This window comes from Eutrema salsugineum, unplaced genomic scaffold (genome assembly GCF_000478725.1).
Source record: "Eutrema salsugineum unplaced genomic scaffold, Eutsalg1_0 scaffold_15, whole genome shotgun sequence".
NCBI classification, from domain to species: Eukaryota; Viridiplantae; Streptophyta; class Magnoliopsida; order Brassicales; family Brassicaceae; genus Eutrema; species Eutrema salsugineum.
In genome coordinates this window covers 3,340,150-3,404,884 of record NW_006256867.1, presented here as the reverse complement: position 1 = coordinate 3,404,884, position 64,735 = coordinate 3,340,150, and the positions used below count along the sequence as shown (strand labels likewise).

The 64,735-nt window shown below is 36.2% G+C and overlaps 6 protein-coding genes and 1 long non-coding RNA gene across 11 annotated transcripts; 4 read left to right on the top strand and 3 right to left on the bottom strand.

Annotated features, from left to right (window-relative positions):
* The first annotated feature begins 5,633 nt into the window (after nucleotides 1–5,633).
* LOC18022357 (probable sarcosine oxidase) lies at nucleotides 5,634–7,062 on the top strand. The gene has a single exon (XM_024158325.1). The coding sequence runs from the start codon at nucleotides 5,705–5,707 to the stop codon at nucleotides 6,965–6,967; it is 1,263 nt and encodes a 420-aa protein (XP_024014093.1). The 5' UTR covers nucleotides 5,634–5,704; the 3' UTR covers nucleotides 6,968–7,062.
* A 19,639-nt stretch (nucleotides 7,063–26,701) lies between these two features.
* LOC18022356 (probable WRKY transcription factor 17) lies at nucleotides 26,702–28,466 on the top strand. Its single transcript, XM_006404927.2, has 3 exons — nucleotides 26,702–27,463; nucleotides 27,759–27,887; nucleotides 27,986–28,466. Exons 1-3 carry the CDS (start codon nucleotides 26,775–26,777, stop codon nucleotides 28,152–28,154), a joined length of 987 nt encoding a protein of 328 aa, XP_006404990.1. The 5' UTR covers nucleotides 26,702–26,774; the 3' UTR covers nucleotides 28,155–28,466.
* A 5,451-nt stretch (nucleotides 28,467–33,917) lies between these two features.
* Nucleotides 33,918–39,287, top strand: LOC18022355. Of its 2 annotated transcripts, XR_002900381.1 has the most exons (8): nucleotides 35,865–36,025; nucleotides 37,291–37,362; nucleotides 37,898–38,079; nucleotides 38,195–38,326; nucleotides 38,426–38,520; nucleotides 38,604–38,830; nucleotides 38,902–39,063; nucleotides 39,181–39,287. It is a non-coding gene; the product is annotated as an uncharacterized LOC18022355 (long non-coding RNA). The 2 variants fall into 2 exon arrangements; XR_002900382.1 differs by lacking the exons at nucleotides 35,865–36,025; nucleotides 37,291–37,362 and adding an exon at nucleotides 33,918–34,315.
* Nucleotides 39,288–43,353: 4,066 nt separating this feature from the next.
* LOC18022354 lies at nucleotides 43,354–44,871 on the top strand. The gene is made up of 2 exons (XM_006404925.2): nucleotides 43,354–43,865; nucleotides 44,295–44,871. The coding sequence occupies exons 1-2, from the start codon at nucleotides 43,540–43,542 to the stop codon at nucleotides 44,710–44,712; spliced, it is 744 nt and encodes a 247-aa protein (XP_006404988.1). The 5' UTR covers nucleotides 43,354–43,539; the 3' UTR covers nucleotides 44,713–44,871.
* Nucleotides 44,872–45,135: 264 nt separating this feature from the next.
* On the bottom strand, nucleotides 45,136–46,619 carry LOC18022353 (F-box protein AFR). The gene has a single exon (XM_006404924.2). It carries the CDS (start codon nucleotides 46,407–46,409, stop codon nucleotides 45,312–45,314), a length of 1,098 nt encoding a protein of 365 aa, XP_006404987.1. The 5' UTR covers nucleotides 46,410–46,619; the 3' UTR covers nucleotides 45,136–45,311.
* Nucleotides 46,620–48,282: 1,663 nt separating this feature from the next.
* LOC18022352 lies at nucleotides 48,283–52,003 on the bottom strand. Of its 3 annotated transcripts, XR_002900422.1 has the most exons (4): nucleotides 51,864–52,003; nucleotides 49,501–51,522; nucleotides 48,813–48,871; nucleotides 48,283–48,362 (listed from the first exon to the last, which is right to left on the bottom strand). XR_002900422.1 is itself a non-coding variant. In XM_024158577.1 (2 exons), the coding sequence occupies exon 2, from the start codon at nucleotides 51,130–51,132 to the stop codon at nucleotides 49,891–49,893; it is 1,242 nt and encodes a 413-aa protein (XP_024014345.1). In that variant the 5' UTR covers nucleotides 51,133–51,522; nucleotides 51,859–52,003; the 3' UTR covers nucleotides 49,379–49,890. The 3 variants fall into 3 exon arrangements, 2 of the variants coding, with proteins under 2 accessions (XP_024014345.1, XP_006404986.1); XM_024158577.1 differs by lacking the exons at nucleotides 48,283–48,362; nucleotides 48,813–48,871 and having other exon boundaries at nucleotides 49,379–51,522; nucleotides 51,859–52,003; XM_006404923.2 differs by lacking the exons at nucleotides 48,283–48,362; nucleotides 48,813–48,871 and having other exon boundaries at nucleotides 49,379–51,522.
* A 1,973-nt stretch (nucleotides 52,004–53,976) lies between these two features.
* Nucleotides 53,977–63,808, bottom strand: LOC18022351 (ATPase 5, plasma membrane-type). Of its 2 annotated transcripts, XM_006404922.2 has the most exons (15): nucleotides 63,619–63,637; nucleotides 62,875–62,994; nucleotides 62,522–62,758; nucleotides 56,473–57,357; nucleotides 56,291–56,395; nucleotides 56,057–56,201; nucleotides 55,807–55,965; nucleotides 55,470–55,708; nucleotides 55,353–55,385; nucleotides 55,187–55,268; nucleotides 54,948–55,108; nucleotides 54,703–54,876; nucleotides 54,439–54,621; nucleotides 54,159–54,340; nucleotides 53,977–54,073 (listed from the first exon to the last, which is right to left on the bottom strand). In XM_006404922.2, the coding sequence occupies exons 2-15, from the start codon at nucleotides 62,980–62,982 to the stop codon at nucleotides 53,977–53,979; spliced, it is 2,790 nt and encodes a 929-aa protein (XP_006404985.2). In that variant the 5' UTR covers nucleotides 62,983–62,994; nucleotides 63,619–63,637. The 2 variants fall into 2 exon arrangements, with proteins under 2 accessions (XP_006404985.2, XP_024014104.1); XM_024158336.1 differs by lacking the exon at nucleotides 53,977–54,073 and having other exon boundaries at nucleotides 54,155–54,340; nucleotides 63,572–63,808.
* Nucleotides 63,809–64,735: the final 927 nt, after the last annotated feature.

The following is a 64,735-nucleotide window of genomic DNA, read 5'->3' as shown; positions in this document are numbered from 1 at the left end:
TGTCCTCAGCTATCAGCCAAAGGTGTCAAAATCAAAACCATGACGACAGAAGGATTTTGAGTTTATGATCAATCCTACCAAACGACCAATACTTACTTCTTCGTCAAGCCATGAATCAGTGGAAGATTCAAAAAGAGAAGGAAAAGAAATTGGTATAATTGAATTCTCTATGGCTAGTCTGTTGGATACTATTGGACAGACTTCTACTGCTCAAACAGCCACTGAGATGCCGCAAACACAGCCTTCTCAACAAATTGCAACACCAATTGCAAATATCGGTCATTATTCGGAGACTAATTCTAACAGTTCCGAATCAGCTTCAGATGAAGAATCTCTCCCAAACCAATTTGCCATAGGCAACAAAAGAGGCGAACCATCAACTCCAAAACGAGAACCTGATATACATGAAGTCTTTTCAAGCGATGAAGATATGGAGTACAGGCCTCCCAGGCAGCAAGAAATACTAACAAGACCATTTGCCTCTAAAGTCATGGTCTTCACGTTTGATGACATTCCTTTCGAAAAATGGAATCGTCTCGATGAATTTCATGCATGGATGAATTCTGAAGCAATACACTTCCTATGGCAAAGTATTCATATGGATTAACAAGAGGGAGTGTGGTTTCGGGTAGCTGATCTCCAGGGACGTATTCAATTTCGTAGAGAGAATTGATACTAGATGAGGAAGAACGGCTTTTCGATTTTGGTAAAGTGGAAATTGCAAACGGAGAATCGATGGTTGGAGGATTCGGATTTGAAATTGACATGATTAAGGGATCATTTTCCAGAACATTCACAACAATCATTCATAAACAATGATTCATTCAATCATAACATGAGCCATGTCTTTGATACCATAGTTCTTTAGAAGCGGCTAGCGGAAAGTCGTATTGACTAAGCTAAGGCTCGCGGAATGTCGTATTGACTAAGTCGGTTTAACAGACGAGGGTCAGTTCCAAGTAAAGGGAGCTTAACGGGCACTTCCGGCCTCTAGTTGCTCAACCACTGTTAGGAATTCTCAACCCACGACTGTCTTTTGACCGTCGTATTGACAGACCACAAGACTTGACCGTCGTATTGACATGAGTAAGGGATCGTTTTCCAGAACATTCACAACAATCATTCATAAACAATGATTCATTAGTTTTATGAACCCCATACTTGTTTTTCTGTTGACATAAGAAAATTCCATTTATTAATGACTACTGTTGGATAAGCTTGAAATAACTTAGAGATCAAGTTAAAGTATATTTAGGAGCTTGAAATAACTTAGAGATCAAGTTAAAGTATATTTAGGAGTTATCTAATATACATACATAATATTTATAGGAGTTATCTAAATATGTAACTATTCCTAAAAGGATTAGGAAAGATCTCTCTATATAAGAAGATGCTGAGTTGTGGCATAGCTTATGAATTTGAGAGATTAAACACTTAAAGTTTTGAGTTAGTTTCTTTAAGCTAATAAGAGAGTTATTCTTATTAATCTTTGAAGTTCTACTTACTTGCATTCGATATTTGGTATCGGAGCAAAACCGATCTAAGCACAAGTTCGATCACGAAGATTGTTTCAATATCAACCGATGGGAGATGTCGTTCCTGCTACACGACCTAAAGAGGCGAGTAGCTCCTCCATTCAATGTCCTATGCTAACTTCCACAAATTATACGGTATGGTGCATCAGAATGAGAAGCCTGCTCAAAGTTCACAAGGTTTGGGATATCGTGGAAACAGAATCTGCAGATGCCGAGAAGAATGATATAGCATCAGCACTAATCTTCCAATCAATACCCGAAACCCTAGTTCTTCATGTCGGAGAACTCAAAACCGCGAAGAAAGTATGGGACGCGATCAAGGCGAGACATGTCGGAGCTGAAATATTTAGAGAAGCACAGTTACAAACGCTAATGTCAGAGTTTGACAAGATCAAGATGAAAGAAGAAGACACAATCGGTACTTTAATTGACATCGTACAGAGGATCACAAGTTCTTGAACTTATTCATGGGGATCTATGTGGACCCATTACACCGACGACATCAACACACAAGCAATATGTATTTGTCCTCATCGACGATCATACCCGCTATATGTGGACGATGTTACTACAAGAGAAAAGAGAAGCCCTTGATAAGTTTAAGAACTTCAAGACTGTGGTAGAACATGAGACGAAAGCCACAATCAAGACGTTTCGTGCGGATCGAGGTGGAGAATTCACGTCATATGAGTTCCAAGAGTTTTGCGAGAAACACGGTATCAATCAACACTTAACCGCACCATACTCCCCTCAGCAAAACAGAATGGTAGAGAGAAGAAACAGGACTCTGTTCGACATGACAAGAAGCATTATAAAACACATGTGTTTACCTAATTACCTGCAGGGAGAAGCTGTAAGGCATACTACCTATTTGATAAACAGAATGGCAACAAGATTACTTGAAGATCACAAGTCACCATATGAAGCTTTGAAGGGAAAAAGGCCAAATCTCGAACACCTGCGAGTATTCGGTTGCATCAGTTACGCAAGAACAGAAGTTGCAGGTCAAAAAAAGCTGGATGACAGGTCACGAATGTTGGTGCATCTTGGAACAGAACCAGGGTCAAAAGCTTATCGATTGTTTGACCTTGCAAACCGAAGAATTGTTGTCAGTAGGGATGTAGTGTTCGACGAAACTAAGTGCTGGAAGTGGGCTGGCCATAGAGAAGATAATAAAAATGACTCGGGAATGTTCAAGCTAAAGTTTAGCGAATTTGGCAACAGAGAAATCAGAAGGGATGAAGATGCCATAGAAAACAGTGAAGGATCGAGCAATGATCCAACAGAAGAGAACAGAGGTGAAGTCGATGGGAGCAGCGATACAGAAATCGTCGCAGACCAAGACGACAGTGCTCCGGGTGACGAAGAAGAAGAGGATTCAGCGGAGGTTCCATTAAGAAGATCAAGCAGACCATGTCGCAAACCAGAATACTTAGCCGACTTCGTTTATCTCGCAGAAATTGAAGGAGAATGTCTTTTGCTTGTGTTAAATGAAGAACCGTGGGACTTCAAAGAAGCCAAAGACTCAAAGCATTGGATATATGCTTGTGAAGATGAGAGCTCATCAATAAACAAGAACAAAACATGGGACCTCTGCAACTTACCGATGGGAGCTAAAGCAATATGTTTAAAGTGGGTATTCAAGATTAAGCGTAATCCCGATGGAAGTATCAACAAATACAAAGCACGGCTTATCGTTAAGGGTTACGTTCAAAGACATGGAGTTGATTATGAAGAAGTGTTTGCTCCCGTAGCACGTATCGAGACAATTCGTTTCATCATTGCTATAGCTGCCTCAGAAAATTGGGAAGTACATCATCTAGATGTAAAGACAGCGTTTCTGCATGGAGAATTAAAGGAAGTGGTCTATGTCACACAACCTGAAGGATTTGAGATCAAAACTTTATGGGTTGAAGCAGGCGCCTAGAGCTTGGAATGAAAAGTTGAACAAGATTCTCAAAGAGATGAACTTTGTGAGATGCACATAAGAACCATCACTCTATCGGAAGGAAGAAAAAGGAAGACTCCTAATAGTTGCAGTATATGTGGACGATCTTTTGATCACAGGGTCGAGTATGCAGATGATAGACAAGTTTAAAGAAGAGATTGCGACCAGATTTGAAATGAGTGACCTTGGAAAGCTGTCGTATTATCTGGGAATCGAAGTATTGCAGCACAAAAATGGTATAACACTGAGTCAAGAAAGATATGCGTCTAAAATTCTGGAAGAAGCTGGAATGAAAGATTGCAATGCATCACAAGTGCCAATGGACCAAGGTGTGAAGCTATCTAAAGATGCCAAGGAAGGTCGAATCGATGAACAAAGGTATAGAAGGAGTATTGGATGTCTTCGATACCTTATTCATACTAGGCCAGACCTTGCATTTAGTGTTGGTGTCCTAAGTCGCTACATGCAAGAACCAAAGGAATCGCATGGAGCTGTTTTAAAACAAGTGCTCAGGTATCTACAAGGAACTCTGTCTTATGGTCTTATGTTCAGGCGCAAGAATGGTACAGGTCTAGTGGGCTATAGTGACAGCAGTCACAATGTCGATGAAGACGATGAAAAGAGTACTACTGGTCACATTTTTTATTTCGATGATTGCCCTGTTACCTGGGGCTCAAAAAGGAAAGAAACAGTTGCCCCATCATGTGAAACTGAATTCATGGCAGCAACGGAAGCAGGTAAACAGGCGATATGGCTCCAGGAGCTCTTTGCTGAGATAACAGATAAAGAGTGCACAAAGGTAACAATTCGAGTTGACAATAAGTCAGCCATTGCACTCACCAAGAACCCAGTCTTTCATGGTCGCAGCAAACACATCCACCGGAGGTATCATTTCATATGTGAGTGCACTGAGAACGATCAAGTGGAAGTCGAGCATGTTCCAGGGAATGAGCAAAAGGCAGACATTTTGACGAAACCACTTGGAAGGATCAAGTTTAAGGAAATAAGAAACCTTATGGGAGTTCAAGATGTAAAAGAAGTTGATTTCAAGCTTATGGGGGACAATGTTGGATAAACTTGAAATAACTTAAAGATCAAGTTAAAGTATATTTAGGAGTTATCTAATATACATATCTAATATTTAGGAGTTATCTAAATATGTAACTATTCCTAAAAGGATTAGGAAAGATCTCTTTATATAAGAAGATGCTGAGTTGTGGCATAGCTTATGAATTTGAGAGATTAAACATTTAAGATTTTGAGTTAGTTTCCTTAAGCTAATAAGAGAGTTATTCTTATTAATCTTCAAAGTTCTACTTATTTGCATTCGATAACTACTACTATGTGAGAATAAGTTCACTTTAAAAGGGAGGATTTTTAGCACCAAGTATCACAAACATTATTACAAACATTGTTACAACGTGAAACTAAACAAATAGAAAATCATAAAACTTGTTTCTTTGGACGAAAAAAATCATCTAGCTCCGTAGAATTATTCTGGTGGGTTGATTCTCTAACATCTTAGTAACTTTGAAAAATCCGATTCAAAAACAATCGAGAGGACACCATTTGCAAAAATGCACTTGCTAGCTCATAGTAACGCCTATTACTCCACGTGTTTAGAAGATAAACATCATCTAAGTGATCCTTTCAGACCAATAAACCGAAGGTCATGATCCTCTGGTTTAGCTCAACCCAACATAAAGCGCACACTTGTTAGAAAGTAAATTTTGGACCAAAATTTTGTTTTTTTCCTGCATTTTTTTGAAACTCACAGTCACATGCAACCTCACAACTCCGGAACAAAACAATATATCTAGAGAAAACAAACTTGATTTGCGAGACTTCACATGAATCTTGCGATCTACCTATCAAAATCTTAGTGATTAACGAAATCTTAGGGATTAACGGACTTACAATTCGTTTTCATAGACTAATCTACCTATCAAAATCTTACTGATTAACGAATATTCCATAGATACAAAACCAAGGTTATTTAGTTTTTGATTATTTGAATGTTCAACGAAGACGATATAGTAAGAGAGTGACACAACACACAAGGCCAAGGGCAGTGCCGTGAATTTAACTTCAAGTTTGTCCATTTGTCAAAACCAATTTGCTTTTATAATCTTGCAGCAAACAAGCACCATACGCTTCTTTAACATCAACCCTCTCTCTTTCTTCGTTTTCTCCTCACAACATTCTTTTTTTTTCAACCCTCATGGAATATTCCAGCGACAACCACCGATTCGACGTGATAGTCGTCGGAGCTGGAGTAATGGGAAGCTCCACGGCGTATCAACTGGCTAAAAGAGGCCACAAAACTCTCCTCCTAGAACAATTCGATTTCCTCCACCACCGTGGCTCTTCCCATGGCGAGTCACGTACCATACGTGCCACTTACCCGGAGGACTACTACTACGCCATGGTTACCGAGTCGACTCGGTTATGGGCTCAGGCTCAGGCTGAGATCGGATACAAAGTCCATTTCCCAACTCAACAATTCGACATGGGCCCTGCGGATCAGCAGAGTCTCCTCTCCGTCGTCGCCACGTGTCGTAAACACGGCTTAGCTCACCGTGTTATGGACTCATCTGCCGTCTCTCAACATTTCTCCGGGAGGATTAATATCCCGGAGAACTGGATCGGAGTCTCGACGGAACTTGGTGGAGTTATCAAACCAACCAAAGCCGTCTCTATGTTCCAAACGCTAGCGTTTCGACACGGGGCTGTTTTGAGAGACAACACCAAAGTGGCAAACATAACGAGAGACAGTGAAAACGGTCAAGGGGTAATAGTCAGCACGGTGAAAGGAGAGAAATTTCACGGTAAAAAATGCATTGTAACCGCGGGTGCATGGATAGGTAAGCTTGTGAAAACGGTGGCCGGGATTGATTTTCCGGTGGAGCCGCTTGAGACAGCGGTTTGTTATTGGAGAATCAAAGAAGGTCACGAGGGTAAATTCGCCATAAACGGAGATTTTCCGACTTTTGCGTGTTACGGAGTCCCGTACGTTTACGGAACTCCGTCGCTAGAGTTTCCTGGACTAATCAAAGTGGGAGTTCACGGTGGTTACCGGTGTGATCCGGATAAGAGGCCGTGGGGACAAGGAGTGCATCTAGAGGAGCTTAAAGAGTGGATTAAGGAGAGATTTGGAGGGATGGTTGATTCGGAAGGACCTGTGGCCACTCAGCTTTGTATGTATTCAATGACACCAGATGAGGATTTTGTCATTGATTTTCTCGGTGGGGAGTTTGGGAGAGATGTGGTGGTCGGCGGTGGGTTTTCCGGTCATGGGTTTAAGATGGCGCCGGCGGTGGGGAGGATATTGGCGGAGCTGGCGATGGAAGGAGAGGTGAGAGGAGGAGAAGTTGAGATGAAGCAGTTTAGTCTCCGGCGGTTTGAAGAGAATCCTAAAGGTAATGCCAAAGAGTATCCTGACCAAGTGATACTTGGTAGCTGCTCATTGAAAAGTAAAATGTAATATTAAATTTGGTTACAAAATGTCAACTGTTTTAAAATAACAACTTGTTGAAAAAAAAAATTACAACAAAACTTCTATTATATGATTTTAATTTTTAAGTCTTTTCTACTACTGCTACTAGTTAGAGCACAATTAGTGATTCGGGTTTAGAAGAACAAATCGAACCAAAATTGAGCCATCTCTTTAGAGCCTGGGCAATAAAGAGACACTTCAGCTTTAATTAGGCTGCGAACATTGTAATGATGGCGTGTCATTGGCTCTTAAGAGACACTTCAGCTTTAGGCTACGAACATGTACTAATATGGCGTGCAAAAACACATCTAGTGTTCGGTCACAAGAGAGCCTGAGAGAAACAAATCTAAATCAAATGAGACCAAAGAACTTTTGAAAACAGAGAGCCTAAACCACAAACCATCGATCAAGAGGAATGATTCTTGTTGTAGAGAGTGTTCTGAAACTAACAAAATCCACAGAGAGATGTGTAACTGATCAATTCCATTGAACTTATTCACAGCTAAACTTTTATATCTATATCAATGAACATGAGTAGCAGCCATTTTTTTTTATTTTTTTGACATCGAGTAGCAGCCATTTTTCCGTCCATTTTACTATTCACTAATTCTTAATAAACACCAAACGTTAATGAAATTATATATGTCATTTAGCGATAAAGATTATCCGACCTATATTCTCTTAGAAGTGTTATTCGATCATGGTTTTTAATAGAATTTAAATCCAACAACAATCCACTATTGTTCAACTAATGATTCAAAATAATGTTTTAAAATCAAGTGTTATTGGTTCTTTTGATTGTAAATCATATTTAAGAGGTTTTAAAGTTTGATGTTATTCAATAAAGATTTCAAATCTTTCATTAAAATCCAGTGTTATTCAAAACTAAATTATTTTTAAAATATTTGTACATTAGGTCATTTCAAATCAATTCTATATAATAGAGTTTTATGAATAAATTATTAGAATCAAAATCCAGTGTATATTGCAGAGATTTTAGAATCTAAACAAATGAATTCATTAATCTGATATCAACTTTTAAATCTAGAAGATTATAAAACATAGAAAATTCATTTTAAACTCATGATTGAATAACACTAGTAAATCATCGTTCATGACTGACTAGTTTCATTTTAACAGTCAAGCACATGCGTCTAAGAAGATCGATCATTCAATCCCTGTGAAGCAAATTCTCCAGAAGAACCGCAACGAAACGAAAAGAAGAAAACAAAGACGTTTTCTATCTTCAAAAGATCACTTTATTGTGGGGATATTAGAGATCAAATCAAACAGAAATGCATGATCAAGAGTTGCGATATTCTCCATCATACTTCAAATTTTCACAAAGTTTCAACTTTCAAGAACGCAACCCAAATTTTGACCAATTGGACTCCAATTCCAAAAGTATCATCTACTGAAAAAACAATTCTTGATTTTTGTTTCCCCCAAATTTTGCGCTTAACGAAAGTATTTTGTGGGCTTTACCAGGCTGGTCCGCAAAATACCTTTGTCCTAAAAACACCAATCATATTATACGAAACCCCATGTATATTTCTGTCTTACAATTTTGTGACAAAAAAAATATATTGTATTATTACGATTGATTTATGTATATATAGTTATATACTATATTGTTTAGTTTATCTTCTCTAGCTTCGACTCAGTAACGGTGAAGAAGAAGTTCGTTTTAGATTCAACCAAAGAAGGTTTGACCGAGTAAGGAATGTATTCTCGAATGTTTACGTCCTGGCACTGTTGTTTGTGTTAAACTTTATGATTCTAGCTTTGTCATAGTCGGGTGGGTTCAGATGAATTTTGGTCCATTTTTTTTATAACTCAGGTAATCCAGATGAAGTAGAAGACTAATACTTCTAATACTGACTACTTTTAGGGATTCGGAGAGATTATATAAAAACTCTGGTGCCAAATGGATTAAATGGTGCAAATTCATTTTCAATAGAAAATCAATTATTGGCCTAGACGAACAGGACAACTCTCACCACAAAAAAAAATCATTCCATTACCACCATAGTTCATTAATTTTTCTTTTCCAGAAACTGAAGATTATTAATAGTTTTTCTTGTATTATAATTAATATCCAATATCAGTGGAAGATTCCCGCTGAGTTTTTAATATTAAGTTTAAGTACTAATTTCCTTTCAGGAATGTTTTGGTTTTGTGTTTTAATATTTTCGGTTTTTTTTTTTTATTGTAAAATCCCTTTGTGTGGCCTTCTGTTTTCTATCTAGGTTTTTACTTCTTTATCTAGGTTTTTGGTTTTAGTGTCATACTTTTTGACAACCAGGCTTTTGTAATCCTTTCAAGAAAAAAGATGAGAAAAAAAATATTTCACCATTGCAACATTTAGTTCTCCATCTTCAATTGTGATTTAGTTTTCAGAAAAACATATCATCGTTGTGACTTCGTTTTTGCTGGTGAAAACAGAAAAACAAAGAATAGAAAAAGGTTAATTGGTTTTAGGCATTTTCACTTAGTAGAAAAACATAAAAAAAAAATTCACATTAATAAATCCATACTAAAAACTTTTGTATTGGTCACCTGATTTTCAAATATTTCTTAGAATATTCACTACAAATAGCTCAAACAGAAGCACTATCTTTTTTTTTATTCTCACTTATTGAGGATTTGCTTTGTTGGCATTAACCAAAATTTTATTCTTCTTAAGCGTGAAATGATCTAATTATTCTTACTAGGACATTTCAAAATAGTAGCATGACCCGTTAGAAAATCCGATAAATGTGCTACTCGAAAGCTATACTTATTCTAAATAATTAGTCGGTGATAAAACTCAGATCACTCATAAAGGTCAAAATATATTAAACAAATTAGGTTATATACAATTTCTAAAAGTCTTGGCAATCAACAGGATGATAGGTAGTAAACATGAGTTATTCATTTCAATGTTTGGCGATTGAATAAAAACAAACGACACACAAGTATAACAGGTTGTCGGGTTGACTCAGAAGGCATATGACTCAATAACACTAGTGGATTTTATATTTTATTTTGCACTGACAATAATACTAGTTTTTTTTTTGGTAAAGGCACGATAAGATTAGTTAGGTGTGGATTTTTAGGAAATATGATATTGTGTGCAGATAAGGAAGAAAAAGAGAAAGAGAAAGTGAGAAATGGTGGATGTTAATGTATTGGTAACCAAAAGAATCAAATCCTCAACCAAAATCATCTTTCGTGATACGACTAGTGCTAAGGGTATCATTATAAATCAATTTTGGCCGCAAAGTCAAGCAATCAGATAATATAATTTTATTTCACGTGCTAATCTAATTACAAATTTACAATTATGATTCTACAATTGACCTGAACCGAACCAAAATTTGGTCATTTTGGTTTTGGTTTGGTTAGGAGAGGTGAATCTATCAACTCATTTATGAAATATGTTTAGTTATCAGTTTGGTTCGATTGGTTCATGAAAACTAAATAGTAACAAATGGGATCGGTCGATGTGACACAAATGACGGGTATAAATTTTCCTGAGAAGGAGATATTAATCGATCTGCTTCATAGATAGATCAATCCACTTTCCTGACGAAAAAGTAATTTTGAACTTCTTATTTTTCTCCGGAAAAATCAACTCGATACCTCGATTCCAGACTATAAATACTTATTTTTAGTCCTTTGTTAAGGTTAGGTTAGTCTCTATTGATCTGATATAACTTTTACCTTCTTTCAATGTTATGTTAGACAAAAAAACTATGAACATCTTTTAACAAACTTAGAGAAGATTTATGAACCCTACTATTTACTTGATTGAATTTTATTATGTTCTATTTTTTTTCCTTTTTTTTTCTTGTTCTATGCGGTTATGAATGAATAGCTTCATATATGATGTCATTCCTTGGACGTTTTAGTTAACTATTCAGAGATAAACTCTTTTTTTTTTATGATGAACTATTGTAGTTTGAATCTGTAAGAACTGTAAGAGATTGGTGTGTTGAATTTTCATGATGAACTAGCTCACTTTTCAAAGATAAACATTTTCAGTCCAAGAGCTATTTCATTACTTCTTTGCTTCACCTAAATTTGATGGTACTCATTTAAATCTCTTCTGATGCCATTCCTTGGACGTGTTAGCTCAATATTTGTCATTTGTTTTCTTTATTAGTAGACTGAATTTAGAATGGACAAGTCTTGGATATCTAAACATCGTTTATCTCAAGACTACATAAGTGGAGTCAAAGATTTTTTGGATTTTGCATTTGGTAATAAACCCATGAGGGGACTTTGTTGTTATGCGATTGCTTTTGGCACTTTTACATTGAGTTTTCATGATTCATTGATCTCTTGATTTTCCCACGTTCTGATACTGTTGCAATCGTTATTTCAATAAGAAGCCTTTTGTTTTAACAAGGCATTGGTTTGGTCGGCTGATGGTGTTGTTTTATGAATATTACGAGTAGGTGCTTCACATGGACAGGAATGATTACTATGGTGGGGAAACAACATCGCTTAATCTCAATCAGGTTCTTCTATCTGATTATCTGTAAATGCTCTGTTGTACAGTTTATTATCAATAACTTTTCTTTTAGTTTTTTTTTTTCCAGCTTTGGAAGAATTTCAAGGGAGAAGAGAAGGCTCCTGAGCATTAACGTGCTAGCAGGGATTACAATGTGATGGACCAGTTTATGATGGGGAATGGAAAGCTTGTCCGTGTCCTTATCCACACTGATGTTAACTAAGTATTTGTCCTTTACAGCTGTTGATGGAAGCTATGTTTCGTTAAAGTATAGGTTTCACTGATTCCTTTGGAGGCCCTGAAACTGGTATGTTATTCATCCATAGCTTCTGATTCCTTCTTGCAATTTTGTTTGTTTCATTGATGATGTGAGGAGATTGTTTATAAATGCCTCAGCTAGGATTTGAATATGATTGTCTCAAGTTTGTTAGATTTGTTCCTTCTTGCAAGTTTGTTTGTTTCATTCTCGATATAAGCAGATTGTCCCGATGCCTAGTTAGGATTTGAATCTGATTCATTGTTGTCTTTTCAAATAAATATTGTTACAGTCTATTTGGTGATATTATGTAATCATTCCCTTATTTAATTTCAGGCTAATTAAAGCATCATTTGGAGAAGAAGTGCACAACAAAAATCATGAAGACAGTACAGATTATACAATACCGTATAACAAAATTGTATCTTTCATATTATAGTTTTAGTGACATTGTATTTGGAGCTGATATATATTCTATGTAAAATCATATTTATGTGATTATTTGGAATTTTTATTTGAGTGTATAATCTATTATATATATATAAATAATAATAATTAGCATAAAATAATTAAAAATAACAAATACGTCGATTGTAAAGCAAACCAAAACCGTTGTTAAATTATTAAAAAAATTGACGTTAATTGTTTGACGTTAAACATAACGTTGTTTGTTCAAGTGAAGTTAAAATATTTAACGTCGTTGATTGTTAAGACGGTCTAAAAACCGACGATAATACATTAGCTTCAGTTTATAAGTGACGTTAAATAGATATATAACCGACGTTATATGCCGTCTTTTTTGTAGTGATAGTTAGATTTTAGGTTCTCGTTCATTGCTATATTCAGGTTGTTAGAAAGTGAATTATTGATTAATTTAAATCTAATAGTTTTTTTCTGTATAAGATTTTTTCTTGTATTAAAGAATAAAATGTTTAGAGAAAAATGATAATATATATATATATATATATATATATATTGTGTTTTCTTCTTGCTGCATGAATTTAAAATTTCTAAATAGTTAGGATTAAATAGAATTAATCATCTACATGAGTAGACTAATAATAACAAAATAATTTCTTCAATTTTTACCAACTTTTTGAGAATATAAAATTATTTTTAAAATTAGTTATTTAGTATTATATATGATAATATTGAAATCTAATGAAGCATATTTGAGGTGTTAAGAAAGAAAAAACTATGAAAAAAAACTAAGAATAATTACAAACTTGAATATATAAAATGAGAAATGTATATATTTACAATGGCACCACAGTTTTTTTTATTTAAAATATAAATGATTATGAACTGAATTATGGAAATACAACAACATATAAGAGTTACAAATTGAAAGAACAACATACACAAATCTAATAGTGAATACAATTAAACATACAAAAAATCTTAATTATCGATCAATGCAAATTCATATCATCAAAGATAAATAATTCATTATGATCATAGACCTTGTATCTTTGTTAAAAAAAAATCATATAATGTACCTTGTATCATAGACTATACTTTCACAAAATATTTCATGTGCTAAAGATAACCATATAAGATAGTATAGCTTTAACAAATTTTCTTCCTCCTGATCATACTTGCTAATTGCCACTGTGTTCACCATAAGGATATCTTTACCATTTGTCTACACATACACTATGGAAGTGGTGTCTACATGCCAACTCTAGATTTTCTTCTTTTCATATCGATTTTACTCAAACCATTTCAGTCCAAAACTTGATCAAATCTATATATCACTTGTTCGGTTTGAGAATCAACTCCTAATTCAGTCATTATCCCGCCTTGAGTTTGCCATTTACTAATTTTTCGGAATTTGATGTGTGCTGTGTCGTGGGTGTCAAGTTTTACCCTAATTGAAATCAATAGTCGCAAGTGCACAGCTGATCAATTGTATTATTTAGGGATCGAATCCATAGGGAAGGAGGATCTTTTCCTGCAAAAAGCCTTTGAAATAAGTTAAAATAAGGAAGTCTAGAACAAAACGGTTTAGTGGGGGTTTGGTAGTGTGTTTAAAATCTAAATACGAAATATTAAAAGAGAATACAGAAATTAAATGACGTAATAATTAAACTTAACGAAAATGACTAAAAATGATAAAAACGGATATTCTAATGCTTAAATGAAAATGAACTAAAAAGGAAAGACAATATTGAACTAAAGCTTTAAAGAAAATCGGTGTAAATCAATAAGGAAGAAAGTGTTGGGGTTCAGAGAAGTTTTCTCATGGTACGAACGATTCAAAACATTGCTAGAGAGTAAATTTGATAAGATCTTAGCTTAAACTTTTCGAACTGACTGTCGTGATTATAGACAACTATCTCTCTCAACCCTGACCAGTAGGTTTCCACTCTGGCCCTGGAAGAGAAGAGATGCATTATGTTTAAGACTCGTCCTAATTCACAAATCGCCCATAGGTAGGTTTCCACTCCTATGTTTGTTTTGCTCTCCCAAACTAGATCTGATACATGATGAACACTTTCGTGTCACCAAGCATCTGGATCAGATTGTAGTTCATGACGCTACTCTCATGCAGTAAAAACGAATTCAGAAGAAAAAGTTCTAAGATTCGGCTCAAAAGCTCATGGAATCCTCATCGAACATAATAATCCCCATCGAAAATCCCTTAATCCCAACAATAAAACTACTCAGACATGATGAACGAAATCAAAGACATAATATTAAGAAGTAGAATAGAAACCGAAATTGAAAAAGAAAGAACAAGGGTTCAAGAGAACAAATCTCTCTCTCCCTAAAAGCTAAAGCAAAAACAATAAGAAAATGAAGTAAATATTTCGGTGGTGATCGGTTCTCTATCGTTTAGGGTTCCTAAGATATGTATTTATAGTGCTCAAGACCTCTCTGGACGTCACTTAGGGTTTCTCCAAATGTGGGCTTCAGAAATGGGCTTTTTGGGCTTGGAGTTGGCTTGCCGCGGTCGGGACAAGTGTGACCGCGGGGAACAAGTGTTTGGCCGCGGTCGGGATGCTCCTGACCGTGGGAAATTGTCTGTTGGCCGCGGGTGGAAGTGCTTGTCGGCTGGTTTACGGGATATCTTGCTCTTCGCGTATCTTTTGATTGAACCGTTGGATTGCCAAGCTGTAAAGTGCACTGGAAAGCTGATACTTCCATCTTTAAGGTCTCCAAATTTGAGCTGGATCAGACGGTGAGAAGGCCTTCAATCAGGGGTGAACTTTTGACGGTTTGACTCTGAGCTAAAATCTGGTTTTCTATCCATTTTCTTAAGTTTTTCCCTAAGTTACCTGAAAAGAGTCTTGGAACTACAAATACTAGAAAAACGTAATAAAAGTACTTAAAAGCAATTAAAAACATAGAAAAAGTATTTCAAAACGATCCATAAAAGTGGTCAAAATACGGTGTTATCAACTCCCCCAGACTTAAACCTTTGTTTGTCCTCAAACAAAGCAAAAGCCTAAACTGGTTAAGTGAAAACAAAAATAGGGAATGCACAAATCTCATAGACATGAACTCTAAACTAGGACCAAAGATAGTGCATCAATCCACAACTTAGTCTAGAAAATTCTCACCAAAGCACAAGAGAGACTAGTCCACTTTTTCCGTCATGCAAAACTTAAACAAATTAAATCTTGATTCCAGTCAACTAGCTCTCTACATTCATGAAGTTCAATAGTGAGTTCTCATTAAAGACATCATCCAAGGTAGACGGCGTTTGGCATTAAAGGGCTATTTAAGCGGTGGAGTTAAAGTATTTCGGGTTACCTGAAGATCTGGAGGATGCAAGATAATATGCAAAACCGCAAGAGAGATAAGGACCTGTTGATGACCACAGTTTTTCAGTCACTTCTTCTTGCCAAATGTTGTTGCATAATCCTTCCTCATTTGTTGTAAACAGCTGTTCCCCCAGACTTAGATTCTTTCCGGGAATCAGAAAACAATCTCCAAAACTCCATAAAATCAAACTCCAGTTGCCTTGGGACTTAAAATTCGACCTCTCTAGACTCTCTAAGGCTTTTATTTCCTTTCTTTTCTTATTTTCGGAATTTTTTTTTTTTTTTTGAAAGGAAATGCCTTTTAAAGAGAGAGAGACTAGAGGACGAGATTGTACCAAAATTTGAGATTTTTCTAAGGCAAACTGAGCTTCCTCTTGTGTTGAATCCTTCCGGGAACTTTTCCGGCAAATCACAGGTCTCTGTCCTTGGTGGCTGAAAACTGCGTCGTTCCTCTCTCTGTCCAACGTTTTTGCACTTATCTGCATATAAGACAATAGAAAACAAGAGTGCATGTGGTTTGAAAGATGAACTAGCCATTCAGGATCAACAGAGAGTGGTAAAAGGATAAAGGAGTCTTGAATGTATGATTCGTTTCCCTGGTCTAATGCTTCAATGAGAAAATTAAGTCCAAATAAAACAGAGCTAGTGTATCCCTTCATCTAAATCGAAATCATTCAAATTCCTCTGGAGTACTTCGTTTCAAATGTGCTTAGCTACCGCCTAGTCTAGTCCTAAATCATGAATGAGTATATCACTAGGAACAGTCTAAAGCACACAGTCAACTATCATTGATTCATGTTCACCATTCCCTTTAAAATGTATTTTGTTTTGAAAACCGATTTTGAAAAACTTTAAGAAAAATGAAAAAAAAAATGTAGATAATGCAAGACTCATGAAAGAAAGGTGGTTAGAAAGGGATGAAATCCTCCCCCAGACTTAAATCACACTGTCCTCAGTGTGAAACAAGTCAAGATTGGATGAGAAAAATGCATAGATAATCGAATTGGTAAGGACAAAGAGAACTTACCTGGATCCGGGATGCTGGTGGAGATGAACCGGATTCATTCGAAGGGGTTTTGGGAAGGTGATGGGTGGTGATGAAGGTGGTGGAGGGTGATAAATGAGGTGGAGGGTGATTGGTGAGGTGAAATGGGGTGAAGTGGGTGGTTTGGGGTTGGGTTTGATGTCAACGACCAAGTGCCGCGGTCAGGGGCCATACAACCGCGGCAAACAAGCACTTGGCTGCGGTAATATTCACGCGACCGCGGTCGATGATAGGTTTCCCGCTGTCCGAACACCTGCGACCACGGGGGCTTATATCGCGGCCTCTTCCTGCTTCTCCTTGGTTCCTGCTGGGCCGAGCAGTCAGGTACCATCCTTTTTTTTGGTTTTTTTCTGGTTTTTTTGATTTTTTTGGCTTTTTTGTTTTATAAGAAACACCTGAAATTAAGAAAAATAAAAAGATCAAAAGAAAAAGAAAGAAAAATCCTAAAGAAAACAATACCTAAATGGGTTGCCTCCCATTAAGCGCTTCTGTTTTAAGTCGTTTAGCTCGACTTTTGGTGTTGGACGTGACTTATTCCAATGAAGAAGACCTTGTCCTGAGACAAGTCTTTTTCGACATCTCCTTGCTTTGCTTAGCAGGTTCTTCGTCACTCCAAAGTTCTTCTTCAAACTCTTCTGCTGCAGAACGTTTTCCTGCTTTGCTGTTGTATGGGACAACTTCTGTGAAGACATCTTTGTCGATACTAGCAAACGAAATCCTCCGGTTTGGCCAGTCCATTATAGCTCCGGAAAAGTTGCTAGAAAAGACCATCCCAGAATCACTGGATATGTTGCATCTCTCGTCTCGACAATGTAGAAGTCGACAGGCACTATGCAATCTCCTATTCTCAAAGGAATTTCATGAGCTATTCCTTGAGGTGTTACATTGGAATCATCAGCTAGGCTAATCTTTGCTCTGGTCCTGCGCAGGTGTCTAATACCAAGTCTTAAAGCAATTGTCTTGGACATCATGTTAAGACAAGCTCCAGAATCACATAGCACGTTTTTAAACATTTCTCCTCTAATAGAACAAGAGATAAGAAACTGACCTGCAGTCTTGACCTTATGGAGAATTCGAACTTGCCTTTCTCTGTAGATGTTGGCTGGTGTCTCAAATGCAGAATAGGATTCACAAAAGAAAGCTGCAGCGTCATATTCAATGATTGAATCAATGTATGGCATCTTTATCTCGCTGCACGTCTGGTCTTCTTGGATTGAAGAATCAGCTGAATCTTCAACACATTCCTTTGCCATCATACAAGGTAATGATTCATGCCAATCTGGTTCTTCATCTGAAACTTGGTTTTCTTCTTCCTGAGTTGTTTTTTTAGGTGCTGGAGGCTGAAGTTGGGACAGAAGGTGTATTATTTTCCTCTCAAAACCCGGAGGAGCATCTGAGCGACCAACTCCCGCGGTCAGAGGAGTCGCGACCGCGGGAAACAAGGCTTTGGCCGCGGTCGGGATGCTTAGACCTGCGGCCCCGGATGTAAACTGCTCGTAGTCCGTCTCTTCCTTCTTGAACTTGATACGAACCTCTCCAGCTTCTTTATTGGGTAGAATAGCATCATATGAACTCATACCAGGGCGTTGACGTGCATCTTCATCAGGATCTTTGGGAGATTTCTTAGAAAATCTCTCAATTTGCTCAATGTTGGGCATCTGCTCCATTCTTGCATCAATCTCCCGTGCTTTGAGCTCGAGTTTGTTCAGCCTGTGCTCGATCTCTTGCAACTCTTCGTCTGTCTTCTCTCTATACCAGGAGGTGGACTCTCTGACTTCTTTAATCTCCTGTTTTGATTTGACAATATCACTTGAGTTTTGTATGATGTCATACCCTTGTCTTGTCTGCTCTGTTGCGACTTGGTGGATCATCCCAGCTAGTGTTTGTGAGTCCTTGTGGGTTTGCTCTTCCAAAACTCGAACATGATTGGCCATATCATCGAATTTTTTGTTGAAATCTTCAGAGATTGAATCAATTTTCTTGAGCAGGGTGTTTTCGGTGAGAATCTGCTGATCAAGGAACTGGTTTATCATCCCTTCGAGGCGCCCCAAACGTCTGCTGATCCTCAAGTTGTCCTCTTGCTGACTAGGGTTCTGCAGTGGAGGATTATAGGTGTGTGGCTTGAAGTAGGTTAGAGGAGAGCCATAAGGATCTTCCCGGCGTCGAAAAGTCTCTCTGCGCCGGTGGTAAGGGTGGTTTGGCTGGCTGTATCGATCTATGTAGCTAAGATTTCGGGCTCGGTGTTCTTCTCTGCGTCTGGTGGCTTGAGGAGTGTTATAGAAACTTTCCTCATAGTGTATATTTCGATTTATAGGATCCATATCTTCTGAAATGGAAACAAAATAACCGAAAAATGAAAAGTTGCAGAAAAGGGGTTCTAGAGTCGATTTACTAACCTTTCTCGGGGTTTTGCAGAAAAGAAAACGCGTGCCTTCCACGGCAACGGCGCCAAAAACTTGATGTGTGCTGTGTCGTGGGTGTCAAGTTTTACCCTAATTGAAATCAATAGCCGCAAGTGCACAGCTGATCAATTGTAGTACTTAGGGATCGAATCCACAGGGAAGGAGGATCTTTTCCTGCAAAAAGCCTTTGAAATAAGTTAAAGTATGGAAGTCTAGAACAAAATGGTTTAGTGGGGGTTTGGTAGTGTGTTCAAAATCTAAAAATGAAATATTAAAAGAGAATACGGAAATTAAATGACGTAATAACTAAACTTAACGAAAATGACTAAAAATGATAAAAACGGATATTCTAATGCTTAAATGAAAATGAACTAAAAAGGAAAGACAATATTGAACTAAAGCTTTAAAGAAAATCGGTGTAAATCAATAAGGAAGAAAGCGTTGGGGTTCAGGGAAGTTTTCTCAGGGGTACGAACGATTCAAAACATCGCTAGAGAGTAAATTTGATAAGATCTTAGCTTAAACTTTTCGAACTGGAGTCACGGACGTATGAATACGCCACTGTCGTGATCATAGACAACTATCTCTCTCAACCCTGACCAGTAGGTTTCCACTCTGGCCCTGGAAGAGAAGAGATGCATTATGTTTAAGACTCGTCCTAATTCACAAATCGCCCATAGGTAGGTTTCCACTCCTATGTTTGTTTTGCTCTCCCAAACTAGATCTGATACATGATGAACACTTTCGTGTCACCAAGCATCTGGATCAGATTGTAGTTCATGACGCTACTCTCATGCAGTAAAAACGAATTCAGAAGAAAAAGTTCTAAGATTCGGCTCAAAAGCTCATGGAATCCTCATCGAACATAATAATCCCCATCGAAAATCCCTTAATCCCAACAATAAAACTACTCAGACATGATGAACGAAATCAAAGACATAATATTAAGAAGTAGAATAGAAACCGAAATTGAAAAAGAAAGAACAAGGGTTCAAGAGAACAAATCTCTCTCTCCCTAAAAGCTAAAGCAAAAACAATAAGAATATGAAGTAAATATTTCGGTGGTGATCGGTTCTCTATCGTTTAGGGTTCCTAAGACATGTATTTATAGTGCTCAAGACCTCTCTGGACGTCACTTAGGGTTTCTCCAAATGTGGGCTTCAGAAATGGGCTTTTTGGGCTTGGAGTTGGCTTGCCGCGGTCGGGATGCTCCTGACCGCGGGAAATTGTCTGTTGGCCGCAGGTGGAAGTGCTTGCTGGCTGGTTTACGGGACATCTTGCTCTTCGCGTATCTTTTGATTGAACCGTTGGATTGCCAAGCTGTAAAGTGCACTGGAAAGCTGATACTTCCATCTTTAAGGTCTCCAAATTTGAGCTGGATCAGATGGTGAGAAGGCCTTCAATCAGGGGTGAACTTCTGACGGTTTGACTGTGAGCTAAAATCTGGTTTTCTATCCATTTTGTTAAGTTTTTCCCTAAGTTACCTGAAAAGAGTCTTGGAACTACAAATACTAGAAAAACGTAATAAAAATACTTAAAAGCAATTAAAAACATAGAAAAAGTATTTCAAAACGATCCATAAAAGTGGTCAAAATACGGTGTTATCAGAATTTTTTACATATTTTTTGGAAATAAAAATTATTCAAAAAAATAATTATTTAGTATTATATACGATAATATTGAATATAATAAATCATTTGTGAGATATTAAGAAAGCAAAAACTATAAGAATTCTAATATCGATTACAAACTTAAATATATAAAACGATAAACGTATACATTTACAATGGTAATTAACATAGTCTTGTATTTAAAAAATAAATTATTATGAACGTCATTCTGGAAACACAACAACAAGAAAAACTACAAAATTTAAGAACAAACAACATAAATATAATAATGAATACAATATCTTTTATCTACTAAAGCACAAGTCACTTGGCCAATCAAAATCTGCCACATAGATTGTGCTTCAATTCATAGAAAAAAAAACAGCACAATAATAAATTGCAAATACGATAGCAAAAGAAATTACAAATTAAAAAAAAAAAATCTCCAACTTCCCCACTCCTTAAAAAAAAAACTGCAACAATTTATCAAAGAAAAATAAAACCATCCTATCATCATTTTTGTTGTTCGTTTACTTTTACTGCAAATTTTGTTATTCCTCTTTTATACACAATCTTCTTCATGTCTTTCTTTCAAACCAATAAATCAGCCTTTTAAAAAAGACAACATATCATAGAGTAGTTATTTTTCGTTTTTTCTTTTCTCAAATTGGGTAGAACACGAATGCGACTAAGCAAACTGAAGCAGCAAGCAAGTGCTCCATCGAAGGTAACGAAATACTCACGCAAAAAACTTCAATCAAAAAAACATATTGAATTTTTGTTTTCTAGCAGAACAGATGCATCAAAGGGAAAATTATTGGACGCATTGTACTTTTTTCACACTTTTATTTCTAATTTCTACATAACTTTTTGTAAATTACTTGACTGTGATTTATATTACACTATAACTCTTCATTCACTATTTGTGCTACAATAAAAAAAATATATAGCTCCGTCTCTACGTTAAAATAACTCTCCTCTCGCATCTCAGTCTAACCATCTAATTATGTTTCTCTTTTAGAGGTGGGATGGCTCAACCATTATGGCATAACATAAACAACGATGTGGATTAGAAAACTATTCTCCTTGCTGATGTATCTAAGAAACAACCAAAATATCAAGACCATGGCTAACAGTAAGGTTCATCTCTCTTATATGAATTTCTGTGATTTGTTCTGTTTTTAGCTTTAAATTGTTTTTTGTGTTAAAGATTTTGTAATATAAGTATTCCGCTAAAATAAAAACGTTGGCATAAATAGAGAGAAAGATGCTTCATGAAAAGAAAATAACTTAAAGTATTTTTGAAGAATCAAGCAAGTATTAATGGTTAATATTTCATATTTATTTTTCACATTTTATTCTTTAATGTTTTTTTCCGTACAAAGTACGGGTTCTAATACTAGTATTTGATGAAATGAAGAAAATTTGAAAACGAGTAATGAAACTTAGTAAGTTAAAAAAAAATTACATTTTCAAAGAAGAATAAAACAAAGAAGAAAAAATATATGTTAAAAAAAAAAAAAACTAAATCAATACTATTAAAAGGAAAACGAAAAAGCAGTTGACATAAAACCAAATCGAATTTGTTGATGCCTTGTCCTCTGTTATTATACCGTCTTTGATTTCTCGTTTGATGTGGTGTCGATCACCGATGTCACAACCACTTACTAAACCAGTCTTGCATGTTTGCTGATGAAACTGTTTTTTTTTACTCATTTACCATTGAAACACTTACACAAAAACTGACAGATTAATAAGAAACTTTAAATAAAGGAAACTAAACCAGTCTTGCATGTTTGCTGATGAAACTGTTTTCTCTTTCGTTAATTGGTGTTGATTTTTCTATTTTCCTCATCTCTTATCCATAGAAATGAAATACTAAGTATTTTTGTTAATAACTCTAAACTAAAAAAAAATGTCACTAATAAAAATTAATGATAATTCTCGCGATGAACGAAGTACATTATTTTCTCGAATTACATTATTTTCTTATATAGGATGCATAAAATACAGAGCTATTGCATCTTATTGTTTTTATTTTGTTGTTGTTTGGAAAAGGTCTAACTCATTTTTTTGTGCTAATTGAAGCGATAGAGGAAATAATATTTTTTACCAACATAATCAATAACCATTTGATGTGTATTTGCAGTGTACTTTCTGAGTTAAAACTTGAATATATATATATCACTGTCTAAAACTTCCTTAAGAGTTACGAAGCCTTAGCAAAATATAAACCCTAAATGTTATGAATCATCATAAGCTTTAAGAAACTTTCGCAATATTTTTGTTTTGAACAAAAAATTATTAAATTTATACCTTAAATTGTTACTAAGAAATCCTAACTTGAAATCTTAAAAACCATCGTAAACGGTAAACCTCATCGAAGTTAATAAACTTTAAACTCTAATTACAAGGACATATGTTGATCGATTTAATTAAAAAAAAAACTCACTCGTTGATTGAGAATCGACTCTTCGATCGATTGGTTAGGTGAAAATAGAAAAAATGATGATAAATTAGGCTATACTAAACTAATTACAATAATGACATGACAATATTTGTGAGAACGAACAATGGCTGATTTATGGAGGGTTTATTGTCGAATTGATAAGAAGGTAATCAGAGCATCTCCATTGATGTTACCCAACATAGGTTTTTTTAAGAATAGTTTAGTAATTTTTTTTGGGGAGAGAAAAAAACTAAAAAATTTATGTGTTTTTGCTGTCCATTAGTGTTTTTCTAATTTTTTTTTCTAAATTTGAAAAAAAAATAATTGACTACTAACCGTCCGCCATGCGTCTTAAAAGACAATGTCTTTTGCTCTTTAGCGAAAATGGGCCAAACCTAATTTTTTAATTCCTTCTGCTTATGAAACCAAGCCACAAAACTGTTTAAAAACCCTGATAAAGATGTTCTTAGCTTCTTACAGCATTCGTGGTTAAACTCGTTTGTGCATTTTTTCATATTAAAAAAAGGTTTGTTTGTATAGTTTCCCAACTAATTTTGCGTATAAGTTGTTTTTTTGCTTCCACTGGCTTATGTTTTGTTTTAGTTTCCATTGACTTCTATAAACTATTTAAACCGCTAGGTAAGCCAAATCTTCTCTCCGTATTTTTGGTCTGAATAAAAGCTGATTCTTCTCTAATTAATTACAATAATTATACATCATGGTTCCATGCATATTGTATTTTTATCGACAAACTAATATCTAAATTTTCAAGTCGAAACAATATAATATATACTATGAACCCGTACCACATTATACTTTATAAATAACATAGTGGTTGGAACTTGGAACACGTAAACAGCAAACTAACAAATAAATTGAAGCTTCGTTTGTGCCGTAGTAAATGATAGATACTACATGCAATGTGACCAACACATCAACATGTGTCTTTCAGTTTTCACATGCTCACACAAAATAAAATGAAGACCCAAATAAATTATTAACTTGGAAATTAGTATGTGCTTTGCTTAAGTCGTTCTTAACTAATTAGGATTTCACTTAATTTCGATTACAAATCCATTTGGTTTTGACATCAGACTTTTTTAAGATAAGATTAATCAGTCGAGGCCGAAAATTCGATAAAGCAAACATAATTTGAAAAAAAAAATGAACAAGATAAATTGTAGTTGGAACTTGGATTGGAGCAATGTTGACATTTGATGCCACCGAGTTTATGCTTATTTATATAACAAAAATAACACGACATTAGTATAGTGGAGATATATTTTTGTAATTTCAATATTTTTTTGTAATTTCATAATTTATAAAAAAACAAAAAAGGACGTAAGAAACGTTAAGAAAATGAAAACAAAACAGGGACGTAATAATTTGTAAAATCATAAAATAAAAATAAAAATAAGTAGACGTGCACGACAATCATATATTAGTCGGTCTTGTCAACGATCCCCACATAACTAATTTATAATGCATTCCGTTGACAAAAACATAAAAATGTTTCAGTTACACTAAGATATGTTTTGCGCACATAACACGTCAGATGTTTCTAATTAGCTAGCTATTTATTTTCCTCAAGTATCTTTAAATACCAGAGGTTTAAAAGTAAGCTTAAAATACTGGGACGAAGTAACTTAAGTTTAAAATCATATGTCCAAGTTCAATTTTTATTAATTTGAATTTCAATTTATAGCTGGAATGCTAGTAGAACTTTTTAACTGTAGCTTACATTTTTGTGCCAATTAAATAAATAACATCATTAGTCACACGACTCACACCCAGAATTTGCAAGGAGGCGAATATTTTCTTTTTTATCAACTGTAGTTATATTATAGAGGCATGGATTAGGTTTTTCATATGCATTTAGCATTTTTTATAAAAAAAAGTAGAGAAAATATACTCAGAAAAATCTCTCGTCAAGTTGGAATAGGCTTGAAATTTCCTCTTTTCTACATCTGAATTTATTTCATATTTTTTTTTATCTTTGCCCGCTAACTGTAATCTGTATCTGTTTTGGTATTGCGTTAAAAAACACATTTAAAATCCGTATTGGTAATACTTTGTTTCTATATTTATAAAATAAAAACTTGTGGACCGGTGACGATTTCTGAGTCAGCTCAAATGCCATGTGTCGAAAGGCATATGTCATGGTGGAGATTTTTCTAGGTTCCCATAAAAAAAAAAGGAAAAGTTAAAGAGGAACAATAAGTATCGTAGAGGTAGAGTCAACTCCACAGTTTACAGATCCACCGTTGGATCCAACTTTGGGTTATCAACGGTCCAGATAATAGTTAACCGGAAACATCCGGTTACCGAGGTGGTCAATAGTTCTGTGTTTAAAAATAAATGGGTCCATGTGATTTTTTTTGTAATATACTTTTTTAGTCAGCTTTAAGTTTTTCCTACTTTGTCGTTATTCTTTTATCGCTGTTCTCAACCAAAGACTAGTAGGCTATACTTTTCGAAATAGTCAACGATTGTCGCTGTTATTATAACATTTAATTTCTATTAATGATTGTTAATTGTTCCACAATATTTGAAGATTAATTAGGTAAACCAAAACTTAAAAGTCAAGAAAGGGTTGTTTTTTCATTTACTAATTTCCTAGTCAAGACGTTTTTAAGAAGGCTAAAACAGGTTAGAAATTCTTGTATATAATATCGGAATTATAGATTGAAGTAAAAGTCTAGCAACTCTAAAAAAGTCGAACAAAGTCAGTGCTTTTTTTTTTGTCGTCAGTCAGTGCTAATTTCCTAGTTTACGTAGTGTACCTTTTTTATGTTTTACTAACTAATTTTTTACCGTAGATTAGGTAAACTTCGGTAGAATTAAAAAATTAACTATGCACATTTAAATTTAAATTTGTCAATATGTAATTAAGAAAAAGGTTAAGTGCGGGTCCAATATTTTTTTCTGTCAATCGGTATATATATTTTTTCCTTACAATACATATGTTTATATATTTTATTTCTTGTCTTTGCATTACAACAAATTGTAATAATTCTAGAAATACACTGGAATAATAAAATTTGCACAGTATGGACAAGTTGGACGTTAATTGACAATAAAATAGCCGACAAGAAATTTGACAATAAAAGAATACAATTAATAAAAAATGAATAGTGCCCAAAAAATACTTGATTCAATCGGAGAGAGACATACAATATAGTGCAAGTCTGCAGGAAACATAAACTATAATTTTATCAAAAGTCAAATTCTTATATATTTTTTTACTAAAATTAAATTTTCAATTTTATATATTAAATTTTATTCTGTCAAAGCTATTGCACATTAGTATGTAAATAAAACAATTTTGTTCTGTTATTTCTTTAACTACCAATCCTTTAAAATGATTTTTTTTTACTTTTTTTTAAAAGACTTCCTTTAAAAACGTTTTTTTTTTCCAAATTCAATTTAACGCACTAATACCTTTATTTTAAAATCACGATTTTAAAAAAAAAATCTCGCTTTGCACAAAAGGGGACCCCACTCACCTCAAACTCGAGGAGACCAAAATATTTGATTGCTTTATTCCATAGAAGTCTTCAACTTTAATCTCAACCGTTAGATCAAAACTCTTGATTTGACTAAACTCCACCAATAACCTACTCATCCGGTCACCCGGTTCCACTCCATTCCCCATATATCACGCCATTCCTTCTTCTTCCACTTTCGCTCTGTCATCCTCCAAAAAAAACTTCCAATTTTCTAGATCTTCGATTTTTTCTTGTTGTTTCACTTTGATTCCTCATTATGACCGTCGATATTATGCGTTTACCCAAGATGGAAGATCAAACGGCTATACAAGAAGCTGCATCGCAAGGCTTAAAAAGCATGGAACACCTGATCCGTGTCCTCTCTAACCGTCCTGAAGACCATAACGTTGACTGCTCCGAGATCACAGATTTCACCGTCGGCAAATTCAAAAAAGTCATCTCTCTTCTTAACCGAACCGGTCATGCCCGGTTTAGACGCGGACCGGTTCATTCCCCTCCTTCATCTTCTTCCTCCTCCGCCGCAACCGCTCCTCCTCCTCCTACACTCGTTTCTCAGCCGCAGCCTCCTTCTCAGATCTCTTCTCCGTCGCTTACTCCGGCGAGCTTCGTTCAGTCACATCAACAGAGCGTGACGCTGGATTTCACAAGACCAAGCGTGTTTGGCGCCAAAACCAAGAGCTCGGAGATTGTGGAGTTCGCTAAGGAGAGTTTTAGCGTATCTTCAAACTCTTCCTTCATGTCTTCGGCGATCACCGGCGACGGAAGCGTCTCCAAAGGATCTTCGATTTTCCTCGCTCCGGCTCCGGCGGCGCCTGTTGCTTCCTCCGCGAAACCACCGCTTGCTGCTCTTCCTTACAGGAAAAGATGCTTCGAGCATGGCCACTCCGAGGACTTTTCCGGCAAGATCTCTGGCTCCGGCAACGGAAAATGCCATTGCAAGAAAAGGTATTGTTACGTCACCATAAATAATAATAATTAAATGATTAATTAATTTCCGGCTTAATACTTACTGAACCGGTGTGGTACGGTTTAAACAAATCGGTCAACGTAGTTTGGTGAAAATCAACGACAATAACTTAAAACCAGATTGCACGCTTTACAATGGCTAGTTAGTGGTGGTGTTGTCGTTTTGTGTTTAAGTTTTTCAAAAAAGTCTTTGGTTTGACCGTTGACTTTGTTTTCGTTCACGTTAGCCTGGCAAGCGCACTTTAATAACGATTAATTTTATTTAATTTAACAGCAGGAAAAATCGGATGAAGAGAACCGTGAGAGTACCGGCGATAAGTGCAAAGATCGCCGATATTCCACCGGACGAGTTTTCATGGAGAAAGTATGGACAAAAACCGATCAAGGGCTCACCACACCCACGGTAACTATCGTACACCCTCGTCATATCCACCGTTGATTTAATTGACCGAGTAAATAATATCTAGAGAGATCTAACGGTGGTGATTTGTTATGATTCAGGGGTTATTACAAGTGTAGTACGTTTAGAGGGTGTCCAGCGAGGAAACACGTGGAGCGAGCGATGGATGATCCAACGATGCTGATTGTGACTTACGAAGGGGAGCACCGTCACCACCAGTCCGCGATGCAGGAGAACATATCTCCCAGTTTGGTGTTTGGCTCGGCTTGAATGGTTGAGAGGATGTTGAAATTAATTAGTTTGGTAGACTTTTGTAATATTTTGAGAAATAGAGGGGGTGATTTTTGTATTTTTTTTCCTTTTTCTAAACTTTAGTTTTAGTTTTTTTAGTCCTTTGAATGGATTTTAATCTTACTACCAAAGAAGCGGTTGACAACAAAAAAAGTATCTTACAACAAAAATGTGTAGGCAAATGTATTTTTCATTTTTGATTTAGTGATATTGGTAGTAATTACCACCATTGCTCTGTCTGAACTCTGAACTATTATGATTTGTGATGGTCAATTTAGTGGAGGTTAGACATTCGAATGTGCTGTTAAAGCAATGTTTGACTATTGTGTAAATTTTAGAAAGTCAAAATGAGCTTTCAATAAGTTGTTGGGAAATATTGGAGACGGAAGTTGAATATTGAATTGAAGCTAATTAAAGCCGATTAGGGTCAACGAAATTTTAATGATGTTGGAAGACAATTAATTCGAGGAATAAATACTTCTCCGATACGTGGAATATGTGGCTGTTGGGAAAATGGGTAAACAAACCTTCATCACATTTGCTCAAAATGTTCAAAACAAGCGCTTACTTTTTTTTTTCTATGGAGTTTAAATTATAATCTTTTAATAAGGTAAAACAGTTCACAATGTCGCGCCCACTTAATTTGGTCTAGGTCTGCACTTTTGTGCTACCTCCTCCCCCATCGTTTTTTTGCTGGTTACTCTGTTCCTTTTGTAATGCTGGTTCTTTTTAGTTTCTCTTGTAAAACTCTTTTATCTATCGAAGACCTTTAAAAAAAACAGTTCACAATGTTAAGAAAATCGAAGAAGAGACAATTTAATTTCATACTTCCCAACTTTTTAAATTCCAGTCCAAGATCAATTGGTTAATAAAGTAGCAAAGAACTTAAGGTTTATTAAAACTAAACTCTCAAATCTCATAGTCTTTGTCATAACTCAAAAAAGGTATTTATAGGGTAAACACAACATAGTTTTCTTTTTCTCTAAAATAGATAATTTCCTAATCCTAATAGAAGTTGCCTCTTCTCTCTTAATCGACTTGTTAATGAGATCATTTGGGCTTTAAGCTATTGAAGCTTATCCAACATTCACCCTTTTAAACTTCAAGCTGTTCTTTGAGAGATCTTGTACTCCAATCAAAGTCCTCATCTCCTTAAACTTGATTCTTGCTAGGGCCTTAGTAAGTATATATGCGCATTAGAACATGCTCAACTTCAATTTGACTATCTTTGACGCACTCACAAATGAAATGGTAGCGCTTGTGAATATGTTTGCTTCGTCCATGAAATTCTGGATTCCTGGTGAGCTCAATGGCAGACTTATTGTCAATGTGAATGACAATCTTCTCATGCTTCCATCCGGTGACTTCACTTAACAAATCTTGTAACCATATTGCTTGTTTTGCAGCTTCGGTGGCAACCATAAACTCAGCTTCACATGATGACAAAGCAACTCTCTCTTGTTTTTGTGAGCACCATGTGATTGGTGACTTGCCAAAAAAGAATACATGTCCGGTGGTACTCTTTCCATCATCAGGATCCACATTATGAGTTATCACTGTATCCAGCAATCTAATCTCTTAATTTGAATATTAAACCAAAGCTTAGCATCCCTTGAAGATACCTCAACACTTGCTTTAAAGCAATCCCATGTGATTCTTTTGGATTCTGCATGTACCTGCTTAGGACTCCAACCGAGAAAGCAAGGTCTGGTCTACTGTGAATAAGGTACCTTAAACAGCCATTCTTCGACGATATGTTGTAGCATCGATCTCAGATTCTTCTTCTTGTCCTTTAGACAAGACTAAACCAAAATTCATTGGTATGTGAGTAGGATTGCAAACATCTAACCCTGCTTATTTTAGGATTCTTCGAGCATAAGCCTCTTGCTTAATCTCTATTATGTTTTGAGTTTGACTAACTTCCATACCAAGGTAGTAAATAAGCTTCCCCAGGTCTGACATCTCAAATTTTGTCGACATTTCAGCCTTGAAGTCGAAGATTTGTGATGTGTTTCCAGTCACAAACAGATCATCTACATATACAGCAACAATAAGAGGACCTCCACCTTCTTCTTTGCGATACACTGAGCTTTCTCTAAAATATTTCTTGAACTTCATCCCTTTCAAAATCTGATCAAGTTTTGTATTCCATGCTCGTGGAGCTTGTCTCAGTCCGTATAAGGCTTTTGAAAGTTTAGACTTTGTGATCTTCTCCCTTTCAAAACCTTCGGGTTGTGATACATACACCTCTTTGTTTAACTCTCCGTGCAGAATGCGATTTTCACGTCCAGGTGATGAATCTCCCATCCATTTGAAGCAGCCAAACCACGAGTAGACGAGTTGTTTCGATGCAAGCCACATGTGCAAACACCTCATCAAAATCGATCCCTGATTGTTGCACATATCCCTTTGCAACAAGTCTCGCTTTAAACTTTTTGATCGAGCCATCTACGTTTCTCTTGATCTTGAATATCCACTTGAGCCCAATAACTTTTGCTCCAATATGCTTATCAACAAGCTCCCAAGTTCTGTTTTTGTTGATAGATTTGATTTCTTCTAAGCAAGCATTTGTCCATTCAGCAAACTCTTTTGCTTCTTGATAGTGCATCGGTTCATTATTAATTGATAGTAGAAGCATCTCACATTCTTTATCAGCTAGCAAAACAAAGTCGTTAAAAGGTGACTAGGGCGTCGTACTATACGACTGGAACTTCTTGTCTGGAATTGATTGACCTCTTTCTCTTGATCAGTTTCTTCTTCATTGCCTTCATCAGTTTCGTCTTCATGATCCTCATCAACTTGTCCTTTGGCTTCATTCTCAGTCTAAGCATCACCAGCTTTGTACGGACCTCGTCCTTCATCCGTCACTGCTCCCCAAGTCATGTGAAACATTCCTGGTTCACACCTGATGTCTTTATCGGCTCCCTTCCAATTCCACCCTGATTTCTCATTGAAAACCACATCTCGACTAACAATGACCTTCTTAGTAATTGGATTATAGAGTCGATATGCCTTAGATCCTGACTCAGTTCTGAGGTACACTAGAGCTCTTGAGTGATCATCAAGTTTCTTCAAGTTTACAGACTTGATTTTAGCATAAGCAAGGCATCCAAACACCTTAAGATGATCAATACTTGGTTTCTTGTTCCTTAAACATTCATATGGCGTCTGATTCTTCAGGGCTCTTTTGGAAATTAGGTTAATTAGGTAAGTCGAATGACGTGTTGCTTCTCCCCACAAGAAATTTGGAACTTTCATTGCGTTAAGAATGCTTCTTGTCATCTCCATCGGTGTCATGTTTATCCTCTACTTCACCGTTCTGTTGCGGCGTGTAGGGTGCCGTAAGATGTTTCTTGATCCCTGTTTTCTCACAAAACTCATGAAATTCCATTGACGTGAACTCACCTCCTCTGTCAGTTCTAAGGGTTACGATTGCTTTGCCAAGTTCTTTCTCCACTTGTTCTTTGAACACCTTGAAACTTCCCAAAGCCTCACTCTTATCTTTGAGCACAAACGTCCATGTATATCTTGTGTAGTCATCAATGATGACAAAGATATATCTGTTTCGGGCCAAAGTAGCTGGTGATATAGGTCCACAGAAGTTTGCGTGAAGGATTTCTAATACTTGTGAGGATATATATTGTGTTGCTATTGGAAAAACATGTCGAGTTTGTTTCCCAACCAAACACGATTCATAAATCTCTTTTCCACCTTCTATCTTTGGTAATCCTTGCACCATGTCAAATGCCGACATCATCTTGATAGTTTTAAAATTGATGTGTCTGAGTCTTGCATGCCATCTCCATGTCTCTTTGCAAGCAGATCGGATTCCTAATTTGAAGATTGATCTTGTAAAGTCTGTTTGGAGATCTGAACACCTTTACCAAAAGTCTTCCACTAGGATCATGAAGTGTGAGGTAATCATGCTTCATTCTGACATCGCAACCATATTCGATGGCTTGTCCTAGACTCAGTATATTGCTCTTGAGCTCTGGAATGAAGTAGATATCTGTCACAAGTTGTTGTTCGCCTGTCTTCCCTTTGAACAAAATTGATCTTTGGCCTTCAATCTTGACACACAATCCATCACCAAACTTCACTTTTCCTTTGACATTTTCATTCAGCTCAGAGAAGAAAGATCGTACTCCTGTCATGTGATTACTTGCTCTATTATCTAAAAACCAAATGATTTCTTCCCTTTTATCTGTCTCGTATGTCTTTGGTATTAGGCTTTCTTTGTTCAGGTACACGATTTCATGCCTATAGAGATCCTCTTCTTCCTCTGTTTCTTCCGTTTCAGCCATGTTTGTCTCTTGGAGCTTTTGGAGTCTTTTCGGGCACTTTGAAGCAAAGTGACCGAGTTTGTCGCAGCGATAACAAACAATTTTCGACAGATCCTTCTTCTCTCTTGGTTAATACTGATTTGTTTGATCTCAAGAGTTAGATCGTCCTCTGCCTCTTCCTATGTATCCTCCTCTGCCTCGCGAGCTTTGTTCTGAGTTCGCATAAAGTAGTTTGCCTTGTGTTTCATCATTATTCTCCTCATCAAGAATATGTTCCTCGTAGGCCTTGAGTCTACCGATGATATCTTCAAACCCAGTTGTCTTTAGATCCAGAACTTGTTCTATGACGCAATAATGTGAATGTACTTGTGTCTCGGTAAACTGTTGAGGAATTTCTTGACTAATCTTGGTTCCTCAGTTGTTTCTGTAAGAGCCATAGATTTGGATTATCTCTGATAACTTTCCCGCAAAGTCATCAATTGTGTCCCGTCTTTCATTTGTATCCTCTCGAATTCTGACATAAGTGTTTGTAGTCTTGCCTCCTTGATGCGATCATCACCGAGATTACGAGTCATGATAGCTTCCTATAATTCTTTAGGAGACTTTTGTTCACCAACTTGTAGAATACGAGTCTCTGGAATGGATTGGAAGATTAAGTCTGTCGCGATATCGTTCTTGGTGGTTTTGGTTGATCCAGGCTCAATTGTATCCCAAACTCTATGAATTCAAAGCATGACTTTCATCCTCATAGACCATACGATGTAGTTCGTATCTGTCAGCATCAGACATTGGATCGAAGATGGTATAGATTCCTTTGGTTGCGTCGAAGGAACTATATCTCCCATCTCTGCGTATCGAATAATCTTCATGGTTGCTGTAGGTAGGTTGTGATCGTTTCTTTCTTAAGCTCTGATACCAAATAAAGTAGCAAAGAACTTAAGGTTTAAAGAATATTTCTCTTTATTAAGTTTAGAAAATATCAAAACTAAACTCTTAAAGCTTATAGCCTTTGTCATAACTCAACAAAGGTATTTATAGGGTAAACACAACATAGTTTTCCTTTTCTCTAAAATAGATAATTTTCTATTTTTAATAGAAGTTATTTCTTGTCTTTTAACCGACTTGTTAAGGAAAATTGGCTTATTCCTACTTGAACTATGAGATTATGTTAATTTTATACCCGATTTTACATACTGTGCTTAAACATTCTTAAACTTCATAATTATTTGAATTCTATACCTAAACAAGTTTATTTGTGCGTAAACATACTTGATGCCAAACGGTGTTAAGAAACCGTCAAATCATGTTGACATGGAGACCACATCAGCAATGACATTGTTTTGATTTTGTAAAATCTGAGAGAAAAAGTTCAAAACGGCACGCAGTCCCTCGGCCAAATTGTCGTCTGTCAAAAGCCACCATTTTTTTTTCCTCCATCTCCCAATCTCTCCATCAACTCTGGGCTGGATTCCTCTTCTCCGGCTTCCTAACTAAACTTTTTGTTCTCGCTCACACCTCACAGATCTCCTCTTTCTCTGTGAAATTTTGCAAATTTAACCTATTTTCACTTTCTAGCTTTGAATTTCTTTGATTTTTGTTCTCTGGTGCCCCTAATTGCTGCGACGGGATCCAATGGAGGTCTCTGCCTCGCCCGGTACCTCAATAGAAGCTATTCGACGGTGTGAAATGGAAGTGAAGAACAAAGTGTCTGCTAATTTAATCGACAATGTGGACATTGATGGAGGTCACGAGAGTGATTCAACCATTAGTAGCGTTATAAGTATAGAGGATAATTCGGTAGCTGATGTTTCCGGTCAAAATCTGAAGCTTTCCCTTCTGGATGATGCGGATGATTCGGTAAGGGATCTCTAGTTTTAAAAACGTTTTCAATTTGATTCCAAAATTGATTGGAGGGGTTTGGGAAGTTGAAGAAGCTCAAGTTTTTCAGTAACGAAATCGACCTGTTTCTGTTGGAATCATGAAATCTAGTCGATTTAGATTACCTTCAGGTGAAGCTATTGTCACCACGTTTTGGTGATGGCTTGCCGTGGGACAAGCTTATGGGTTTGAAAGAGCTCGAGATTACTAACGTCCCAAAACGATCTTCTGCTTTGACCCTCTTGAGCGAGATTTCAGGTCTTAAGTACTTGACAAGGCTCTTTGTTTGTCACTCCTCCATCCGGTCAAAGCTTCGCCGTTTATGCTCTGTAGCTTCATTTTCAGCTTCTTAATGCCTTCTTTCTTGGGCTCTGAGTTTATTTTTTTTTTATTAGCTGAGAACAAACGACATCATTTTCTCTTTTTTTTTCTTAGATTTCGCTAAATCAAAACTATGTCGTCGCTGATGTGGCCTCCACGTCAACATAATTTGACGGTTTTTTAACACTGTTTGAGTCGAGTATGTTTACGCACAAAAAAACTTGTTTAGGTATGAAATTCAAATAATTATGATGTTCAAGAATATTTAAGCACGATATGTAAAGTCGGGTATAAAATTAACATAATTTTATAGTTGAGGTTGGAATAAGCCAATTTAGGCTTTAAGCTATTGAAGCTTATCTAATAGTTAAGTGGTAAAGAGATGGGTTTGGGATGCTAACACGTTTTAATTTCGATCTACCAGCTATGTGAAACTCCAACACATTATTTTTGGACACCTATATAGATATGGGTCCTTACTTACGGTATATTTAAATACCCGGAAAGAGGATCTATTCATGGATTGCACCTCCCAGGGATTACACCTCCCAGGGATTAGTCTAAGCTTTTCCATAGGTCTGTGATTTTTTCTGAGTCATCAAAAGAAAAAAATTTGAGTTTCCAGTTTATTTTTCTTTTTAAATCTGAGTTTTGTTTTATGTGATGGATTATTTTAGAGAAATATATTAAATATTACAAGGGAAGTAAACCTACTAAATCAAGTTTAAAATTCTGAAATTAGCATAAATAATTATGTAGAATACTTATTTACTCTAGATAAATTAAAAATAAACTAAAACATTATGTTTAGATTCCCTCTTTCTTATAATTTGAACTGAGATTCACAACTTCCACTACACGAAAAACGAGTATTGATAGCACATTAACATAGCATAATTTCTATAACTGCTATTAAAGAGGATATTTCGGATTTGGATATTCTATTATAGCATTTTAAACACGTTATACCGAAATTTCAGTAAGCGGGAACAAAAAATTAACATTTAGAATCTAAATTCTGTGATGAGCGCCAGTACTTAGGCAAAAAGAAAAAAAAAATACTAAGTACCCCAATTGTGACTCTTCTTTTTATATTGTTCGGAGAAGAACAAAAACAAGTTCTTTGGAAAAAAAAAATTCTCTTTCGATAAAGCAGCTCGTTGTCCATCCGTCTCCGATTTCCTCCTCCACCGTCTCTGTCGTTGTGGCTGAACCATCTCACCACATCCTCCTTCCTCGCCTTCTTCTCAGCCTCCTTCTCCACCTCCCGTTCCCCCGACCCAGCTAACCTAAACCCTAACTCATCTCCGATTGAACCCACCTCTCTCAATTCGCCGCCGCCGCTTCCACCTCCATCCTCCATAAAGGGTATTGAAACAACTCACTGATCTGCTCAAAGTTTAATCCCTAGAGCTACTCTGCAAGAGCACAGATGTGCAATTGTAGTATAATAGGGGTCGAACCACAGAGACGAGAGATTCGCTCAATAAACCTATTAGAAATTGAATTACGCTAAGCAGATTAATGAGAAGCAAATAGCAATGCAAATAAAGATAAACGAATGCAGTAAAAACGTTTGTAAAGTTCAGATGGGTGGAGATTAGGCTTAGGGCGTTTCTCAGGAAATCAATGCATGCAGATAAATCGATAAATCAGGGTTCAGGTTTAAGCACGGTTCTTGAACTCAAATCACATAATTATAATTAACCAACTTCCGTTTTGAGAATTATCTAAGTTAAAATCCTAGAATTTCAAATTCCTTTGCAAACCCTAAAGATTTAAACCAGCTTTAATGCTCAAGTTCGATATGTTCACAAAGTATCTAAACCAAATTCCTTTGCGAATAGCTACTTTGCTCACCCTAGGTTCTTTCCAGTTATTCAATTACACTTCCGTGTCAATTAAGCAACCTAAGATCTAAGTTCTAGGTGGCCAGTCCAGAATTAGCTTTAAGAACAACCTATGGTGAAGAACTAAATAGATTATGAACCCTAACTAACCAATCAATCTAACATCCAATGAAATCCTTTATGAGAACCCTAAACCTAACAAGCAAACTACTCAGACATGGAGATTGAAGCAATAAACATGATTGAATAGCTTGCAGTAAGCAGTAAATAGATTAATAAACAGGGGTTCGAAATCTTCTCTCTTCGGAACAGAGTTTCAGACTTGTCTCCCCAAAAAACTCTCAAAAACAAAAGTTCTCTCTAAGAAAATCTCAGGTAATCGTAAAAAGGAAATAAAAACCCTATATATATCTCTAAGACACGTTTTGGGCTTCCTTGGAAACGTTTAGGCCCAACTCCTTCTTCAAATAGGAAACAAAATCGTCTTTTCCTTATTTCTTTAACAAGTGTCGCGCGTCACTCTCCATGGTGTCGAGCGTCACTAAAGCACAAAATCCATACTTGACGAATTTGATCCTGATTAAGCTCCCAAGTGCTCCAAAGTCTCCAGTTAAGCTCCAAACGTACCTAGGACCTGTAAAGACTCCAAAAGACTCGAAAGACACTAAAAAGACTCTATAAATAAGACTTATACCATGGTTAAAAACCATAAAAACCATGATATATCACTCACCCCTTTTTTCGCCTCTCCTATTCTCAAGAGCTGATTAGGGTTAACTGTAGATTTTGGGTTAGGGTTCCTGGACGGCGATGACGAGTTTCCTCTCATGAGCTTTCTTCGATCCTGTTCAAGAGGTATGGTTCTCAACACTTTGTGGGCTTTTGACATTGAGATTCTTAAATTATTCAAACCGATACTTATACTGAGGATTTCGAGACAGACCACCCAATATTCAACCTAAGGCAAATGCTTAAAACCTTCATTATGATGGCCAGTTGTTGTATTTCTCGCTAATAGCCTAATAATATGCATTATTTTCATTTTTCTTTGTTGATGTTGAACACAAAGCGTTGGCAGTTGATTCAGATGCGAGATTTATTCTTAAATGATCGCCTAACAGATCTTTTTAGTAGCTTGCAGAGAATAAACTCCTCAACATCAACTCCTTCGAAGTCCCTTGCGACAACATTATAGGACGTTTGGGTTTAATTAGGGCAGGATTCATTAGTTAGAAGCTTTTAATCTCTGGATTCAAAGTAGTGATACATAGATTGTTTAAAGCTATTTGATTTCAGTGTATAAGCGAGCAAAAGCTTAGAGATTTAGTGTTTATACACATATATGAGGGTTTGATAGAATTTTTTTTTTGATATTGGTTTGGCTTTGTAGGGACTATTTGAAGATCTCAAAGCTGACAGGACAGAAGACGACCAGGTTAGGCTGTTCCGGCCTGACGAAAACGCTCTTAGTATGCAAACAGGTGCTGATAGGCTTTGTATGACACCACCTTCTATGGAGCAATTCATCGAAGCAGTTAAGCAAACTGTACGTGCCATCAAGAAATGGAATGGGTATGGACTATGGACCAATGTGTATCTCTATTCCAATCGATATGATTCTTGATCATAGTTTGCTCTCATCTCTAGAAGCTCCTCACGGGTTTTATGGCTTTTTTTGGTGTTTTAGGTTCCTCCTCCGGGTAAAGGAGTTTTGTATACAAGGCCTCGGCTAATAGGGAGTGGCGCTATCCTTAGAGCAGCTCCAGCACCTGAGTACACGTTCCTCATTTACGCATCTCCCGTAGGAGATTACCATAAGGTGAGTTAGTGTTCTGCTGTTTTATATACTTGGTGAAATAAACTCTGCCGAAAGACTCTCTAAAGCTGAAATTGTAACGCCAGTGTTTCTTTGTTGTAGGTAAGCACAGGCCTGAAAGTTTATCATAAGTATCGTCGAGCCCATTCACTTGTTTTCAGAAGCGTGGATGCTTATTACTTTTGTTTCCATGAGATGTAGGTCACTTTAACACTTTTGTTGGAGATCGATCTGCTTATGTGTTCAGTTAGATTCTGATTTCGCTTGTGTATTGGATTAGGTGATCTGGTGAAGATGCTTTTGAGACTGCAAAGAGTTGACGTTTCTTCTTCTCCTTAATCTCATTAGCTTTTGGTTTTAGTTCTTATTCCTTCTCTCTGTTCTTGAGAGTTTATTAATTTTCTGAATTTTTTGTTTTGCAGAAAAGAAGAATAGTTGTAATATTTTGACCACGTTTAAGCAAAACGAGAGACTTGAATCAGTTTCAGTTACATCTCATCATTACAGGTTTGATTTCTTGGTCCTTTACATGAATAATACTTTGTTTAACACTCTTAAGACGATTATTATTTGCACAGTTCATCAAAAGCAGGTTTTGGTTACAATAAACTTTTCTCTAGAACAATTGGAACGTGTTTTGGATACAAGATCAAATCTGGTGGAGTTTTATATTGGACAAAAACAGAAGAGGGCAACAACTGCTGCAAAAACCGGTTGCAAGATGATCAAATCTTTTTGAGGTAATTTGTTCATTTGGATTTTGGTGCAATTCTGAAATTATACCTTTGCTTGATGACTTTGGAGAGTTACGTAAACAGATTCCCAATACATCAATATATTGTTTTGGTTTGTTGCAGTTACTGTGTGTGTTTGTTGCTTGGAACTGCAACTTATGGCATTGATTCTCTCCCAGGCTAGGCAAGCTCTTCTCACTCAAAGAATTGCTTCAGCACTTCAAGTAGCCATGATGTTAAGACCATGTTTTGTAAGACATTTGGTATGATGTTTAAGACTTGATGTTTTGTAAGACTTGTTTTTAATATGATGTTTGTCCTTGTGATGTTTTGTGTAAGACATGTTTGGATGTTTAATAAAAATAAGAGTGTTTTAAATGCAAACGCTGGTTTCTTTATAGTTTTGGAAAACAGGTCTCTCGGTTTATAATTTTGCAAAACTACAGGTTGTAATAATAAAAAAAAAGATACTAGAACACGTTAGTTATACAATAGCCCGGATAAAGTATTATAAAACAATATTCTATAGCCTAGAAAAAGAGCTATAACATGTTATACCGTAGCTAAAAAAAAGAGCTACAAGAGATTAGTCTATAGCAACAAAACTGAGCTACAAAAGTCCATATTATAGCGTCTAAAATGAGCTACTATATCGTCAATAACAACACAATTTCAACGCTATAATAAAAGTAGATAATATAGCACAATCCGAAAACGCTATTGTATAGGGGTCACCCTATTATAGCTCCGGAGATCACAGCGTTCATCGAAACGCTATTAAATCGATATGATAGCGCTAATCGTGAGCTAACAATGTACATCTTTCTTGTAGTGTTCTATGAATACATCCTCAACCTTCGTTAGACTTTTGATTCGAAGCTGTCGAGTATCAAACTTAGCCAATATGATCAACTAACCGCCCAATATGAAGCCATCTATTAGACTAGGAAAAAATAGAGTCGCGAACCCAAGAAACCAAAGTAAGCTTTAAAAAAGAAACAACTCCTAAATCAAATTATAACAAAGACCTGAGACATTTCTTTTAACCTCTAAATCCCCAATCGTGCTTCACTCTTAGAATACAAACTTAGGCTCTCAAGAAACCTTAACCTTTGCTCTTTGGCTTGGGGTACAATTCCAAAGAAATGCTCTACACATCTTTTTAATCTCATCAAAAACATTGTTCGGAAACAGAAAGACCAAACAATAAGAATTTGTGATATTGGATAATGACAGAATTAATTAGTTGTAAATAACCTGCAAAAGAGATGCTGATTTGCCCAACTAAGAAAGCAGATAATTCGAGTGATGGTTCTACTAACAAATGGTAGTCATGTGATGTCATAGTGCAACACTTAGTCTTGATTTCGAGTGGAAGACCGATATAACGATAGGAAGAATACTTGAAAATAAAACACCGACTTCCACCGTTGTAATACTTGGAAAAAAATTCCTTCGTAACTATATAATATAGTTCTTAGCACTAGAAAAAAAATCATAGTCACTAGCAAACAGAAAATATCTAGTTCACATGTTCGATCTAAACCTTAACAACATAATTAGAAACATGGGGAAAGACACTAACATTAAGGGTTAAATATATTTGGTAATTAATTAAATATAGGAAACAAAATAATATCTAAAAAAATGTTTGATAGTGTACCAATTTTAAAAACAAATTGCCTGAGGTAAAGCAAAAGAAGAAAATACCCTTTTGGAACAACTAATAGACTCAAGTTAGCCACATTTCATAAACAAAATTATCACTTAAAGAGATAAGGACGTGTTACTCTAATTGGTCTAATGATGTCCTCCATGTACACAAGTGTTGGGTTGCTTTGAAATGTATAAACTAACAACGTTTGAAAAGTTTAGGCTTGGAACATAAAATTTAGATACATAATTTTTTCTTTCTGTCCTGTATAACTTTCAGAAACTAAATTTTACTCCGTGCATTGTACGAGAGCTATTTATAATTTACAAATTTGTAATTTATTTTATGTTTTTGTTTTTGTTTAAAATAATTTTATAATAAATGATATATTTTTTTTTTGTTTGTATATAATTTGTTTCTATTGATTTATTTTTTCTAGTATATACATGAACGCGATTTCAAAAATATTATTCCAACATATCCAACATTCATATTAATTTGAAATATTATTTTGAAAGTACAATGATTATAATAACGTTATTATAATATATCTATTTATATTAATCTAAAAAATTATAATTATTAAAACATAATTATAATTTGTTCATTTATATTATTTATATATTTTATATATTTTTCTAAGTTTAAATATTAAAAAATTACTTATTCAATAAAAATATATAATAATATATTATTTTTATCTTTATCATTGAAAATATTATTTAAATTTGAATATTTAAATTAAATCTAAATTAATATCAAATTTATTATTTTTGTAAAAATATAATAATAATTTATTTTATGATTTTTGATAAATAATATAACATATATTTAAAAAATCTATAACAAATCTAAATTTAAATTTATTTTCGAATTTATTTTAAAATATAAATTAAAAAATCTATTGTTTTATTAGTATTACATTAAATTGACTTATTTAGTAACATAAATAAGAGTTATCCAAAAATAGAATAATAAAAAAATTAAGTAAATTATGTTATTCTATTTGGACACAAAACATACTTCCCTTTTAATAGTATAAGTATTTGATTGTTTTCTATTATAAATGAGATGATTTATCATTTACAAATTACAACAGACTTATCAAATTTAGTTACTTCCATTTCACGAAGCACAATTTCTTCCCATAATACAAAAATTTATGGTGGATAATTCTAGTTACACTTACACTACACTCATTATAAATAGTTTTATATGTAACAAGACTACAACAAACAATAGTTCTATATGAAATACACAACATAATGTTAGAATACAGCAAACAACTCTACTTATATATATAATACGCTTATAGAATAATATTTCACTAACTTTATATCCAAATATATAAGAAATTGCATTTTTCGAAATCAAATTCTATATCTGATGTAAAGAAAAATTAAATCTGTGATCAACCAATACATCAAAAAGTTTTCACATTATATACTGTATGGGCGCTGATATTAACATATATGAAAAAGAGAAACACACAAAGATCTGACTGGTATATATATATGTTAGATGAATAATAGAATAACAGTATAGTTGAGAAATTGTTGGCGGGACATATTGAATTGGATAAATTTTTTTACTATAAAATTGTAAACGCTGAAAAATACATTATGTAGAATGTAGATTGATCACATTTTATTTTTTCTAATTATAATTTTAACATATTAGTGTACATAGAAAATTACTTTTCAAAAACATGAAAACATAAAAAATCGATGAATAATTTGAAAACATCAAAATGTGAAAAATATACCATTCAAGTCCAAAGTATGTCATACCAAAAATCTTCTACTAATAGTAGATTAAGGACAAACCTAACAAATTTGTGATTTTAGAATACTACTTAATGCGTATTTTTAAAACCTAACTCAGCAAAGTAATTTGCTAATTAATGTAAAAATAATCCATATTCTCATTTTGGACCAGTCAAAGTTCTTGCTTTCGCACTAATCCAGCATTAGCACTCCCTCTTCCAAATCTACATTTAAAATATTTTCTTATCATTAAACGACATTGGTTTTAATTGTACTAAAAGTAAACGGGATAAGGTTTAATTTGTCCACTTGTTCTAAATTAATCATTCAGATACCTAATAGTATATTACTAATCTAATAGTTTCCATTTCAAAAATATAAAGTAAGAGTACACGAATATTTTTGTATATATTTTGACTAATTAATGCAAATCAGCATCTTCCTTGCAACCAAAAATAATCCGAACAATTACTTGATCGATCTGTTGAAGATTTCTTCCTTTTTCCTATATTTCCAAAATCCTTAAAATTAAAAACAAAATCAAGAAACATGTAAATAGTAACATTAATGGAGAATTGGATAAGGTTGAGACATGGTGTGATAGCGACCACCGAACTTTCGGTACAACGACATGATCAGATTAAACGGAGACAGTAACCCGAAACGTCCGGCAAAGGTCCGAGAAACAACCAATTAAAATTCGCCACATCATTAAGACCGTGTCAACCGTCAAAGTCGCCGTTAGCGTGTCTCGGACTATTCCATATTTAGAACATGTGCCTCATAAATAATACGTATAATTTATCCATACATACGTATTTTATACGATAGTTGTCATTATAAATAAAAATGAGAATTGATCCTTTCTCCATCTTTATTCCATTTTTCTCGATCACTGGTGTTTAAGCTTTCCTTTATTTTTTTTTTTTTTTCTGTTTATTCTCTTTCGTCTTCGTATCCCTCGAGGAAAATATTCCTTAACTTGCGCCTGTTAAAGCTCTTAACTTGCGCACATCGCCGGCGATTAATGATAATCTGATCCCGTCGGTAAGATCGTATTAAATGGAGGTTATGGTGGGTTCGTCGTTTAGAATCGGCATGGCTGCGTACGTTAGGGATCGTGGCGGCGTATCGGCGCAGGATAAGTCTGTTCCGGCGGCTCTGTTTTTGGCGGATGAAACAAGACGCGGTGGATCGCAGATCGGGATGGGATTGAGGGTAAGTAGTAAATCGCCAGATGAATCGTCGGAGGAGGATAGTCTATCGTCGATCGGAGAGAGCAGCGAAAACGAGGAGGAAGAGGAAGAAGAAGACGACGCCGTTTCGTTTCAAGAAGGAGGAGCACTTGATTCGTTTTGTTCCTCTTTAGAAGACTCTCTGCCTATTAAGTACGTTTCCTGTTTCTTTCATCAATTTATAAATCCTAAAAACAGAAAGAAAAAAATTACTAAATCAGATTTTAATCTTTTCGCCTGCAAAAACATATTTTTTTTCATATGACCAACTTGTAAAACTAACCAAAAAGTATCTATATTTGTGTTTTACTATGTTCTTGTTCTTTATGATTTAGTCTTTAGCTACCAAGTTTTGAACTTTTTAAGCAAGTTTTATCTGCTTTTACTCTGGTATGATAGATTTAAGATTCTGAATCTCAGTGGTTTGCTTTAAAACTTAAAACACAACTTTGGTAATGTTCAAAATGTCTTCTTTGAGTAATTTAGTTTGTTTTAGATTAAGATTCTGAATCTGAGATTCTGAGTAATTTGATTTAGTTTTGTTTGGTCCGACGACTGAAGAAAACATATTTGTTTGTTCAGGAGAGGATTATCAAACCATTACATAGGTAAATCGAAATCGTTTGGGAATTTAATGGAAGCGAGCAACATCAAAGCCAAGGATCTGGAGAAAGCAGAGAATCCATTCAACAAGAGGAGGAGATTGCTTATTGCTAATAAGCTAAGGAGAAAAGGAAGATCTTTATCAGCTTCACATTTCTACACTTGGCAAAACCCTAATTCCATGCCTTTACTTGCACTCCAAGAACCCAATGAAGAGGATCACAATGACGAGGACGATGATGGTGATGATCAAACTATAAAGTTGTTGGAGAAGAGGAAGATGATGATGATGATAAAGAATAAGAAAGATGATTTGATGGCTCAGACTCAAAGCTGTTTCTGTCTAAGTAGTTTGCAAGAGGAAGATGATGATGGTGGTGGTGATGATGATGAATGATCAAATTGGTAACATGTTTCTGTAATACTTAATATTAATTTGTTTTTCTCTTGTGAATTTGTTTTTTAAAAGGGAGATTAGAGATTTAGAGGAAGCTTCAGTGGTAAAAGATTTGATTTGTTAGGAATATTATTATTAATATTAATCTATTCATTATTAGCATCCTTTACGACTTTTTCTCTTGTCTACAAAATACGAAGTTCTTCATTTCTGTGAGTGGATAATCTTTAATCAGATGTTTCCACAAAGTAGTTGGTTTTAAAATATCTCTCCTTCACTAGAGGGTAAGCCGGTAAGGCTATCTATTAAAGTTGAAGTTTGAACAAAAAAAAATGAAAAAAAATATATTTGTAAGGCCAGAAGACGCAATGAAAAACCAACTTCACTTGAAAAAAAAATACTTTTACCCAACTTTGAAATGAAACCATTGTTGTACTTTGACAATGTATGCACTTTGTACAGCTAAACTTGAATCTTACGCAATGTAAAAGATGAAATGTTTTTGCAGAGTTCGGTTCGGTTCCCGATTTCGGTTCGGGTTGACCAGTGAGTAATAGCTTAACCAAAAAATAATGTAACAACAACACTCATCTTTGAAATCACGCGTAAAGCACGTGGCAACTAGCAGGTGAAAATTGAGTGCAAGCTTGAGGAGACGAAATTACCCTCCACTCAACACTGAATTCTCCGTTTTGCCTCTCACTCACTATCCCCTCCGCCACGTTAAGCCCACCGGCCACCACGAAAACCCGGTCGTCTACTCCCGTCACGGCGAAAGGACGCCGCATCGTCTTCCCGGGAAGCTTCTCACCACTCACGTACCTCCACGTGTCATCTTCGGAGGAATATACCTTCATCGGGAAATCCCCGTGCTCGGAGATCACGAACAGCCGCTCCCTGATCACTACGCTCACACCCGTCCACCCTTCCTTCATCCCGCCGCTCATCTCTCGCCACGTGTCTTCATCCGAATCGTACACCTGCCCCATCGGCGGGAACATAAAGGGCCAAGCCCATCCTTCCGTCACAAGCATCTCCTTCCCGATCACGGCGGAATCGTACTTGGCCAAAACCATCGGAAGTCTCGCCGATTCCGTCCACGTGTCACTCTCCGCATCGTACGATTCGACCGCCGTCGTCGCTTCTCCGATCCCGTCCAAACTCCCACCGACGGCCACGATTTTACCGTTTAGATTCCCGGAGACGAAGTAAGTTCTCGGACTCAACATCGGAGACGCGAATGACCAGCGATTCGTCAAGGCGGTGTAAACGACAGCAGAGCGCGTGGAATCGCCGCCGCCGAAGACGAAAAGCTTTCCCTGACGTGGAATCGACGCGCAGGAGAGCGCGTGAGGAGACGAGATTCTGGTGAATGAGTTTGGCATTGGAGGTAAGACGAACCAACGGCCCGATGCGAGGTCTAATGCTTGCCATTGAATCCTGGCCGTTGATTTGTTGAAGGCGAAGACGAAGAGGTAAATATTGGAGGAGATTGAGAGAGATTGCTTGGAGGAGAGGAATCTAGGGTTTGTGATTGTTTTGTTCCAGGAAGATGAAACGGAGCGGACAAGAGAATGGTATGGGTAAGGAAGACGAAGGAGACAAAGCTCAGCGATCTCGTTTGGTAAACCTGGGATCAAAGACTGAAACTTTGTTCTACTTTGTTGTTGATCGATGGTAGTTTCTGATTCTGCCATTGTTGTTGTTGTTGAGAAGATTTAGGAAAGCTGGAACCTTTATGGAAAAAGATGCAATTTTTTAATTTATGAATGTAGTTTGATTGATTGATGAATCGAAAGGTCGCCATTGGCATAATTGCATAAACACGAAAATGGGGAAGGTGAATGGACGAGGAGTGTCGAGGAACTCGTGTACCACATGAGTCCACGTTTGTGTCTGTGTGTATAGGAGGCAACAACTGATTTGTTTGATCCGTACGTTGAGATTAGTATATGTATTTATCTCCTAATCTAGATAGGAATAATCTACCTAATAGTTTGCACTTTGCAGCTATAGTTTCTTTAACAAGAAAATTACTAAAAAAGAGCAGCTTTTAAGATCTAATTTTGGGAAATAGTAGAGATTAGAGCTTGATGAATCAAGACATCATCAAGTATCTGACAGAGATGCAAATAAAAGAAACGTTTATAATGTTACTGATTAGCTAAATAGTGTGTGTGAAAAAAAAACTACTACTTAATTACTATAAATCATTGGTGCGAGTCTTTTTTGGTTCTTTCTTTTTCAATTTGGTTGGAACTTTGAGTCCCATGGACATGGAAGGTTCCTGGTCTGCAAAAGTTGAGAAGCAACTATTGACTCAGATAGAAAGAAATCTACATCTTCTTCTTCCTCATGGGAAAGTAGAAGTGTTAGTGAGGATGTTGCAGACATAGACGACTTTACCTTTGGATGAAATTTTAGACAACTGAAAGGGAATTGCTCGAGCAAAGAAATCAAGTTCCAGTTTTTGGTTTAAGCAAGAAAGAGTTTCATGCTTTGGATCTAAACATCAAGCAATCTCAATTCTTCCTGTCTCTTTGGAGTTGTTTTCTGATTCATTCCTTAGCCGGTGAAGATAATTTTCATGGTTAAAACTAATATGGGATATCTATAACTCAACACCATAAACTTTTGGTGTTAATGCTTCTGCAGTTATCCCCACAATTCAATAGGATCAGTCAAACAAAGACATCAACCTCATATCATGAGCTGAAATTAACTTTTTGGGTTTAAACCAATACTTTCCTACTTATTAGCAAGAACAGCTTATCATGAACACAATCACACAGGTTTTACTTCTGCGTGGCATATAATCTTCAAAGACCAACACCAAAACATATAAGGTTCATCTATTACTTCATTTGTTAGATCTTGAGAAAAAAAAAGTATAACCCAGCATAAATATATATACCTGATATCTTCTTGTTTGACTAGTCAAGTACAGTTATCAAAATACCTGAGAAGACACCCTCAGGTTACGAGTCTTATCGCCAAAACACAAGGAAAGTGCCAAATGTAGCATTTTTCTGCCTCCTATCATTATATTATCCTTTAAGGATATAAGTAAAATCAAGCCTCTAAATGAAGAAAATTCAATGATACAAGAGCAAGAAAAGGGCCAATCAAGGTTCGGAAAGTCTTGACCAATTTGAAAATATCCTTTTAGGTTATTCTGATCAGGTATGGGAAACTTAATGAAATGTTCTTAACGTTAAGAGCCACCAAACACAAGATATATAAAACCCAAAACTCTCTCTCTTTTTTAGAACTCAATTAAAGTACTAGTACATAATTTGGAAACCACTAAAGATAAATCCGTCTAAGTGAAACTTTCTAGAAATAGAAAGCAAGAAAATGGAAAGCCTATATAATTTCTAATCCACGAAACAATAAGTTACGTATCAAATCCAATTAGGTTTCCATTTACACGTGATGTTTTGATCTCTGTGATTCTAAGGAAGAGTATACAAAAAGAAGATGAAGTTGGAAGGTTACACTGTAAGCTGCACATGTATCATGTGCAAGAGTGGTTCCAGAGGATGAACTCGTGCTCCATTTTTCTGTGCTATCTTCTTCTTCATCATAAGCGAAATGCTGATTTCTTTTTCTCCTCTGTTTTCGCCGACTTCCCGTTTTAGTTCTGTAAACTATAAAAGCAGGAACGATTACAGAACAGTTCATCTGAAGAAGAGCAAATTATCATTACATAAATCTCTGGAAATATGTTGAAAGCAAGGAAGATTTGTTCAGCATATCTCTGGATACCAGAAGTGTTGTGCAGTGAAAAGTAAACGACTCAGGATGTGTTGAGCATGCCAGTATCATATCTAAGAACTCTACACAAGAGTAGCCTCATATGCATATCTCAAAACATATTCTACACTCATCTGAAAGAAACGATCGAAACAACATGTGTACTAACACTCTAACCAGCAAGATTTTTGTTTTCCTGAAGATAAGAAAAGTCCAGAAAAAAAAGAGTAATTTTCAGGGAATTCTAGGGTAAATGGTCGCAGTATAAGAAAATTGAGAAGCATTTTCATGGTGGCACAAGTACAGAGATACAACAAATGTACTAATGTTCAAGAAAAACTCACCAGAAGATGACTCCTGTGAAGTTATCTTCCCACGAGTGAGACTTGCCAGAAGATGACTCCTGTGAAGTTCATTCGCCAAGTTCTTCTGAGTTGATATCTTTTAACACTGCCTTATAGAACAACATATATTCTAACTAAAACCGTAGATATCAACCTCGTGGAATATGTGACACAACACAAGTTTGTATCTCATAATAAATCTTTCGACTATAAGAACAAACACGATCCAATCCAAAACTCAACCAAGTGAGCATCATCATAAGAAAAAGCAAAAGATCCCAACCGATATTTGACAAGAGACGACAACACGTAATGCTTGAATAGGACAAGAAGGTGAAAATATGAATCCCTTAGCTACAACATCAGATATTTTCCCTTTTATAGCGACAGATTCTTGAGAAAAGCTTTATCAATTCTCCCAATGCATTCCATTTACGAAGGATCAGATGTCCAGGTAAAGTTTATATATAAAAACTTGCATGGTAAGAGCAATAGACAGGACGCAAACAGCAGTAGAAAGCCAAGGAACAAGGCAATATTTTGTGGACTTCGAAGAAAGGGAAAATTTTCATTGAAATGAGAACAAAGACGGATGTCAAATTTGTTATTAAGATATGAATTCTAAACAATGCTAAAGCCTAGGTTACATACAGAGTAAACTGCAGCTATTACATGATTGACATTGTACCTTGAACCGACATAATAGCACAGTATCTCTGCAAAACTCTCTCCCCAATTCCCTTATTGACCTCGGGTATACACACAAAGCTCGAATCTCTTTGAAATTGCCAATTTCTTGTAATCTTACAACATGACAACCAACAACACGTATCTTTATACGGTTCTTTGGGTTTAGTTGCATTATGAAATAATTTACTAACCTGCTCTGAGTCTGATGCTGCAGGATCATAATGATGTGCTTCTCAGCTCAGAACTCATAACTTCATCTCTTTCCGTTCCATCTTGGAACTACACAGTAAAAATCTTTTTGGCATACAAAATTTGATTGTCCCCTTTTGGACAAGAGCAGGCTGAATCAGACAATATGTAACATCAACACGCATTCAGAAGGTTTCTTTCACACCTCGAAGTCTTGTTCCTCGAAAGACCGCATGGAAATTCTCTCTCGGAGAGTTGGCCAGTTTTCGCCAAGCTGCTGTGAATTTAACTCCATGGCAGTTCTAAAATCAAGCAGAGACACGGAATGATGATCTTGTGTTATGTCAGGAGGTCCATTCGGAGTTTGTATTTTCAAACTGTTACTAGGCCAAACACCATTTACCATCTTGCTTTGACTCTGCTGCTTGTCTAAAGTTTGTTTCCCGGGATCTCCATTTGTGGATCGAGCTCCAACCAAATCAACGCAAGATTTGATCAGCCTCTTTAGATACACATCCAACATGCTATTCAACGTATTAGCACACTCCATCGAAACCCCTCCAAGACCCTGTGCTATTGCAATATTCTCCATCCTTTTCTTTAGCATCTCTGTGTCTGGTAATCCAACACTGTCTTGGCAACTAACTACGTCAGAGCTGGTTGAAACCGGAACCGTTCTACGTGACCCACCGACACTAGCTGAACAAAATGGTATCCCTAGAGGTGCAACCAGAGGACTCGTTGTTAGTTCTAGCCTAGCCTGCTCCTCTTGATTCTCATCATCTCTCGTAGCCGCTGTTGCAACCTGATCTTGATTTGGTAATCTCGGTTTTTTAACAGGACGAAGAAATTCACCATCTCTTTCATCAGGAGCACATCTGCCTGATCTTTGATCATCAGATTGACTCACATCCCCGTTTTCCATACCAACACTACCTCTATTATCTTCTCTACATATTGGCTGATGCAACATGTGTTCAACCTTCCCATTTGAGCCTAGTGGACTATCTCTGATCTTCCTGTCACGCATTCCAGACCTGACTTTCCGCGGAGAGATGGGCAAAACCCCGTTGGACCAAACAGGATCATTCTGATTAGTATGGTTTGGGACTAAAGATCCACTTTTTTCAGGACCATCTCCTTTACTCTGACAAGCATTCACCCAAGGTTTGGTCTGATGACCGGTTTCTTGAACACTTGGCGGGGACTTGGCGACAGTTGCGTTTCTCAAGATTGAACGGATCAACTGGTTGTGTATAGAGAGATTCTCCCTCCCTAACAGCCTAAAACACGTCTTATCAAACTCGCTCTTAGTAAGCTTCTGACTCAGAAACCTGCCTAGGTAATAAAAATACCTTTTCGATTTTTCAACCCCAATCTTCTTCACTATATGACCTTTCAGTTCACCAAGATTAACCCTCTGATCTTGAGAACGTTGCATGATTACTCTCACTTCTGTATCTAAAAGAGTAGTTTTTCTTCTACACCAAAAACCAAAATGAAACAGAGTGAGTGCACACAAACGCACTCTCTCAGCTTCTATTGTCCTTCACACAAATGCAAAATTGGAAACAAAAATCCAAATCCTTGAATTTAAGCTCTTCCTTGGCAAATCCCAAATCCATACAATGCAAAGCCAATTCTCATCTCCTCAAGAACCAAAACCCTAGAGATCATATCAACAAGCCACTTCACACAAAAGGCCTCAGATTTCAATCCTGCTGATTCGTTATTAGTATCAATTATTAAAAACCCAAGCTTTAGGTCACCAAATCACTTCCCTCTCGAGGAAGAAACAGCGCAACGAGCCTCTTCGCCAACTTCACGGAAACTGCACCAACAAAGAAAGACTCAACATTGTCAAGCCCAATTTGGAAGCTAAAAACTTGGGAATTTTCGGAATTTAATAAGAGTAAATCGAGATCAGTGAAGTCTGAAAAAGATCCAAGCTTTGGGAACAGAGCAAAAGACACGAATTGGGTAACCAATAGAGGAAAAAAATCGAAATTCGAATTGGAGAAGGAGCAAGCAAGGCAATGAGGAGCGAGAGGAAAGCTTATAAGCAGGAAAAACAAGTGTTCAAGATTGAATTCGCGACCTAACTCAAGCAAACGATTGACCAGAATTTCAGACAAATAAAAACGAGACAGAAGAAGTAACTTCTGACCAAACCTAGAATGATTCTTCTCCGGTTCAGAACTCGTGTTGTATGGCTTCGAATCTCGTCTGGATTCTCCTCGTGGCTTTGAAGTATTGCCGTCGGATTTGAATGTATGAGCTTTTCGCTCTTCTGTGTGTGTTAAAAGCTTCGATCGCTGCTTATTGGGTTTCCTTAGTTTTCCTTTTTTCTGTCTTAATTTTTGTTTTTAGTTTTTCCTCTTCTCTTTCTCTCTCTGCAAACGTGTTCTATTTCATCATTTTATTGGTAATTAATTAATCAATAGGTTTCCACTTTTTATTAGGAACTTTAATTAATTTTCAAATCTGTTATAATTTAAGAGTTTCGGCGCTTGCTAAATAATATTGATATATAGAAATGATTTGTTTTGTTTATTTTTTGCTAAAAAACAAAAGAAAGAGTTAACTTCAATGTGATATTGTTAACAATTGGATTAATTTGTCATATGAATATATTGAATTACAAAGTAATGGAAATAAAAGTTTCAAAATTAGAAATTAACAATTGATCATCTAAAATTTTTATAAGCTCAGGCGCGGGAAACAAACCACAATCATGTTATTAGCAGATAATTCGTTTCTAAAAAATTACAAACCACAGTCATATTATTTTGTTTATACAATATTAATATACACACACTTTCTCCATCATTGGATTTACTGTTGTTGATATGATAACAAATATAGTCTTTGGTTGTTACAACTTCAAAAGTAAAACTCATTATCTTAATCTAAACTAGATACTACATACTAGTTCCAACTTATAAAATGAAGCCACAAACTGTTTGTGGACAAATCCTAAATAAGCCAAATAGGTTTTTCAATTAAGGTTAACAATCGATCCAAAAGTCAAGTTTAATCCTTATATTCCTTATTATGTCTTGTTAATTGTTTTATAGAAAGAAGATTCACAAACATTCATGCATGTATTAAAATAGAAAGTTGACGTGAGAACTGAGAAGTGACAAGTTATTTGTCACATCTAAATAATAAATAATTTAAGTGATATCATTTTAAATTTTAGTTTACCAGCTGAAGATGATAACTATAGACAAAACTATATTTTATTCAAATTTACTTTAACAAATCAATCTTATAAAATAACATTTAATTTGTAAAAGTGAATATTACTGTCCTTTTGGCTATGTGTACTTGGGAGAAGTATACGGCGGTTCAACCCAACAAACCAATCTCATTCTGATGTCACAAAGAACAAAAAGTGCTCCAAATCCAAGTTTTTAAATACCAAATTTTAGTTTCCCAATTGTATGAATCCAAATCTTGTCAGCTGACTCATATCTTGTTTTATGCAGTACAGTGTGCAAATTTTTTTTAATATTCATTTATGTGTGTGTATATATTAATTTTTATAAGTATGAATCTCTATCCAATTTTTTACCAACAAAATATTAATCCAATCATAGTAAAGGAGTAAAAATTATCATTTAGTATCATCCCTTTTTGCATAAAATTTTAAATTTATCATCAAATATTTTAATGATTTTTTTTGAAAATATGTGTTAAGTAATTGATAAATTTTCATTAAGATGCTGAATAAATATAGATCTAGTTTAGATCTTCACTTTTGTTGTATCACTCATTCAAGTTTCTAGGATTTTAATTTAATTTCCTAAAAGGCTAGCTAAAACTATACAAAATCATTTAAGTATTAGTTTACTATTTATTTTATTTAAAAAAACCCTTCAAGTTTAACAATTTACCATAAAAAAAAAAATTCCCAGTATCCACTGCATAACTTAAACTAATTAGAATAACTCATAATGCCCTCCAAACCATTGATATTGTAAGTTATTCATTTCATATCGAATCAATTATGCTCGATCTTATTTTTCAAAAATAAAAAAAACACATTTGTGAACTTTCCATAAACCATAAACTAAAAAGGTAAGCAGTTACAGTTACCAACTCAACAGTACAAAAACCAACGATCCTAAAAAAGCATTGAAACAAGGTGTCTTTATGATCTTCGACAGTTAAAAGACAAAAGATGGTAAGATTATACACCTACACAACTTTGTTTTTGTTTCTAAACTAATAATAACTTTAAAAGTGACCAAAGTAGATCAATTTGGTTTCACAATCAAACTTAGACTGTGTAATGTTGTTGAATCGTGTCAATGTCAAGTCCTTTAAGCTTCACCACTGACTCTACTTGTCCTTTTAATGTGTTTAGCTCTCTCAGCCTGCACATATCATCAAATCCACATTTCATCAAAACCAAATCGGGTTCAGATCATGTATGATTATGATAAGTGATTTAGTTTTTACCTGGCAACCTCAGCTCGGCGTTTGGCCTGTTCAGCGATCTCAGAGAGCTCGCTGTAACAATTCTTTTCATTGAAGATGTTGTTTGTCTCAGGTGGTTGAAGTCCATGGAGGGTTCTTTGAGCTGCAGCCCATTGAGCTTCTCTTTCCTCTCTACCATAATCTTTCTTCGTCGTGAAGGCAGTCTGTTTTTATTACATACACGGAAAACAATATATAAGAAGCCAAGATGCACAGGTTGTGATGTGATGGTTTTTTGGTATTGGTAAATGGTAATCGATACCTTGTTGTCAAGAAGGTTTAACCAAGCTTTGCCACTCAAAATGTAGCGGATCGCGAATTTGAGTAAGTCGAGAGGGATGTAAGTTATGAGACTGTACAGCCAGATCACTCCAGCCCATCTCCAACCTACTCCTTCTATCCGCGCAAAACTCCAGTTCGCATAAACCGCAATGAATGTCGCCACCTGAGAAAGCCACCATGAGCTTCTTGTTCTGTTTCTTGTGAAGAGAGTTTTAAGGGCAAGAGAATTTGTTATATTATATACCAGTTGAGCAATGAAAAATGCACCAAGCAAGAGATGACCAGGGCGTTCAACGTAGGACCAGCTCCGGGATCTGGTGACGAAGATGAGAGCCTGACTTATGATGCTAACTTGTAGATACAGTGCAGCCATCATTTGTTCAGGACGTTGACTCAATGGTCTCACACCAAACTTGTTCTACATAACCCCCACAAAGAGTTAGCTTTTTGAGCTGGCCTAGAGAAGCAACTGAGAATAAGAGTATATACCGAGAAAATATCAGTATCTTTCATCGCCCAGAAGAAAACGACGGTCATCAAGGCCTGATAGCCTCCAAATACGACGCCGGTCGAGAAGATTTCTATGAGTTTCCAGCTATCTGGCTGTGGAGATGGCTTCACCCTGTCCTTTGATATTGTCAAGATTGTTCCTATAATTAGCAATACTTTTGTTAATTTTATGGATTATTCACTATTATATCCAGTTATACTCTATAATGTGACCTCACCGTCATTTAAGATTGCCATGATCAGGACCATGAAAGGCGCGAAATCGAACTCCCATAAGAGAGCAATGAACATGAAGCCAAACTGCAGACATTGAGGAAACTTTACATTATTATTGAAACCATTTCAACCAAAGGAAATCTCGTGAGATGTACCAATTACACTTACCACGATACGTATCGTGATTGAAACCGCATAAATCTACACAGAAAAACAAAATCAAGGTTGGATTTAGTGAATCAGTTAATGGACAACAAAAAACAGTGAGAAGACGTTTTAACTCACAGTGTAGTTTTTCATTCTTTGGAATATGGCTCTACTAGCGAGCACTGCACTAATGATAACGCTCAATCCAGGTTCTGTGAGAACGATATCAGAAGCTCCTCTTGCAGCATCAGTAGCATCAGCAACAGCTATACCAATATCTGCCTTCTTCAGAGCCGGGGCATCATTAACACCATCTCCAGTCATACCACATATGTGCTTCCTTTGTTGCAGCCTACTTACAATCTCATACTTATGTTCTGAGATTTTTCACGCACCGGTGAATCCATCAGTAAGAATCTGGACATGTATTAAAATGTGCGGTTAAAGAATAAGCCTTCTATTAAAGCGAGAATACCTGGAAAGACTCCAGCAAATCCATCAGCCTTCTCGATAAGTTCATCAACAGGACCCAAGGAGGAATCTTTGTCTTGCCCGAGCAGCGCAGAAGAATGATACATGTTCGTACCCATTCCAAGCCTGCGACCGGTTTCCTTCCCAATTGCAAGCTGGTCCCCTGGTTTCAATGAGAAGGGCAAGCTAGTTTCAAGCAAAATATAGTGCAGAGAGGCAAGGATCAACTCAATAAAAAATTGTGTGATTCTTACCGGTTATCATCTTGACATTAACACCGAGGTTTAACGCCCTTCTGATTGTCTCGGCACTGTCATGTCTCGGAGGATCAAACAGAGGTAAAAGACCTACAAGTTGCCATGGACCTCCAGAAGCATCTTTCTTCTTCTCAGGAACTTCCTGCACCAATAAAGTCCATATGAGAACACAACGAAGACACAAGGACACAAGAAACATCACGAGAATGTATAAATAACCGAGAACAAAACCTGTCTTGCAACAGCCAAAGATCGAAGTCCACGCTCAGCAAACTTATCAATCACTCCATGAGCTTTCCTCCTAAGATCTTCCTTACAATTGCAGAGGTTTAGTATCTGCCAATGAAAGATCATTTAGATCGTTAGCCAAACATGTGACTTGAACAACATATCAAAGCTCGGGTTCACCATACCTGCCCAGGAGCTCCTTTGCTAGCTCGGTGCCAACTTCCATCAGAGTCTATATAAGTCAAAGCGGTTCTCTTATCCACAGGGTTAAAAGGAAGGAAATGAACCTCTCTGACACCAACTCGAGCTTCTTTTGGATCAGAAAGCATTCCAACAATGGCTGCATCAATGGCATCTTGATTCTCAATCCTCGAGGCTCTCGCAGCCAAAAGGATAACATGTTCTTTATCAACCCCTTTCGCAAAAACATCCACTAAGTTCCTATCAACGGTAAGCTTATTCAACGTGAGGGTTCCAGTTTTATCACAACACAGAACATCCATACCCGCCATTTCCTCGATCGCAGTCATCCTCCTAGTGATAGCTCCTTGTAGAGACAATCTATGAGACCCAATCGCCATCGTAACAGATAACACAGTAGGCATAGCGATAGGAATCCCTCCGATCAACAAAACGAGAAGGTTATCGATTCCGTCGCGATACTTACGGCGTTGAATCGGATACATCACGAGGAGCTCGACGATGATTCCTAGGGCAATCGAGCAGATGCAGAAATTCCCAATCGAGGTAAGGACTTTCTGGAAGTGACCGGCTTGGTTCGTGCTGTCGACGAGATGAGCTGCCTTGCCGAAGAATGTGTGGACTCCGGTGGCGATGACGATGGCTTCGATCTCGCCTTGTTTGCAGGTTGAGCCGGAGAAGATTTCATCGCCGGGATTTTTGGTGACGGGGATTGATTCGCCGGTGAGAGAAGATTGATCGACTTTAAGAGGATCGCCGTCGAGTAAACGCGCGTCGGCGGGAATGATGTCGCCGAGCTTGACGCTGATTACGTCTCCGGGAACGAGAATCGATGCTTCTTGTTCGCTCCATTGACAATCTCTTAGCACCTTTACTCAGATACAAAAACAGCATATGGCAACTTTGAATTAGTGTGTAAATTAATAATTAGTTAATGATTTTATTATCTTCATTTGATACTTCTGGCTCAAATTGAATGGGAAGAAAAGAAAATATAACCGTGAAATTCTTTGAGAAATAATGCAAAAACTGAAATTCTGTAAAATTAGGGATTTTCGAATTTAATTGGTTTATAAATTTATTGGTGTAATAAATCATTAACAAATTAGTATGTAATCTATCTATTATATTAAAACAGAAGCATTTTTAGTGCTTGTTTCCAAACATTTTTAATTTTTTTTTTTGACATCTTAAATTAATTAAAGCATGGTTTAAACCGGTTAAGGTCTTACAACGAGATCAACGAGTGATCGTTTTGCTAACTCGTCTGCAGTGACATTTGCAGATCGAGGGATGTGCTCAAAGGATGTGGATATCGTGGTTTCACGCTTGCCAGATCGACCAGCAGATCCAAGGAAGAGGAGGCCTTGATTGACACCCGTTGGTGGCAGAGTATACCAGCTCTTTGAAGCTCTAAGTCCAGTGACAAAGTCCGGTATATAGGCTGTATCGATTGAGAATTTGAAAGGGGCCAGGATCCACACCGATTTTGCGAAAGGACAGTGTAGAAAGAGATGGTCCGTCGTCTCTCTCTCTCTACAGAACACACAAGATAGTGAGCCCGATAAGCCGCGTGATTGAAGATTTGCCCCTGTAGGTAAAGCATGCTTCACCACTTTCCAGAGGAAGACTTTGATCTTTGGGGAGGTTTTCCTGTGCCAGACGTCTGAATTCCAGTTGACTGTGGGAGAGAGTTCGAAGCTATTTCGTTGTTGTCTTCTAGCGCATAACGCAGAGTAGTATAGCCCGATCTCGTTGTGTAGCGGCCGTCTTTGGTCGGTGTCCAGATGTAGGAGTCTTCTCCTCCCCACTTGCTCGTTTTTATACTGAAAATTTCAGCTGAGTGATGTGGGAGCAGGTTCACAACTTTGCTTGTGTCCTAGGAGGTCGTGCTTTCCGTCATCAAATCACTCACAAGCCAGTCTTTCGAGAGATTTGTTGCCGGTCCGATGGGTTTACTTGATACGGCGTTTGAGAGCCATGCTTCATCCCACAGCCTTGTGCTTTTTCCATTTCCAATTGCTTTTCCCACATTTTCTTTTAGGAGGTCTCGACCAATCAAGATTCCACGCCATCCATGAGAGGAAGATAAGGGTGAAACGGCCTGGAGGAGGGAAGAGTTGTGATAGTACCTGCCCTTAAGGACTCGAGCCAGGAGGCACTTCGGATTAGTTAGCAGTCTCCAGCTTAGCTTAGCTAAGAGGGCGTCGTTGAAACATTCAATGTCGCGAAAACCCAGTCCCCCTTCCTGCTTCGATCTAGTGAGTTTTGACCAGGCTAACCAGCACATTTTCCTCTTTTCAGGGTTTGCATCCCACCAGAATCGCGTAAATGCGGATTGGATTCTCTTGCATAAGCTTGCTGGTAATTTAAAACATGACATGGTATATGAAGGGATGGCTGAAAGAACCGATTTCAGCATAGTGATCTTTCCTGCAGAGGAGAGGTATTTAGAAGACCAGCTCACAGCACGTTGTCTGATTCTGTCAACAATTTTGGTGAATAAGTCTTTCTTCCTGCGTCCAAAATGTTCAGGTAAGCCCAGGTATTTTCCTTGGCCACCCTCCGACGTGATTCCCAACTTCTGCTTGACTCGTGTTTTGATTTCTGGTGGAGTTTGGCTCGAGAAAGTGACTGATGATTTTTGTAGGTTGATCATTTGCCCTGACGCTTCTTCATATTTCCTAAGTATGATCATGAGTTCTTCGCATGCTGAAGGGGAGGTTTTGCAGAAGAACATGGTGTCGTCGGCGAACAGTAAGTGATTTATCCTTGGGCTCTCTTTTGCAACTCTAATACCCGAAAGTTTGCCACTTTTTTGGGAATTTTTGCACAGACCAGACAGGACTTCTCCGCAGATGATGAATATATAAGGTGACAGCGGGTCACCTTGTCTTATCCCTCGTTGTGGTAGGACATACCCATGTGCTGAATCATTCACAAGGTAAGAGTAGGAGACGGTTGTAATGCAAAGCATAATCCAGTTTACCCATTTTGTGTCAAAACATAGTCTGAGGAGAGCTGACTCAATAAAGCTCCATTCCAATCGATCATAAGCCTTGCTCATGTCGGTTTTAACAGCCATTGAGCAATGCTTTTTTGCCTTTGATCTCTTTAGGAAGTGAAGAGTTTCGTGAGTGATCATAACGTTATCGGATATTGCTCTGCCAGGAACAAAGGCTGACTAGGATTCTGAGATGATGGTATCAAGGATGGGTTGAAGGCGCTTAGTGAGGATCTTGGAGAATATTTTGTAGAGGACATTGCACAAGGCAATGGGGCGGTAATCAGCGACCGTTTTTGGTGCATTGTTCTTTGGAATCAGCCTGACGAAGGTATGATTTATGGTCTTCGGGAAGTCTCCTGTGCAAAAGTAACTTTTGATTTCTTTTGTTATTGCAGGTCCGACAGTATCCCAGTTTGTTCTGAAAAAGGACGCAGAGAAGCCGTCTGGGTCCGGAGCCTTGTCCGGATGTATGGAAAACAGGGCATCCCGTATCTCCTTATCCGATGGATCAATCGTAAGGGCATTGTTCATTTCCTAGTGACCAGAGGTAGCAGAGCTTGGTCTACAGTTTCTTTGAAGTTTATTGTTGTTGCTTTGGATGAGAAGAGGTCTTGATAGTAGGTGCTGATGACATCAGCGATTTGTTCTTCTTCAAACCATGGTTTGCCTTCTGAGTCCTCAATGACGGAGAACTTGTTGACCGCTCTTCGACCTCTTGTGACAGCATGGAAGTAACTGGAGTTCTTATCGCCTAAGCATAACCACATGGATCTACTCCTTTGTCTCCAGTACTCTTCTTCCTCTCTATATGCTTTTTTTAGAGCAAGGTTGATCTATGAGATGAGTGCTTCATTGTTAACAGGGGAAGTCATGGCCTCCTCAAGTTTTTGTTTTTCGGCTTCAATAGTTGTCTTATTATTGATGTGCTGGTCCCGATTCCATCTGGAGATTGCTTTTCTGCAGGTGCTGATCGTTTTGAGTCCAAGCCTTGGTTACGAGTTTTGTAATTTCTGGGTTGTTCCTCATTCTCCTGTCATATCTAAAAAGACCTCGTTTCTTCTTTGACAGGAGCTCCAGGAAAGTGATTAGTGGTCGGTGGTCTGATCCCTCAAAACTCAAGTAGTTGCAGCGGCCCGAGGGGTACAGTTCTGCCCACAGGCTGTTCGAGATTGCACGGTCCATGCGACAATGGACTAGGTGGGTGTTCCGGACTCCTCGCCAGGAGAGACAGTTTCCGCTGTATTTTAGGTCGAAGAGGTCGCATTGGGATAAAAATGAGCGGAATTCGCAGAATGAGCCCTCTGCTCTAGGTGGTTCGCCCTGTTTTTCAGAGTTGTCTACAAGCTCGTTGAAATCTCCCGTTAGGAACCAGGGTAAGTCTCTTGAAGTGGCCCTTGCTGTGAGATCTTCCCATATTTGCTGTCTTTTTGATTGATTTGGTTCACCATACACAAAGGTGGCAATGAAGTTGTTGTTTTTGTATGTGAAGTATTGATATAGTTCTGACACGAGTGTAAGATGCTTAGATTGATGGAGGAGTTCCAGTACAGAGCTAAGCCCCCTCCCCCTGGACTATGCGGAGAGACTAGGTATTTAGACTGGTACATCATAAAATCAAGTTTCGTGTCTACAACCGTATCAGAGTTTTTGGTTTCCATGATGAAGAAAATGTCCGGTTTGATAGATGTGTACATCGACCGGAACCGCTGGACTGTTGTGGGATTCCCCAACCCACAACATTAAGTTTTTTTTTTTAAATTTTATTTTATATATAAATTTAATTTTGAAAATTTGATATTAATTTAGATAACTACAATTCCTTAAATATAGCTTTTATTTAATTTAAAATTTAAACTATTTAGTTTTTGTAATTAATTAAATTCTTTAAAATAGATATTAATTTAAATTTCTTTAAATATAAGTTAAATTTAATTTAACAAAAAAAATAAATAATATTTGTAGAATAACACATATGATTAATAAATATTTTACTATATTTTTAATCATTCAGATTAAAATTTCACATATTGAAAACTAATAAATATTAATATTATATATTAATTTGATAAAACGGTTTAAGTTTTTTTTTAATTATAATATTATGCGGGTTAGGTTATCAAAACATGCAATATACTAAGAAAAAAATTATTTCAAAATTAGTAAACATTTATATTATATGGTAATATGAACAGGCGGGTTAGAATTATTACTTTATAACCACGATCATTTTCAGAATAATAGAATGAGCGAGTTAGAAATTTTTTTTGTAATAACGGTCATTTTTTTATTAATAGAATGAGTGTATTAGAATTATGTTATTATGATCATAGTCATAATAATACTAAAAAAATTTAAAAAAAATATATATCTAAACAAAAAAATTATTTATCACTTATTAAAAAAATTATATCTATAAAAAAATATAAATTGCATTACAAATTTAGATTTATAAAAAAAAATCTTGTGCGGATGCACGGGATAAAATCGAGTTTCCTTCTTAAATCACTAGTGTACATGCAGTTGCCGAAAAATAGAAACTCACTAGTGTAAAGTTTAATACACATTTGAGGATTTTTGTCAATTTGAAATTTGTATTAGATTTATTGACATCTTCATTGGAAATTTTTTCAGAATTCAACTAAATCGAACCTGAAAATAGTAAGAGTTTGTGATGAATAATAACATACCAATTTTATGTGTTTTCAAAATATTCAATAAATTATCATGTTTTTTTAAGAAAAAAAAATTATTCACTATTGATTAAAAAAGTATATGATTCTACTAAGACAACATTTCTAGAATTTTTTAATTATATTTATGGAATTTAGGTATAATACTTCTGATATTCAATCATTCAACTATTCAACTATGTCGTTATTTCAAGAATCATCTACCATATCTAACAATATTGTTCCAACAAACAAATTATCATATCTAACACAATTTTTTTTCACTAAATCATAAAGTTGTGTTAAGGGAATTAATTAGAAAGTGGAAAGAAATTAAATTAATTGGGTTTGTTAAACCTTTGTCTTGGGGGCTAAACCGGCCATGAGGGCTGCTGCAGCATTACCGGCATTGTTCTCCTCAATGAAACTAATGGTTGAGTTAATGAACAACAAACAAACTATCCCCACAAAGTCTTCCCAATCCGGTGGCCGTCCTCCTCCGTTCGCCAGAGCAATCGCCACCAGCGCCGCCGCCTCCATCACCCATGACAATGGGTTCCACATGAACCCTAAAAACTTTAGAAACTTGCTTTCCTGCATGTTACCCAATCACAAACATTCATTAAAAGAGTGTCACTAATGTGTGTATGTGTGTTTTTTTTTTCAAAACTAATGTGTTTTTCTTATAAGGGGAAAGTTTAAGAAGGAACCTTCTTCTCTTCGAGCTTGTTGGGACCAAAGAGGTCGAGACGGTAAGAAGCTTCATCTGATGTAAGACCTTGTTTTGTGCATTTCAGCTCTTCGAACACTTCCTCCATTGGTATTCGAACCTATTACTTACTCACCATTTATGTTATTGTTTATTTTTCGTTTTTTTAAACTTGAATAATTTAGTTTCTAATCAGAAACAAGTTCTAGCTCGAATGGGCCAAAAATATAAAAACAGTTGCTTAGCTAGCTAGGTAAAGCATAGTTATTTAGAATACGATCATATTTTTAATTAGAATATTATCATATATGGTTTTTTTCAAGAACGTTAGATCTCATAAGGAAAAGAAAAACGTTGTTTTAGCATCTAAAAAAAAAAACGTTGTGAAATTTTACTTTCTTCAGGAGAGAAAGAAACAGATAATTTTAGGTAGGCATGAATATAGAAATCTAGAAGCACATGATCTACCTTCGTATTAATTGTGATTCGAATCCTGTAAAGCCATGCTATGAAGCCTAGTTAGAGAGTGTGACTCACAATAAAAATCAAATCACGTTTTGATAAAACTATAAAAAATGGAGTGAGGCGAGTTTGAGTTAATTAATTACTATATATATATATATTGTATGTTTTGGAATTAGCCGGGCCAAAGATCAAATACATAAAAACAGAGAAAACAAAAAGAAACATTTATTTACCAGATCAACGGATTCATTCTTGATATGGTCGAGGTCATTGCCCTTACCAGCGGAGGCTGCCATAATGACGCCGGCAAAAAAAAAAAAGACTGAAGAAGAAAAATAAAGGAAAAAAAGGGTTTAAGGTTGTTATGACAAGAAGAAGAAAGTGGAGCAATCAGAGGTATTTAACTATATATAATCTTTATGAAGATAAATCCGGCGATTTGGATTTGGAATTAAAACTTCAAAGACCTAACGAAAATCGGAAAATGTGAAGTGTGGAATTAGGCTTATATGAGGGAGGCTTGTTCGTGTGTGCGTTTTTGGTAAATGTATCAGTTCACGAGTTCACTTCTTTTTCCCTTTCTATTATTTTACGTGGTATTTTTTTTCTTTTTTTTCGTATGGCATAGTTTTTGCTTTTGGCAGCTACAATAGTTATTTTATTTTCTTCATCATGTATTTAATTTGGCACCAAAAAGTGTTATTTGTTGCTGTAATTTCCCTCTTAGTTATCTTTCTATAAATTGTTATTTACGGAATATCATAATGGTTAATGCGGAAATGTTTAAAAGAATCTATTTAATTATTTATATTGAGAGAAAATAAGTAAACTATTGAGAGAAAACAAAGGGCAGGACAGTTTAATTGTATTCCTAATGTGTATTTTTTTATATATAAGTAATGATAACATTTACGAAAAAAATTATGGTAGAAAAGTAGTGGCCTGTAACAATAATCTGAGAAGTTGTGGGACAAAGATGAACACCCAAAGGAGAAACTTGTGAAAGAAGCAACTTTATTTTTTCTCTTCTTTAATGAGTTTCTGCTTATGCATTTTGCATGAGAATCGTCTCTCTCACCCACTCATGCAAAAAATTTCTTTAAATTCTTCAATTTTTGTTGGAGATACACAATAAAAGAAACAATAATTATAAAAGATGGTGTTTGTTAGTTGAGTAATAAAATAACTTGACAGGATATTAATATAGATACGTACATTATCATACACGTATGGACATAAGCTAAAACTTTTGTTGGTTGATGAGTATATTTGTAGTTGTTATCTTATCTCATAATCGATTTTGATGATTTTTGACTTACGTCTGTTCATGTAATTTACTTTATAATTTTGTACTAACTTTTTTTGGTCCCATCAGGATATGAATTAAATGATGATGT

Excerpts from the sequence above, each read along its gene's own strand:
- LOC18022352 (XM_024158577.1), bottom strand. The coding sequence starts at position 51,132 with ATGCAACGTTCTCAAGATCAGAGGGTTAATCTTGGTGAACTGAAAGGT.
- LOC18022356 (XM_006404927.2), top strand. The coding sequence starts at position 26,775 with ATGACCGTCGATATTATGCGTTTACCCAAGATGGAAGATCAAACGGCT. Across the intron at positions 27,464-27,758 it reads AAATGCCATTGCAAGAAAAG|CAGGAAAAATCGGATGAAGA; the intron begins GTATTGTTACGT and ends TTAATTTAACAG. Across the intron at positions 27,888-27,985 it reads AAGGGCTCACCACACCCACG|GGGTTATTACAAGTGTAGTA; the intron begins GTAACTATCGTA and ends GTTATGATTCAG.
- LOC18022357 (XM_024158325.1), top strand. The coding sequence starts at position 5,705 with ATGGAATATTCCAGCGACAACCACCGATTCGACGTGATAGTCGTCGGA.
- LOC18022354 (XM_006404925.2), top strand. The coding sequence starts at position 43,540 with ATGGAGGTTATGGTGGGTTCGTCGTTTAGAATCGGCATGGCTGCGTAC. Across the intron at positions 43,866-44,294 it reads GAAGACTCTCTGCCTATTAA|GAGAGGATTATCAAACCATT; the intron begins GTACGTTTCCTG and ends TTGTTTGTTCAG.
- LOC18022353 (XM_006404924.2), bottom strand. The coding sequence starts at position 46,409 with ATGGCAGAATCAGAAACTACCATCGATCAACAACAAAGTAGAACAAAG.
- LOC18022351 (XM_006404922.2), bottom strand. The coding sequence starts at position 62,982 with ATGGAGGAAGTGTTCGAAGAGCTGAAATGCACAAAACAAGGTCTTACA. Across the intron at positions 54,877-54,947 it reads AAGATACTGATATTTTCTCG|AACAAGTTTGGTGTGAGACC; the intron begins GTATATACTCTT and ends GGGGTTATGTAG. Across the intron at positions 54,622-54,702 it reads CATTTTTCATTGCTCAACTG|GTGGCGACATTCATTGCGGT; the intron begins GTATATAATATA and ends TGGCTTTCTCAG.